The following is a 72,089-nucleotide window of genomic DNA, read 5'->3' on the forward strand; positions in this document are numbered from 1 at the left end:
ATTCTATGATCTCTGATTGTTTTATGTTTTCAGGACTCTAGAAGTTTTAGAATATTCTTTAAGATCAGCTTTGTTCTCACTGCTGTCTGTCCATATGCTTTTTTCTTAGTTTTAAAGAATTAAGTGTTTCAAGGTAGAACTTTCTTTGCAGCTTTTTCTTGCTAATTAGTAAGAAGAAATTTGCAAAGTATTTCTGTCTTGAACATTTCAGATCATGGCCATGTGACAAATGGGTAAAGAAAAAAGTCTGGATTTAAAAAACAAACAAATAAAACCAAACCCAAATAATGTCATCCTCTATACATAAAGCCTTCTAAAATGAAAACCGATTTTCTGAGAAGAACCTTAAACATTTTTTTAAAAATGTATTTTTTATTTATCTTTTAGGGAAAAACCTAATATTTAACTTGACTTTATTATCTTGAACTAAGCAGTGAGAGGTCACATGAGTTTTGGGGGGGATAGATGTGGTACCAGATTTGAGATGTCATGATTTTGATTCCTAAGATGTTACTTTTCCTTGCGCTCCTTGAACCTCCTTTAGGCTATAACTGAGGGCACTGGCTGTTGGAACTCTTGCAGCTCTTTGTGCAGTAAGGCTCTTGTGTGGCAGAAATGGCAAGAGAGGCTGCTGGGCTAAGGTGTCTTCAGTCACTTTATGCTTTAACAGAATGGAATAATGCAGCTGTGTGAGCCCATATACAGTGTGTCCTTCATCCATGACAGAAGCAGCTGAGCTTCAGCTATAAAGTAAATGACCTTGATATTTGGTGCCTAATTGGCATGCGAAGTAGACAGGAAAGGTTTTACAGAGATGGCTTGCTTAAGTGGTGGTTAAAAGCTGTGGGATTTGCCTACTAGTAAGCATGCCTAGAAATGCAAAATTATTTATATTTTTCCTTAACTAGTGAAGCAGCAGGCTGATTGTCGCTATTAAAGAGTTTTGTTTGATACTAGCCAAAATTGAAAATTTGACATCTTTCCTTATACAGAAGAGTGTAAGTTTATTAACATTTGGGAGCTACACTAACAAGTGCTGCTGACCACTGGCTTATGTTTGTTTTCTAGAAATCAGAAGTTCTTCCTGGGGATAGTTCCAGGAAGTGTCAGGTACCAGGTTTCTGTTCGAACTGCTCTGTAGTGTTCAAAGTGGTGTAGGTAGTACAGTCAAGACCAATCTTTTGTTCTTTGGTTTATGTGTGCAAGAGCTTTCCACAGCTTCCTGGGCACCCTGCATGTGTTCTTTATTCTTCAGAAATCTGATTTGCACCAATATTGTAACTTCATATTCAAATAATTCTCCCCAAAACAGGAAGACCTTACTTTGCATTCCTCACCTGAGGAACACAATGGGCTATTGTCATCGGGTTTTCTGCTGAAGTTCTTTTCAGGTTTTGTTTTAGGCTCTGGCTGACATGGCCAGCACTGGGCTTTCTGCTGCCAGGTGCTAACATGTGCTCAAATATTGACTTCCTAGCCAGAGAGAGGTGCTGGACCTCCAAGTTAAAACACTTTATATACTCATGGTTACATTTTAAATTGAACCTGGAAATAGTCACCAGTACAAACAGAGGTATGGTACAAATGCTTTCTCTATGCAGCATTAAGACTGAAATTAATGTCTGTGGTAAACGAGGTGATGCCTTGAGGAATTCCTGTTGAATTCCTGTTACTTTTCCTTTTCCTTCTTTTTAATACGGATTAAATTAATGGGTTTCAGATAGAGAAAATACAGGGCTTGAAGAGAGCTTTTTGGTTTGCTTTTATTTACTTATTCTTAAAATTAACCTAGTGCAACATCCAGTCGAGTCTACTTGGGTCTGGGTGGCACTGAGCTTCAGTCAGCTTCAACCTTAGAAGAGGACATAGAATAATCTCTGTTGGGCTCAAATGTACAAAGAGAAATTTTGTCTCAGCACAGATTCTATAATGTTATAGAGCACTCCCCATTATATACTTCTGAACCTACAATGTCATTCAAGGTATTCAGAAGACACTGACACAGAGCAGTTCACTTTGACAGGATATCGAAATCTTGAAAACAGATGCTCACTGGTGCTTCCTGCAAAAATAAATTAGAAATCGAGATAGCACAGTTCAGTCTGAGTGCCATTTAGAAGCCTTTTAGGAGCAGTCCAGAACTAGGTGCAAGTGCTATTTATTTTTCTCTTGTTTCAGATGTATCAAATATTTAATCCTAAAGCCTTGCTGAGCTATATAATTATTTTAACTAGTCTATGAAATACAGGCGAAAATCTTAGCAAATTCTTTCCAGCCCTTTCATCTCACCCACACTGACCAGTCTGGCATTGCTCCAAGAGCAGCTACAATTCATAAACTTTAAGAAGCATTAAACACATTGATCACGTTAACCAAGAGAATAAAAGTTGCTGCTGTCTAACATTAGGTTCAGAAAAGGCAATCAATAGGGTTCTTTGGGACTATCATTTTGTAGTAGTGGAGAAATTTAATTTCAGACATAATTTTATAACCTCTGCACAACTGTTCTACAATTTTCCATATGCTTTATTTGAATGCCACCCATCAGAAGCTGCCCAAGTCAAGGATGTCTGTCCTTTGCATTTGACTTTTTCCTTTCCTTCCGCTGCTCAATACATTTGCAGGAGCTGTTACTTGGGATACACCCAACCATAGCATGGAGCAGAGTTCCTCCCACAGCTGAAGCCTTCCTGAGTCAGGAAAACACAGCTGAAACTACTTGATTAAAAACCTCCTTGCCCCCAAGGAGCCCTGCTGATCAATGCTATGTTTTTGGTAAGGGAATTTCTGCCCCACTGTTAGAAGTGAGGATGTGTGGTTGGGATCACAAACTCACATCGCTCCAACAGAGGGACGAGAGCCTGAGTCTGTTGGTTACTCTTGTGTTGTCACATCAAGGATAGGATGAGTGGCTACAGCTAATGGCAACAATACTTTCACCTTTCAGTATTCATTAAGGATGTAAGAACATACATATGAGTTACAAGTTCAGCCCAAAGGTCTTGCCTGTTCCAGGAGTTATTGTGCAGCAGTAGATGCTTGGGGGAGACATAAAGATGGTATGTGTGTCCTTTTTTTTTACCTTCCCACAGTTTGCATTTCACAGATTTTGGTATATTATGCCAAGCTAATATTTTAAAGCCTGCTGAATTTTAACTGGTTTTGTTGTATACATCACCAAAGAAAAGAAGACACCAGAAGGTACCATTTCCACTGCTGCAATTTTACATGTCAGTAATTCCTTCTGCGGAGATTGAAATGTCTCAATGTACAATTCTTGCTCAATTTATCCAGGTTAACAGTACTATATTTGCAGTCTCTTGTAGATGACTTCATGATCCTCTGTAATGGCATCTCTTTTTTTTAACATATTTCAGCACACTGGTAAATGTTGATGATTGTCCTTGAAGAGCTGTCATAACTACTTACAGCATTCTGCTCTGTAGTAGGGATTGCAAATCAGCTGGAGTTTAGGATATGGTTTTCGTTTCTTTTATATCCTCTAGGTTTAGTGAAGGTGTTTCTGGAGAAAGTGATTTAGAAACTAAGTTGGTCACTGTCTGGCTGTCTCAGTGTTACGTTAAGTGGGAAGCCAGTCTCTGTCTCTTTTTCTTTTGTATGCATTGCTGTTCAATACCTTAAGCCCTGAGCAACACTTTTTCCCTGTGTGCTAACATGATGCAAAGAAAACACAGTTGTAAATTTACAGGGCGGCTGTGATTCTGTTATACCTCTGAGGATAGGTTTTAAAGGGCTAAATATCTATCTGTGAATTAAGAGTACAGGACAAGGGCTGTTTTTCTTGATCCAACTGGGATGTTTTGTGAGTTTATTGTCTATAGCAACAAAAACCATGGAAAGTCGTAGGTGAAGCCAGAATAAACAAGAACCTGTTGGAAGCAGTCAAGAGAATCAATATCACTGGTGACAGTTTTGTCAACTATAGGGTGCCTATATCTGTATCCTGCTTTACTAAATAATCAATCTATTGACTACCACTTTAGGCTTGCTCTGTATTCAAGGCACCATGATTGTGCCTGAGATATAATTAGGGATTTGATGAATATGGGGGGAAATATGTTAGGATTTTACCTTCCTTTCATAAGAAGGGTGAAGGAAGCATTTTTTTCAATGTGTTGAGCAGTTGCACTGAAACGTGTTTAACTTCTTGTTAGATTAAATATGTACTCTTAGATTGTAACACAATGATTCCTAACTGTCTCAAGACTACCAAATAAAAGCACATGTATTAAAAGACATATAAATAGACAAATCTGTCTCTAAATAAAAATGAATATTTATACTTTAGGATTGCCTTCTTTCAATTTACTACTAGCTGCATACACTTTGAAATTTCTACGCTGTTCAGAATTACCTTAGCACAAACTGTGTTACTTGAGTGACTCATGACATGGAGAAAACATGCAGATTTTCTCTGCTTCTGGGACAATGGGGGGAAGGAATCAAAAATGGCATGGAAATGGACTTAATGGAAGTTTTTTCTTTATTTTTTTTCCTTTATCCCTTCTAACCAAGTTTTGAAAAAAATCCAATGTGGTTTAAAACAGGTTTATTCCTTTTATAATTTCTTTATGAAGTAAAGAATTCCTGTAAGACTTGTCACAGATGATCCTTTTGCTTTTGCTTTTGTATTAGAATTTGAGGGGGTCTGAGGCAGAGTGTGAAAGCTGGAAAATTAAAGAATTGGTGCCAGCATGAGCATAACAAAACTGAAGACTGAATATACCAAAGGGAATAAGAGATTCAAAAATCTGAATCTTGTGGATTTCTTTGACTTGTATCTGTGCATAAAATATCTAAGCATATCTTTGGGTAATATTTGAGACAGAGGTATTTGTTAAAGACTTAAATTTGAAAGTGTATCACCTGTAAATCAAGCAGGAAAAGCAGGGAAGAATAGCCTTAACATACTTTATAAGTTTTCAGTAATGAATCAAATAGACATCAGAACTTAAAACTTGTCAGGCCTTCTTTATAGATATCCTAGAGTATTGAAAATGTCTCTGTGGACATTTTCCAGAATTCATTCAATACTCTGGTATAAACTTCCATGATTCTCAGGTAATCTTATAATTAACTCTAAATGAGAAAGATTCAGACCTAATATTTTTGTGTAGTCTGTATGGACTGTATATTAGTTTGAATAGTGAAGAATTCAAAGAAAAAGTTACAAATGGAAAGAAAGCAATAAAAATCTGGTTGACAAGTTTTTGTAAGAGCCAGAGAAGTTTAATGTATAGGTCCCAGTCAAGTCTTTACCCCTCGTTTTTTGTTCCCTCTCATGTTTTTGACAATTTCTCAATTGTCTGTTATTGTCCTAGATCTTTTGTGTCTTTTCTTTGTAACTTTTGACTCACCTCTTCTTGATGAAGGCAGAGTTAACTCATACTCTAAATTGTTCTACTGTTCTAAATGGATTTTTGAAGACTTCAGGATTTTTGAGATAGAAAGAATATTTCCTCTGACTTCTCCGGAGATACTCTTAGATCTCTGTGATGCTTCCTCACATCCCACCTGCTTAAGCAAAGGGAGCTGTTCAACAATGGCTTTTTTAATGAAAGAAGTTGGTAAGTAGAGTATATGTATGCCCTTTAATTTTTTTATTACCTGGTTATAAATCTAGACTGAATGGTGAATGAAACACTTCAGAAGTTTGTATGGCTCAATAAATTAAAATCCAAATTTCTTCCAAGGCATGGAGAATGCAGCAACGGACATCAGTTTTGTGTTTGAAAAGAGTTTACATCTGTTAGTAAATTTAAATAATGAGTTAAATGGTTTTTAAATGATAGAGAGTGAGGGCATATCCTTTACATAATTACTTTAAATGCTTTTTTATAGCTTTGGGTTTTATGTTGGTAATCACATTGCTACCTGACAGTCTGCATGCTGTAATCCTGCCTCTTTGATGGCTTTCACCTTGTTGAAGGGGGTATTCATTTGATCTCTCTTTAACTGGCAAAGATAACTTAAGTAAAAAACAGTGCTGTAGTAATTCTGAAGTAGTTAGGATGATGTGCTAACATTCTATAAGCAATGGATGTTTTCTTGAAGCAACTTATTGACTTTCAGGGTTTTTTGCAAAGTAGAAGTTTTGATAAAATGCTAAGCAATAATTGGGCTAGTTTTCACAATATATAATTTTTAAGACTTAATTGTAGTTCCCTAAGGAAGTGGAATAGGCTGTCATTTCCTGAAACGAAAAGACAGCAATTAATTAAATGATGCTAGATGGGCACAGCTATCTTTTTCCTTTGTATGCATTAAAATCCTTGTGTAGTAAGTAAATATATGAATGCTGCTGGTGTTGTATGGATGAAAGTGATCCAGTTCACTCTTTGAAAATGTTTCAGGGCCTTGGAAAATTCTGCAGGTAATCTGGATCACTATTTCTGTAGACTCTCTTTTTCCAAGGAACCCTAGACCCCTTGGCTTCAGCTCTGTAAAGCTGGTTTTGTTTTCCCGTGGTCACTGAGCGAGCTCCATGCCCAGACACACAGCTTGCTCTTCCCCTCTCCTGGCTGCAGGATATGGTAATTGGACTCTGGGGAGCTGTGCTGGGAGAGGCACAGAGTATCCTCCTGGCCTTGCTGTGTTTTTCCCTTAGCAATGGGCAGGCAGTGCTGCTTTTCACAGCTGAGTGGCAGTCCTGTTAGAAGGTCTAAAGGAGCTACAAAAGTTCTTCCAACTATTAGCTCTGAAAAGCCGTTCAGATAATGGGCATTATACACCATTTCCAGCTTTGCTTTTTTTCCCCGCTAATCCAAGAGAGAGGTGAAAGGCAGCACATTTTAAGAATCAGAGAAACCTTTTATTTGTTAGGATAGCTCCCACATGGAATACGAAGTAGTGAGATGGGCTCTCACAGGCGACGTCCAGTGAGCTGAGCTGGTTGGTGTCTCACCCTTCTGTTGGTGGCTTGTCCCTCTGGAGCTGGGTCCCAGGTCAGCATGTGTGTCCATGCCTCTGGCACCTCACTCAGCAGCTTGGAGCGTTACTGGATCAGCACGGTCACTGAGTCGTGGCTGAGCTGGTGTAACATTTGGCAGCACCATCTTTCACGCTCCTGGAAGAGATTTGACTTTTCCAGAAATGTGTATATTTATCTGTTCTGAAAGAGACATGCTTTTAACATCTCTCTCAGCTGTTGCAAAAGGTTTCTTCTTTTAGGGACACAGATACATTACTTCTATACTGTGATCATGACTGTAAATTCTTTTCTCTGCACAATTACATGTGATGTGTTATGTGCTGTACAGAGCATGGTTTTTCTTTTCTATTGGCTCTTTGTCCCATGCTTGCTGGGCTGCTGTGTATGTTTACAGTTATATACAGCAGTCTGTCACTAGTAGCATATTTAAGAAGATGGGGGGTGGAAATCGACTGACTGCTCTAATCAACCCTGGTCAGTAATTTAAATATTTTCTATTAAGGTGAGCTGATTCTGGGCAAATTTGCTCTACTTTTCTTCCTTCCAAGTAGCCCTGCTGTTAGGTTTGGAAAGTCCTATACTGTAAAGTTGGCACCCTGGAAAAATAAAGACAAAAACCACAAGAAGAAGTTCAAAAGAAATACAGACTAAGAATGAAGTTTTCAAGCTACGTTCCAAGGCAAGGACTTTTCATCTTTATACCTTTGAATTGTGAATCAAGGCAGTAAAAGTTACTACTAGGTTAAAGTTTAAATGGCATAGAAAAGGTAGAAAAAAGATTAAACATATTCTGTCTGGACAGTGGAACAAAGACTTTGAATCCTTATCTATGCACCTGTCTATTGAGTATCTAAGTTCCAGGAGTCCCACAGAGGACATGCAATGAGCACTCTTATTGTTCGTATTAAGAACTGAAGTAATTGAAAGGAAAAGTAAGGTAAGGAGAATCAGAAATCAGATGTGACTGCCTGTATGGTTAAAAAATAATTTAAAGGGAAAGTGACTATCAAGCAGTTCATATTATGGAAATCTGACCATTGAAGATAGAATAAAAAAAAAATCTATTATTCTTTGAAAGAGTTTTTCCTCTCTAAGTGAGACTTAAATATCATTTGAAAACCAGTAATTTTCACAAAGTGCCTCACTGGCCACTTGTAAAGGAGCAATTCAAATGCATGTTTTTTTGATTCTTTGAATTTATCTGATGGCTGGGTCTGAGCCATGGAGATTTTTTTATTTTGTTTTTATTTTTTTCATGTAGAGACATCTATTTTGTGGCTTTTTTAAAGTTTGAAAATTATGCTGGTATAAGTAAGCATATTAAAATGACACACTTTATTTACTTTGGTGTCTTGTTGAATATAGACATCTAATTCAAAATTGATGTGCCACCTCTTTGCTAAGAGGGTACTAATCCTAATAATAATTTAAATGTTTTATAATTCTGAGTTATTAAGTTGTCTTATCTGCCCAGATCTTGGGTTTGGGGTTTTCTGAGCATTCCTTTCAGTTCATTTAATTGGTAACTGCAGGGTATTATATGGAAGGTGGTTTACCAGCTTATACATGTTAAAGAACTATATAAAAATTTGATAATTAGATAGAATGAAATCAGTTTTATTTTAAATTATATTTCATGCAGAATTTAGAATTTATCAATTAGCACTATAGCTTCATTATGTTGTTGGTTATGCAGGGGTAGCGGGGAAAGGAGAGTTGATAATTGCTTTCTGGTGAAAAAGAGAAGAACTTACCAAAGAGAATGGAAAATGCTTTTAAAAATAGATTTTAAACTGTAGCTTTTATTTAATACAGATATTCTATGCTCTGCAGAAGTTCAGCAACTTTCTAAATTGCCTATTGTCATGGTGCTTACTATGATTTATGATATAGTCAGGAATATATTATGTCTAGGATTGATATGAAGTATTGCAGGTTGTGTCATTGTCAGATTTTATTTGTGTATGCATATGTATATGTCCAATACACAAGGCAAGTTTCTGTTCAGCTTTCATATGTCTATCACAAAGGTATTCTCTTTTTAACTGAGATTCACTCTGAAGCTGAATTCTGGCTTTACCATCCATATTTCTGACTAAGGTTCTCAGTCTGATGGCCCAGCTACCTCAACTTAGAATAAAACTTTGACATGTGTTTAGGACTTCGAGTAGGAGTCACTACTGATGAGCTGATTGTGTACAGAAATGTTGCATGCTGTAGCTATGCTGCATTTGCTGCCCATACTGGGACCACCAGGATGAAAATGTAACTGAGCGTGTCTGGCTTTTCCTGGGATGTATTATCTGTATACTGGAAATCTAGGCTGAATTTAGAATACAAAATGACTTTGCTTTTCCATATGAAAACATACATACCTGAGAATCCCAGATACATGATGGTCTGTTTTATGAGGTCAGAATTCTTCTGACAATCTTTTTGCTCAGTCAAGAGGTCAGCCTGTTAAATTTTAGACCTTTGTGCAAAACTGAACAGGTAAACAGAACATACTCTTCAAAACCACCACATAATGTCTCGGTTGGCCTTGCCTTTACTCTTCCTGGATGGTGTTGTGTATGTGGGGTTTTCACATGGGGTTGTTTGCTGCAGTTTTTTTCTTGAGTATAAACCACCACTGAACATAGTAGCTGTTAGCAGTGGTACAAGTGTGTGAGTGTTGTTACCGCACTGTAAAGTCTGTATCTCCATGCTCTGCATGTCGTTAGTCACTGGGATGCAGTCCAGCATCGGTGCATTGACAGCTCCCATGGCGCTACAAATTCCTCCTGCTGCAGGCACACAGCAAGTCCCCATCTCACAGGGGGTAGAGTCACATGTGATAAGACTTTTTCCTTGGCATCCCAGATTTCATTCTATCTCATCTGCTCGCCCACGCTGTGCTGGAAGGGGCCTGTCTTGTTGCACAATGGTGGGCAGCTCACTTAAGATGTTACCTTTAGAGAAAACCCTCATACATCCTCATCCTGCTCTGCCAGAACCCTCACTACGTTGAAAAATGAGCTCAAAAGTCACACTTTTTTTCTTACAGTTGCCTCTCCTTGGTCACTGGAGCTGTGCTGGTGTTGAGCTGCTGGAGGCTGTTTTGTTTGGGGTTGTGGTGGTTTTCAGGGAGCTGAGGAAGCTCTGGGGGCCCCAGGGCAGTAACACCAAGAGAACATCAAGGGGCTATTAATGGTCTGGAAGCTTTAATAGTGAGAAGAGCATAACAAGAAACTGATGCAAAGAGCTGTGGGCTATCTGACAGATGCATGGGATGAAGATTGCAGTTACATGATCCTTGTGAGGTTTTCCTCTTAAAAATTCTTTGAATTATATTGATCCACTAGAGTGATTTGATGCTACTATAGTGCTTTGCATCATGTTATTGAAGTGATTTTTATGTCATTCTGAATATCCCAAAATGTGCACTACATCACTGTAAATGTTTTGAAGTGGAAAAAATTCAAAGAATTTTCGAAGCATTCAAATTCAAAAGAATACAGAAGTTGCAGTACTCTATTAGGTTAAAAGTTCTTTTGTAATCATAATGTTAAAACTTTTGTTTCTCCAGGCAAGGAGCACACATATCATGATTACAGAGAAATAAAATAAAAAATTATTTTTCATAGGTGCTTCTACATAACCTGTTTGCATGTGATGAATGTGGATTTGCATTAAAAACAAGCTTCAGAACAAGTAAAAATGTTATTTAAATGTTATTGATGTGAATGAATCACTTAATTTGTTCTTTATAAGTATACATTTTTGTTTGAAGAGGGTTTTTTCTGATTGAAATATCTTACATAAAATATCTTTTTGTCTCAAGTTTTCAGTACAGGCCCATTTATATTATAAACACAATGCATTATTATAAACATTTAATATTATATACACTTAATAAATATTTCAGTTAATACATACACAATGTGTATAAACTAGAGATGGAGAAGTCTGAATAGATGTTTTACCCAGCCAGTTGAAGGGTTTTTTTCTGTAGTATATCCTACATGCTGTTCTCCTGTAATCTTGCCAGATTTTAGAAGATGAGCACTCATCTGGGATGTCCCTCAGGCAAGTTGTCCTGTGCAAAGAATTTAGATGATGCTCAAAACAAAATTGAAGAGTACTCTGCTTATAAACAGTGCTAAGACCAGTGTTAGGAGTCAGTGCGTAGCTGGAGTGCTGACTTTGGGTGATATATGAAAGTAAACTCTTTAACATGTGTGATAACTATAGATTTGAGGCTGCTTCATGTGCAGAAGGGGTGTTACACCTCCTCACAGGCCTGGCTTGTTAGTCAGCTTGGGAAATTACATTCTTATCAAAATTCCACATGAAATTCAGTTGGGATAAAATATTAATCTCTTCTTGTCCTAAACAGCTCATGTTACTATAAAGCTGCTGTGTTTCAGCTCCAAAAGGCTTGCATAGCATTAAGGTATTAGATTATTATTTTGTGTGCTATTCAATATTTTGAATGAAAAGTATTTGCTTGTGTCTCCTTCCTTGCCTCAATCAGCCAGAAATTATGAACTTCAGAGTATTTTCAAACTTAAAACTTCACATTGGGTTACACAGGAATGGCTATGTATTTTAAACAGAGATGGACATGTTTGCCATAATTAAGGAGATAAGAGGAGGTTATATCCATTTGTGGAATATAGCATGCCACACCCTGCTTTAAGAAAGAGTGTATATGCCTTGTCTTTTTAGGCTGAATTTCTTTCATAAAGTAAGTTGGAGCTAGCAGATTAGGTTGTTGCCTTTTAGTGACTTTGATATGCCTCCTGAGCAGAGTGGTTTTGCCCTATGTACCATAATGAAAATACTGTAATTAACCATTGGAACATCTTGCCCCAGTAGGTTCTCTGTCACTTGAAGTCTTGATTTAAACACGGTAATTTTCTTGAGAGACATGTTCTAATGCATCTAAGATCTAGAGAGCTCAGGAGAAGTGCTACTGAGTGGAAATCTGGAAATCTACATCCTATTTAACCTGAGACCTCGGACTAAATAGTACAAATGCCCTTTTTTTCAGCTTTAGAAACCACATGAACACATGTATGGCTATATCAAGATAACATCCCATGGGCTAATCTGTTTCACTCAGATAACACGTCACTGAAATGGCTTTTTCTTAGCAGGTGTTGCAAAACAAGGTACTGGGTTCTTTGCAGATTAATGATCAGAGGCTTTCATTAGGCTTTATCTCATCAATTTTCTTCCGGGACTTCTGTTTCCAGTGGTCTCCTTGCTTCCTTCTTTAAAATCATCTCTGCCTCTTCTTTCACAAAGATGACCTTTTCTGCAGACAAAAAACCAAACCAAAACAAAGAACCCCAACAAAACAAATCCTACTTGCTTCTGTCTAGCACAGCTTAGACTTGATAAAGGATGTTCTATTATTTATTAGTCTCGCCAGCTTGGCAAGATTTGCATTTTTATGACTTAGCAAGCTATTTTAGGATCAGCTTGATACATGGTTGGATTTGTCATCTTTCTAAATCATCTTTTTTTACATGAGCAGAGTACTCTGGGGTGACATACTCTGTGTGTCTGCATCATCAAAACAGAGCAGGTACCAGTGATGGTCTCTTCTAAAGGTACCATTTTGGGCACAGTTGGTGGCACAGCTATGGTCTTGTTTCTGGAGAAGGAGGCTGTAGGTAAGGGTTTCAGTTCATCAGAAGAAATTAATCACCAAAACTGGCCCATTTGTACCACTATTGTCATATCTATGTAAAAATTCACCACATAATACATAGCTAGAATTTACTACTCTGCAAAATAACTGATGAGAGGCGCATACCTGAATGGATTTATTTAGGTTAAATTGTGCCATGGGAGTGGTTGGAAATTATGAATTATTTGAAAGCAAAGAGAATTTATATTATAGGGAAGCAAGATTTGCAATGAATTAATCAGTTGCATATGTAAAGTAGATGTTTTTAATTTGAGTGAGGGGAACTTAGTGTAAAATAGGATCGTGGGGTTTTGTTGTGGATTTTTAGTCTCTGTTTTAGGGATTGTACACAAAATTTGAGATTGCTAGTCTTTTCTTTTTGTGATGCAAGTGCAGAATACTGTGCTCTGCCCTATTATTGTGCTTAAATTGGAGTTGATGCCACCGTGGAAGCACTGTGGTTCTTTTTTGCATTCAGTGCCTGTGCAGTTCTGAAGCAGCCTGCAGGCGCTCTATTGTAGTTTGCCTTGCACAACACTTGGGGCCCAATTTTGAATGGCTTACGCATTAAAGAGACATTTTCCTTATTTTTCTAAATGTTTAGCATTGTTCCATGAGGATACTTGTAAATTTTGTTTGGTTTAGTACTACATTTTAAAGAGAATGCTTTCAACCTGGTAGGTGATACCCACATTTTGCACTTGTGTCCGATCAGATCACGTAGTGTATGTGTGTCTCTGTGCAGTTCACAAAATAAATTATATAATATATAGTAATGTCTGGCTGTTGTTTTCTGGAATTTGACTAAGGCTTACAACTTCAAAGGTGAGGCTGGGCTTCTTTTTTGTGTTCAGAGAGGGTGACTAAACTATTGTGGCCAGCATTGCAGTGTAAGACTTGTGAGGCTCATCCTTTGTTTTAATCTTTAAGTGCCTCAGGAGTCATCCATAAAGGATATGCCAGTGGGGGAGTTGAGGTCTTGTGGACAGTTGGTGGAGGGGGCAGAGTAAAAATTCTGGAAAAATCTGCAGATCTCCTTTCAGGATTTCCACTTTTGTTCCCTTTGGCTAAAATAAGTCTTTGAAAATGGTGCTGTGGAAGTGGGTAAATGAAAGAGAACTACATGGGGCTAAGGAATGGTGATGTTCTTTTGGGAGTTCAAGGCATTTATACAGTTTGAGAAAGAGAGTGGGGAGCTCAGTATTTGATAAAATCTACTGGAGCCCTCTAATTTGTTGGAAATAAAAAAAGGAAAATGGAAAAAAATTTAGGTTATTCCCTTGTTTAATTTGCTAGACTGGTACTAATTCTGCAGTTCACTTACTGTACTAGTTAATTTCAATATCCACTCTGCATTCTTGATTTCAACAGGGGAGAAGGTGGATGCTGAGGGCAAAAGGGTACAGGATTGGAGGGGGTTTGAGTGGATCTTTGCAGCAAATTGTTCATACCCTTTTCACAGCTGTACCTGAATACAACTCATGTAATTTTTTAAAATCATTTCATGAGGTTTTTAATTGTGGAATTGTTTTTCCACTTAAATGAAGCTTCTCAAAAATATTTTTTCTGGCAAATTTTATAAAATTAGATGAAAATCCTCAATCAGAAAAGATGAACTTTCAAGTAATAACACAAATATTATAGAAAGTGTTTCCTAATTGCTTCTAATTTCAGAGGTACTTCATGCTGCAAGGTTACTTAAATTTACAACAGGGTAGGATGCAGGTGCTCTAGAGATACTGTCAGCCTGTAGCCCCCGTTTTTCATTCATGCATTGCTCCCTTTGCAAGATGAAATGCAGTTTTGCTTGCAAATCTTTCCATTACTCCATAATCAGCTTTTTAAGGAGGAATTGCAACCCAACTACCATTTCTGATGCTGACTTATTTTTAAAGGCTGATTAAAACTGATTAACTTCCCAAAACAGTTATACAAGTCACAATTCCTCTTAAAATGGAGTTTGTGCTTCCAAATATTGGTCAGGATGAGGCCCCTGAAATTGCCCTGTGTATATTTCCATATAAGCAAACAATGTAAAGAGGAGTGTTTCAATATTTTGAATAGTCAGTTCAGTTAAGTACCTTAGCTCTCTTCTGTGGGAACGGTTGTTTTACACAATAGAATTCCCTCTTACGGTTGTCTCTTTTCAGAGAGGTTCATTTAATATTTGCCCACGGTACCACCAACTGCAGTGCTCATTGAATGGTCAAGAAGGAAAAGTGCCTGTTCTAAGCAGATTGCAATCTAAGGATGGACAGATAGATAATATAAATGAGAATGTATAACAAATGCAGAAGAAGAAAGGGTTTGCTGGTGTGAGGGGGAGGAGAGACACTTCAGCATGGTGAAGTCATATTTTAATCACTCCAAGGAGTAACAACAGGTTGCATTATGGCAGGTCTGTTATTTAACGCTGGCAGGGTTTCGTTTTTTTTGTTAGGTGACTGCCATAAAATGTATTTATATGTTTGTGCATAAGAAACTGCATCCTTTCCATATAAAATGTTGGTTGTCCTTTCTTTCTGAAAGAAGCTGGTTTTATTTCAAAACTCTAAATCTCACTCTGGTCTAAACCTGCCCAAATAGCATTTATACTGGTGACTTGCTTGACAAGGGTTCTTTGTGAAGGTGCAAATGTGCTGCAGTGTCCCTGCTGTACAGTTAAACTTTCTGTGCATAAATCATTTTAGTAGATTGGGCCAGCAGAGGATTGCTTGTAGTGCATTGTGTGTGATTTAATATTATGCCATATGCAATGCTGTAGCTTAGTTCCAAATCTCCCAAATGATGTAACAAGTACCAAAGACTGAGCCCAGCCTGCTTTAGCACCTACAAAGCTGGCAGCAGCAATGCTAAAGTGCTTGTGAATCCGTAAACAATTTAAAATCTTTTGTTTCTCACAAAAACCGTTTGCAATATTGACACTTTAAATTCAGTGAACTGCTAAGCCAGGACCAGCCCTGCACGTTCACACCCACTTTCCCTGGGAAGGGGATGGGCTGGTGTCAGTGTTGCCCCTTTCATTTAGGTCTGTTCCTTGTAGAAGTGTCGTAGACTTGTAGTAAACCAATTTATAAAGGATGTGTCCACATAGAGAGAACAATAAGAAAACGTCAGTAAAGATTTTGGTTAATTAAAACACAGTAAAATTATATACTCAAAATTGAGTTATTCAGGTATTATTTTTTGAAATCAGGAGATTCATTCAAAGGAGAATTAATAAATTTTAAATATTTATATTCTTAGGAATCACATAACTGGAACTACATAACTTCTGTTAGATTACTTCTTTTCTGAAACCAGTACTGAAGTTGATGAAATATGTCACTTTTTCTGTCCTCTCAGCAGGTGAGATGATTTTTCTGGGAGGTACAAGAAAAGACGAATTTTAATTGTCTGGGACATCAGAATTTATAAGTCATTAATTAGAAGAAATGGACCCTGTGCATTCAGTTTGTTATCTGAGTCTGTGTGAGAATTAGATCAAAATGTTAAAAATACAACCTTTTGGGCTGTGGCCGATGAAAGTTTTTGTAGTTTTAAAATTTGCTGTGGCATTTACAGTAGTCATAAATGGTTTCAAAGAGACTTCTCAACAAATTTGTAATCCCTTCCACTGCTGCAAGAGTGAATTGACTGCCAACTTCTATCAGCCAGACTGAGCGCTGTGGTCCTTAGTGCTGGTTGTGCTCTGGGTCTGGCTGAGTGTGAGGGAGCTGACGCCCTGGCTCTTCCTGGTGAGCAGGATCTGCCCCTGGGAGAAGTGGGTACAGAGGCACTGGGCAGGACACTTTGGGAATGCTGCTGGGGAGCCCTGAAGGTAGTCGTGGGTGCTACGTGGCCATGCAGCACCTCTTGGGACAAGGGGCAGCTGGTGGCTTCTGTCCTTGTGAAGTGAGTCAAGCACTGCTGGGGAACTCCCCAGGCGAGTGACAGGGGCTGGATAGCAATGGTCTGGTGCCATTTAGGGCTATTTCTTAGTTGGTTGGGGCTTTTAAAATTTCCTGTTTTTTTTTTCCTCAGGACACCAATGTCTTCAAACTAGCTGAACTAGAAACAATAACTTTAATGATTTCTTTCTAGTGTTTTTTTTTTGTTTTTTTTTTTTCTCATGACGTTGTGGGATAGGGAGGTTTGGAAAAAAAGTTGATTATTTTCTGGGAGAGTTCTGAGAGATCAGCTGGCCCAGGCTGATAAGTGTCCTTTCCCCTCCAACATGTATCATGTCATCTTTTCTCTTGAACACAGGAAAAAGTCAGGTAAGTCAAAATGCAAACCCAAGACCTTATCTTTTATCTTCTGGCAGGTTACAGAAACACTGAGATGCTTCCTAGCAAATGTCTCTATTGCTTAGTGCTCTGATGGAGGTGTTGGCGGAGACTACGTCAGTTTGGGAAATGGGGCAGAACTCCCATGAGAAAGTGATGCTTTCTGAGGCCCAAGAACTTTTACTTTACTGTTCTTGGTTCAAGTATTTAACCTTTAGAGAAAAAACTGTCAGTGGCATGATTATTCATTTTAATTAATATTGAGTAATTTTTTCTCATTTGCACACCTTTTAGAGGTGTTTTTTTGTTTTTGTTTTGTTTTTTTTTTTGTTTGTACAATTCAGTGGGGAAATGCTGCAAAAGAATAAGTTTCTAAAATAAACATCTTCTATCTTCTATTTTTTCCATCATTCTTTTTTCACTCCTGTCATGGTTTAACCCCTGTGCACCACACAGCTGCTCATTCTTTCTCCCCCCATTCCCTAGTGCAGAGCAGAATCAGGGCCAAAAAAAAAAGTAAACCTTGTGGGTTAAGATAAGAACAGTTTAATAATTGGAACAAAATAAAATATAATAATAGGGCACTGGCCCCTTGCAGTCAACTGCACCCAGTTTATGTGCTGGGCATGACATTCTATGGTATGGAATATCCTTTGGCCAATTTGGGTCACCTGTCCTGACCATGCTCCCTCACCGTTTATTGTGCACCTGCTCAGTGGCAGAGCACGAGAAACTGAAAAGTCCTTGTTGTAGAGTAAACACAACTTAGCAGAAACTAATACATCAGTGTGTTATCAATATTTTTCTCATACAAAATCCAAAATACAGCACTAAACCAGCTGCTAAGAAGAAAATTTACTTTATTCGGGCCAAAACAAGGAGTTATTTTCTTCTTTCCTTTGCTCAGTTTACACAATTATTTTTTTCCTTTCAGTAGAAAATTTGAAAAATGTATTTCTGTTATTATTCATCATCATTGACTTATCTTTCTATTTAATATATTTTTCAGGAAATCATCTTTTGAAAATATAAAGCATAGGTAAATATTTCAAATCTTCCTTTTTTTGACTATCTAACACTAAAAGGGATGTTGCACATTTTATTTTGATTGTATTTAAGCTGTTTAATACTCTAATGATGGTATAGAGAAATGTGGAATTTCAGAAATAAGGTTAAGCTGCACATGCTTAGGAGGAGTCCCTCTTTAAAAAGGACTTCTAAGAATCAAGCACAATGATTCAGCAAAACCTCTACATTTTGTGTCTCTGTATATGAAAAATCAGGCATGATTCCTGGATTTTTGTTATTCATATGAAATAATATGTACAATATGTTTTCAACAACACTTTTCTATTGGTGATATTTCCAGTGATCTTTTGAAATTTATGAAATTGTTCTCCTTTGGAATACCAGCCTTCTGTAGCACACAGACATGCCATAAGAGATATGTTGGAGGAGAGGGGAACGTATCTTCACCCTAGAGCTGAAGTGGTGTAATATGTGAGTTTTTATTGAGAAAATGTTTGTTTCATACTCTGCACTACACTCCTAAGGATGGCTTTGTGTGTGTTGCAGTTATAGGGATATCCATTTATTTAGAGATATCTGTTTTAAGGACAACATTTGACTATCACACCCTCTTTTAGTCACTTTTTTCACTCTATGCCATCTCAGGTGTGCATCTGTGAAATACTGGCAGTTACCCTTTTGCAGTTTGGGGAAACTGTCAGGTTAAAGCAGAGATGCTTTTGATCCCATATGAGCTATTTTCTTGCTTTGACATGGCTTCTTTGTCCATTTATAAATGGCTTGGTAGTATATCTAATATCTATTACATCCTTCTATTTTAAGTATTTATTGCAAATGTAACAAAAAATCTTGGCTAGGTATGTATTACAGGAAACTGAAAATGTTCAAAGCAAGCTTTGAACTGCAGCAACATCTGTATTAAACATACAGAGAAATAAGGCCTTTACACCATCTCTACTGCTGTAAACAAGAAGCAAACACCTTGCTCTATAATTCCACCTCCAAACAGCAAATTAACTCTGCAGAACTTTTTTTCCTAAACTGCAGCTGAGAACTTGTAATACAAGCAGAGGTATTCCCAAGGGACTGTCGTATTTCAGTTGAAAGGTGTCCTGCAACACAAGCAGTGGTTTTGCCTCTAATGAAGGCCCCAGCTTTGCCATTCTGATCTTAATATCTCCAGCCAAGCTGGATATAGAGGTGCATAGATTAGATATTGGGAAGAAATTCTTCCCGGTGAGGGTGATGAGGCCCTGGCACAGGTTGCCCAGAGAAGCTGCGGCTGCCCCTGGATCCCTGGAAGTGTCCAAGGCCAGGTTGGACAGGGCCTGGAGAAACCTGGGATAGTGGAAGTTGTCCCTGCCCATGGCAGGGAGTGGAACTAGATAAGCTTTAAGGTCCCTTCCAACCCACACCATTCTGTGATTCTAGGATAGTTAGGTTCAGACTCAGCAGAAATCCCTCCTCTGTGCCACACAAGTTCTTTTGGGATCTGGGCGGGTGACGCAGCACTGTGGGAAACACTATGCTGTTCATGAACTTCAGTATGAAATTAATTCAGAAAGGGAGAGGTGGCCTGTGGGGAAGTTAAGAGAAAGTTTTGGGCTAGCTGCAGTTCACACAAGTTATAATTGTAAAAATACAGCTGTGAGAATAGTAAAGTGGATTTTCTGAGTCACACTATGGCTATGAAACTACAGCATCTTAGCAGGGCTAGTGTGTGCTCTTTAGGTAATTCTCAGACACCTCTAAAAGATGCTCTTCAACTTTGTTTTTAAATGTATTGCATAAGGTATTTGTGAGGTTCAAGTTAATTTGCTAAGAGTCAGTCCTGACTCCTTTAATCTTACCTGGTAAATGACAGGCTCATCTGTAGCAGCTATGGTGGGGTCTTGTGCTCACTGGAGTGCACCAGCATGGGTCTGATTGCAGTCTGGAAATTAAATAGTGTTCTAGCATTCACCCTGTAACCAACACAATGCCAACACATTCTGGTAATCAAGATGAATTCAATCCTGTTTGAAACCTACACGACATTTCGGCCGTCTTTCTTGTAAGGAGCTCTGAAATCTGCAGCCCTCCTTATGAAATAAGCTGTTAAACTGTCAGGTTTTCTTAAGAGTGAAGATCTGATAAATGAAGGCCATTGCAGAGCTTCATTTCAGTCTAGCACAGTTATTCTATAAGGCCTGTAAAATTATAATGCATTTGATCTAGAGCTAAGAATGTAGCAGGTTTTTAATTACAACTTGTTTCTGTAGGAAATTCATAATGAAGAACATTTAAAATGTGAACTTCAGATGCCTTGGAGGTGGCCTGGAATTTCATGTCCTCTTCAAGGCAGTTTTTTACCTACTTTTTTTTTTTTCTATTGTGGCAGATAAAATGGGACTAATTTCTTTTAGAAAGCTATGTGTGGGTGCCAGTATAAGGGATTATTCAGGAATGCTTGTGGATGTGCAGGACCTCCTCACATGTTTGAAACTGGACGTCATTACTTCCTAGAAAACAGCTTGCAGCCGTGTTCTCACCTGGAGAGGAGCAGAGCCCAGATGGGGAAGGGAAACGTGTTTGTTATCCATAGGCCTTTTGGAGACTTTTTTTTTTTTTTTTTTTTTTTTTTTTTTTTTTTTTGAATCAGTATAAGTTCTTCTGAAAGCTTTAGAGACAAGAGTTTTAAGAGCTGACTTTGACTGTGGTTTAATGGGAACACTTTTAAAATCTGGTTTTATAAATTTTAGAACTTCACAGTTGCTGACCTGTCAGAAGAAAGCTGGGAAGACCAAATGGTTTTCCAGAAACTGTTCACTGGTGTGTGTATGTTGCTGTAATGGCAGATGATGGAGAGATTAGTTTTATTGCCAGTTTTTTCTCTCTCTACTTGACCCTTATGATTTTGTGATTTTCATTTTTTTTTAAGTTGTTACTTTGTGCTGGAATTTACCATACTATCTTTGCATTAGCTTGATTTCAAACTCTGGAATAAATGTCTCCTTTAAAGAAGGAAGAATAAATTCTAACCCAGTTTTAATTGTACTACATAAAGAACTTTGCAAGCCAAGGGTGTTTATTGTCCAGACAAACACTATTTTTCTCCTTAGAAAACAAGTGTGCACCTTTGTTTCATTATTTCTTCCTGGTAAGTGGACATTTTGTAAACTCCCACCTAAGGGCATGGCACCTCCGAAAAGGACTGTGTCAAGGTTAGTTGTAATGAGTAAAATATGCAAATTCAAATTAAAAATATTTTCTTAATCGAGGATGCATAAATTATTCCCAGTGGGCACCTAAGTGACAATAAATTTCACATGCCTGGGAATTAACATGTCCCACTTATATTACTTTTCTCTTCCATTAAAAAAATGCATTATTCATTTAGATGGCTTCCATTGTATTTAGCTTCTGAAAAAGAGATCAAGCTACTATTTTGAGGCCTAAATTTAAGCAACATATAAAATGATTTTATGTGTGCTTTCATATTAAACTTGGAAAAAAATCTTACATTTGACTGTCTTCTTTAAAAGTAAAAAAATAAAATCATACAAAAATAGGTAAACCTGCTCAGTTAATTGCTGTGATCAACTGAAATGATGACAGCATTTCTGATACCGTATTTTGGAGTACCCTGGATCTTTCCATACATATCTAAATCTTTTGAGCTGGGGCTGCATCTTTGTTAAACCCACGCTGTGGCCAGGTAATACAGTGCATGAGCAGATTTTGTCCTGTCCTCCTTCCAGGGTGGTTTGGCTGTCCCCTCATCTGCCTCTGCAGGCAGTTCTGCTCTGTCCCCCCCACACAGGGCTGAGAGGGGACAAAAGAAACTAAAGCTTGAATTTTCAAGGGGGACCAAGGAGTGTTTGAGCTGGGAATAGGCAGGAGAGAATAACGATCTGTGGGGATGGTGTATAGAGCTCTTGGCTGTCCCTCTGTAGCTGTCTTTTGATAATCTTTAACTACCAGTTTGCTCATATGAGCAGCAGTTATTAAAAATGGGGGGTAGTTTATCTGCACACTTTCTTCTTAGCTAAGCAGGTTTGAATGTCCAAGGGCTTCTGTGAGCTCTTACTCAGTGTATACTGAGCACATTGTATCTAATCATTCATTTTTTTTAAGCCCTTGGAGGTGCTTATAATCCTAAGGATGCCATACAAGCTCCAGTTCTCTCCATGTAAATCATTTACAGTGGGATTTCAAAAGTGCTCAGCCTAACCCTGCTTCCTTAGAAATCAATTGTTAAGGTCCTTGTGACTTCAGTGGGAGTAGATATGCCAACACAGAGTGCTTTGAAAATGCCTCCCTAAACTGTAAATGAGAATATACATTTGAGAATGTTGCAACCTAATTTTTAGACTGAGCTTGTGATGGTAGTAACAGAGTGCCCTAGATTTAGTGCTGTATCTACTTGATTATGTCACTTTGCCACCTTGTCTGAATTTGGCTCTGTAATTCCTATATACATGGGATTTACTCTTTTTGTCCGTTTGGTCTTTGTATTTTTATTGTAATGGTCTTATCAGTCCTGCTCTACACTGTACCCACACAAACATTTAAGAATCTCTTTATCCTAAATGTTTCAGTGTGCATAAACATGGTATGTTTTCATGTATGTGTGTGTGTATATATATACACATACATGTATAATTGTTTTTCTATTTTTCTGCTTGTACATGTTTAGGGACAAAGTCGATGTGGATTAAATTGAGAGTTTTTTGGATTTGAATGTTGTGATTTTTCGGTGGGGGAGGCTGTTTTTGTTTGGTTAGCTTTTTTATTTAAAATATCAAAATAAATATTTAAGTGGCCCTTTATAAACGTTGGCATGCTTCACTGTTCAATTATGACTGTAATATTAAAAATGCTAAACCATGACAGATTTTAAAGACTATTTCAAAAACTGAGTCTGGAGGTAACAGCTTTATTACTGCATGATAACTTGACCCATATTTCCTAACATGATTTCCCTACTGTAACTCGTTCATGTAACTCTAATGATATCAGTTGACCTTGACAGCTAGACCTAAAAGCCTGTGGTTGTCCTGTGTTTTTAGCATCTTTTAGATTTTTCTTATTTTGTTGTTTTTTGTTTTTTTTTTTAATCTTAGTTTTTCAGCAATTTCAAATAATCCATTTTAAATATAGGATACCAAAAATTCTACCAAGAAGGTATAGCTAATTCTAAACAACCAGAATTTTTGCAATTCCTTTGAATCTTTGGACTGAGCATATTTTACATACAGTTGCACAGTGATACTGGTCTCTAGCATAATTCTTAACACCTGTGTACAGACAGTGCTAATTACACAACCACGTGGAAAAATGGCTATCAAATACTTTTGTTGTCTTCAGTGAGAGATGACTTTGCTATTGTTGTTTAGAATTATTCTTAACCTTCGGTTCTGCCTCTAAATGAAAAATTTTTATTTTGTTTTTTTAAATCCCCCTTCCAGTAAATATTTTCCACTTTCCTTAAGTGGAATTTCTAACTAGAGTACCTTGGCCTGATGTCTAGGTCAGTTTTAGTGATAATGATGAGATTATTGCCAGGTATTTCAAAATCCAGTCTGCTAGGAACATTCAACTTCTGCATAACAATGTAAAGGGGACACTACCAGCTTTCCAGTGAGCATGTCACTTTTAGCTCTGAGATCGCATCTTAAAACTTGCTTTGAGCCCTTTAAGAGCAAACCTGAAAACCACCTCATTACTATGCATAGAAAAACTACTTTAATCACTTTGAGATTTCTAAAATGTATTTGTTAAAATCTTTCTCTCATTCTGAGGCTGATATCATTTGACTAAGGGCACTGAGGGAGCCTGACTTGAGAGGTATTGGGACATGAAAATATTGGAAATTCTTATAAGCAGTGTTTAAAATAGCTTTTCTGTAAATGATTTGGTTCACACAGAAAAAGTGATTGTCTGGTGCTGTGGTTTGGCAAGCACTCTTGATGAATAAATTCACAGGTGATTTCACCTTTTATGAGTAACATGACCATGGTTTAAATTGTCATAACAACTTTTCCAGCGTTGTGAATTCTCGCCGTCTTGTGTTAGCCAGTAGTGTAGGCAAGAGAGACATGGAGCTGCTGGACAGAGTCCAGTGAAGGGCCAGAAGGATGATTAAGGAATTGTCTTTGAATCATCTATCCCCAGAGGAAAGTCTGAGACAGAGGGGACTGTTCAGCCTGGAGAAGAGACAGTTCAGGGAATTTTATCAATGTACCCTCAAGGAAGGGTGTAAAAAATCAGGGCAAGGCACTTTTTGCTGGTCTCCACTGACAGGACGAGAGGCAATGTCCTGGTTTTGCTCTTAGCTCTGTACTCATGTGCAGATAGCCTAGATCCAGAGTTCTTCTTCCTTGTTAGCTGGGCTTAAACAGTGCTTTTCACACAGGATCTCCAGTGCAGCCCCTTTGGCCTTGTCGTGCACCTCCTGGCTGAGTCCTGCATCAGGAGGCCCTGGGCTCGGGGGACAAGGGCTCTGCTCAACTGAGTGGGAGGAAATGCCCAGAGAGGTCAGAGGCTGCTTCCCAAGGCCTGAATCTGATTTCCACCATCCCAGTCTCATTCCTGTATCTTAAAACCTTAAAGAGACATAAGCCATATCAGCTGTGTGCCTTCTATGGCAATCCCTTTCAACACCTTTCCTATGAAACCCATCTGTCCTGAACAAAAGGAGAGCCTTCCCATATTCCTTTGCAAGGACAAACTCTTTGGAGAAGAGATGTGATGTTGGGGAGAATACCTGTCAGGAGAGGGTGCAATGCTAAGAAATAATTCTGTTGGCATATCTATCTGTTCATACCAGATGTTGAAAGCATCATTGAAGGACAAAATACATTCTTTTGGGGGTTTGGTTTGGTGTTGGTGTTAAAAAAAATCAAGTTGGGAATATTTTCATTTTTTTTTCCAAAAAGAATTGGTTTTTCTTTGGCCTTGATGTTTTTACTTTTACTCAATTATGATATTGGAGGTATTTCAAGCAATAAAGGGACTCTGTGATTGGTATTGAGAAAGCAGGAAAGAGACCCATGTCATGAAGTAACTTACTGTCTAGGAAATTGGGTTTTATATTGTTTTTTAGAAGGCAATGATGACTGAAAATTTTGAGTGCATTGATTGTTACTGACAAGCAGGTTACTAACAACAAAAACAGCAACAGAATTTGTGAATTGGTAACAATCCCATAGAATAAAATTAATTTATGAAATTACATTTATATGATAGTTTTATTGGAGACAGTTTGAAATTGAAGATAGATGACATGAAAGACAGAATTCTCCTTCTATGAAAATACTCTATACTTGAGCACTTAAGAAATAAACTGAAAGAGGAGGAAGTATTTTGCATATTAGAGACCTAATAGTTCTTTTATATAAGAATGGTTCAGTCAGATAAATTGATTTCTAGATTTTGGCCTGGATAGTTATAAAGACACCTTTCAAATACAAGAATCAGCATAGAGGACTTGAGGAAAAATTATGATTAGAACTTCTCCAAGCTGAATGCAAACTGAACTTGCAATGGAGTTTGGCTGTAACCACTGGTGTGATGTATTTGATGCGAAGATGTTTTTTCCCTTAAATTCAGAGCACAGTGGTTTATTTTTTTTGTTGTTTGGGTTTTTTTGTTTGTTTTTTTGTGTTTTTACAATTTTGTATCTTGAAAAAGTAGTTTGTTTACCTCATGGCTAAGGAAAGGAAAGCAAATAATAAATAACTGGGATAAAAGAAACTCGTGGCTACTAAATATTTGCTGCTGTTTGACGGGCGAAATGTGGGGTTTTGGGGGGGCAGTAGTGTTATTGTTTCAATGGGGCTTGCTTGTTTTATGACTTGAGTGTTGTGGGTTGTTGGGTTTTATTATTATTTTGGAAAACAGATATTTGACAAGATAAAATTATTCTTTATTTTTAGTTTTATTTAATAACTGGCACAGAGTTCCATGGGTAGATTTACTGATAGACTGGATATTAGGCTTATGAAATGTTAATACAGCTCTTTAAAAATATTTTGATAGATGTTAATATTGAAACAGCATTGGAAAATAAGGGAATATTTCAACATAACTAGCCCTTGTAGTTTGATCACCTGATCCAATATTTTCGAATCCTTGCCCTTGCTGGGCTGGAATATGAAATTAAGCATTCAGATCTGGAAACCCCAGTCTCTGGAGAATTTTGCTCTTTTGGAAAAGGCAACTCTGTCAGCACAAAGGCATTTCTGGAAGGCATTTCAATGAAGATACGAAATTGTAGAGGCCACATAGAGTGAGAGCAGGGAAGAGATAAGGAAGTGCGTGGATGAAAAAATGTTAGAGAAACACTGGGCCAACCCCATTATTTTTGTACTAACTTGGGTTAAGTAATCCTACAGTATGAAAACTTATGGAAAAAATACCATGAAAAAGCAGTAACAAAAAGGTTTAATATATTACTATTGAAACAAAGATGGCACCTGCTGACATGCTCTCCTTTTATGTGCAAAGCTGTTTTTTATCCATTTCTGCATGATTCTGGTAGTTTAAGAAAGTTTTAATACAGGCTTGAAGTATCTTCTAATTGAGATTGATTAAAATGTGTTTCATTGTTTTTGTGTAGTCTCATAGAATACATTTTTGCATTTAGAATTGGTGATTTTTATTGTTATCTGATACATAGTGTAAGTCGTTGATGTAACTTCAATGTGTGCTGGATTAGCTTCTACTGTTAACATTCCTTTTTATTTCCAGTTGCTGGAATTATTGCAGCTGATTTTGCCCCAGGCACAGTTCACTAGGGAGTTGGTACCTGGGGTTCTGTTGATATCCCTGTCACTGGCAAGGTAAGGAGAGGTTGACTTGCATTCGCTATGAGTAGCAGGCTAGAAATAAATCATTTTAATATGCTTTCTGAAGATAAAGAATTAGGAGGGGCAGTGGGTGTCTTGCTGATTATTTATATGCACGCCAGTAGTAACTGGGAACCTTGACCGTGGTTTTTGAAACAATATTCTTTCTTAGTGATGTGTTGAGAAACAAGTCTTGCTCACACACTGAAGGAACTAACCTATTTTAAAGGGAGTATTTTCTGTATGACAAATCAAAATGATATTTTTTTCCTTGGAAAAAAAAAGCTCTCCTAAATGAATATCTGTAACAAAGAAAATCTACCATAGAAGTACAAAATTTTAGCTTCTTCTCCATTCAACAAGTTTCTTATGTGGCACCTCAAAGCTGGTTCATGAAAAGCTTGTGTGCCATGTGTCCATGTAATTGTTTGTTTTGTTGCTGGCTCTGATGATGTTGGATCAATAAAATAACTTGACTTTCAGAAACTCTTACTAATTCCATTTTTTTCCTAATAGCATGGAAGGAGTGACACAGCTGAGTGACATTTGTTTAGATACTCGTGTAATATGAGTATCTTTCAAAAGAGGTGAGCACTGAAAATGAGCTCTTTTTAAAAAGGATTCAGTTTTGACAAGTCTGTGCTTAGTGTTTGAATACTCGTGAAATGATTTCCTTGCAACAATGCCATATTTAGCACACTAATAAAAGAGAGGAAGGAAAGTGGATCTTTGATAAGCTAATTATTTTTGGAACTTGCATCAGAGTTTAGTAAATCAGCATGCTGCATCTGCAGTGCTAACCAAACTAATCTAAAATACTTGCCTCCCTGTGGAGGTATAGAAATGTCATAGTCCGTGGAGACCTGCACTGCATTTATGCAGGTCTGCCTTTTCTGTCATAGATTCAACAGACCTTTCCAGAGAAGAACTACAGTACTTTAAACAACCTTAACATGGGGTTTAAAGAGATTAATGAATATCAGCCTTGTACTAAATAAATCTTTATCACTTGCTTTACCTACTGCAGTAATTGCCTCTGTGCAGTGGAACCCATTCAGTCTGTCAGCTTGCCATTAATCTCAAATACATCTTTGACAAAAGAATCTACCTTATCTTCATTTTGGTTGTGTCTGTGTTTGTATGTGAGCTCTGGCACTTAATCAGGTCATCAAAGTACTATATATGAATCTGTTTAGTTGTATGAATGCCATATGTTTGAGGAATTCTGACCTCCTGTAAAAGATTTATAAATTAACAAAAAAATCCCAGGGCTTCCAAATCTGTTTGTTACAAATATGTACCCATTCCTGACACCAAATAAAATTTGTTAACAGACATGAGGGCCATGACTGTGCTATGTGAGGTTTATGCAAGCAAACAATATGTGTGTGTTGCCTGAGAAAATATCCTCACTGTCTCTCCCACCCAAATAGCAATAATTTGGGTTATACCATAGATAGCTTTGTGTGCATTTTTGTGTGTTTATGTTTACAGATTACGGTTTCAAAACTGATTTTTGTTTACCTGTGTGATAAACCTCCTCTTTTAATATGGCTATCAAGTTATAATTGAGAATCAAACTGCTGTGATATGTAATTAATGCACACATTTTATACCTGCTTCACAATGCAAACAATTTAAATTTTTATTTAGCCCTAATGTTACAATTAAATTAATTATGTACTTCCATGTGAATTTAAATTTCTTTAAATTGTTTTTCAATTTTAAAAAAAGGATTTATTTAGTATTTCTGGAGTATTTTCAAACTCTTGTGTAAGGACTATCTGCTTTCTGAGCTCACAGCTAAACATATAACGAGAAGTCAGGTATTTTTGGATCAACAAGTAGGGATAAATTATATAAATGGATTAGGTTCTCTCTGGAAAGGATAGAAGTTTAGGAGGAATATAATTCTGTGTGTGGAAGGGGCCTTGCAGATTTATTCGGATAGTTCATATCTGCAGAGATAATTGTGTAGCAAAAATTAAGTAAGAACATGAAAAGACAATGATTGAGTACATAGACTGGAACATGAACTTTAACATGAGTCCGAACTCTGGTAGTCTTACATTGGCAGCCCTAAATTAGGTGCTGTTTTGGATTTCTTCCCAATAGGTAGGATTCAGATGAGGGTGTGATGTGCTCATTAACTTCATCAAGGGAGATGATTAACAGCTGCATTTAAGCTGTTTAACCTCAAAGGCTAGGGAGGAAGATGACCAAGACCTAAAAAAATAAATTTGCAGGGCATAAATCTCCCTTTGGATTGAAATATTTGCTGTAAGTGTTGCTGAGCTAATAAGCGAATGTTGAAGTCAGCAAGAACGGTGAAGTACTTTGTAATTTATTAAAAATTAACCTATTTAGCTTAGATTTTCCAAATGGAGGCTGTTAGGGGTGCTTGTTCCATATTTTGAGTGTTGCCCCTGGCTAGTATCCTCTGCAGCTGTGTGTACAGTGCAGGCAATGGCTCTGCTGGGTAGCAAGGAGGTGGGAACCATCGGTGTGGTTTGATGCAGTGTGACTGGGGAGGGCTCCCAGAATTCTGTGTCTGCATGGTGCCATATAGATCCAGTCCCAAATCAGCACAGGTGTGCCAGCACAGCACTGGGCCCCACAGGCACCACACTGCCTCGCACAGGACAAGGTGCTGCTCTTGTCTTGTGCTAGGACCCAGCTTGTTCCGTGCTCATTTGAAGACTTTGTCCTCCCTTGTACAGCTTAGACATGATCTATGCAACACCACAATTAAAATTAGGAGACCTGGGTCCTATTTTTGACCTTGGGCATGTTTCTCACAGTGCAATAGTTCTGCCCTTCACTGCCTTTCTCTAAGCACATTGACACAGGTCTGGAAATCATTATGTAGAAATATTAAGCAATATCATTGCTAAACACTAGAGGATATCCCCAACTTCTGTTTTGCCTTTGCATAACACATTTCTTAAAATCTTTAAGGAAAATACATTTCCTAGTAAAAATAGCTTCAGCAAGTAAGGCAATACATCTTTGCTTATCCTGGAATTTCAAATAACCGGAGACTGAATAATCGAGGCTAATCTGTACATTTATTTGAACAGTTTTGATTAAGGGGTAGGTCTGCTCAGCAGAAAAACCACAAGTGAGAATTTGCCCTTTACATTTAGATTATTATTTTTATGCTATGTTTCTTGACCTTTCAGTGCTGTGTTTGCTGCTTGTGGTTGCTAAGCACATTTAGCTCCTTCTTTAAAAATCAGTCACAAGCCACTGATGGGTTTGAGACTGTATTCAAGAGCTCACAGAAAGCTTGTTTTCTGTGTGTTTTGTTGTGGTTTTGTTCCCCTCTCATTTGCAGCAGTCCTCACGTCCTCTCTTGCTGCTCAGCTGCTAAGACCATGACCTAGCTGATGCTGTAATGCTTCTTCCTTTTTCTCCTTTGACCCGCTGTTTCCAGAGTTTCCTTGGAGTCCTGCATGTGAACTACACATACTGCAGCTTGATGCCTCTGCATGGAGCTGCTGGCTCTGCCCTTGCTCTACAGCTGACCTTGCAAGGTCTTTATTTCACAGTAAAAGGCTTGAAGACCACACTCGTATAGAAGTGTTTATCCTGAGAGCTGTTGCTCATGTAACAACTGCAAAACATGCATGGATTTACAAATCTATGCCAGCAAAGCAGAAACACTTTTACATGATGCCAAAATTATAGCTATTTATTCCAACAGCTTCTAAATATTCACCCCACACTGCAGACCAGAAACTTTTTAGTACACAATTCTTCTTAGAGACTGTTTTTCAATTTCTGATGTATTGGCTGAATGTTTGAACAAGGAGATGGCAAGTAATAGCTGAAAAAGTTTGGCCAAAATTCTTGAACTGTGTTCCAGAGGGTTATTATGGTTTGGTCTAGTTAATAATAGTGCTCACTTCAGAGCTTCCACTGACGTGTTCTTGCAGGAATAGCCATCAGATGCTCTTGGGTTGTAAACTTGATATGGAAGAAAGACAAGGGCAGAGACTTCTCTAGCTTTAGTCAATGAAGACACAGGAAAGAAAGGGTAAAAAGTAATCACTTACAGAGTTCAGCCTGAGAAGAAAATTATTGGGAAGAGTGCTGGATGCAGAGGGTGGGATGAGAATGACATAGTTAAACCAGATACATGTAGAAAACCCTACCTTGAGCTTCCTACAAAAACCAGCATTTAATTGTGCTATTTTGAAAAAGGTTTTCTCGCTTCTCCACTGCAAAATGGTTTGATTGTCATATCCCTCTTTAGTCTTACTCTGGCTGCCTGGTTTTGTTTTTGATTTTAGGGATGTGGTGAATGCTTTTTCAACTACCAGCAAACACGACATCAAGAGTCTTTGCTAGTTCTGCTGATGTAGGTCACAATTCCCAAGAGGTAGCTAAGGCAAGGACCACTAATTTAGGGTTCCAGGATGAGTTAGTGATACAAATTTAGATATAAATCTAGTGATTAGAAGCTGTATCTGGACTTCTAGTAATTCCATATTTGTTTCACGTTTTACAAGAGACTCTTGGATACCCTGAGCACTGACACTTTTCTGAGTAGCTTCCCTATTTTGGTGTATACCAGCAGTCATTTCTTGTAAGCTGACAGGTTCTGCTCTAGCCACTTAAAATCGTAGATGGTATTGCTCTGTACAGCAGTTCTCAATTACCTTGTTTCTAAACTATGGCTAATTGAAGCTCAAGCTGAATTTTACTTGTAGATGCATTTACTCTTGATATATGGTCTTCTAGGATTTTTATAGCACATCATTCACCCAGTCATGTTTCTTGAAGAAGCTTCTCCCTTATGTGAAGAATGTTCCATGGTTCTGATATAGTCTCAACAACATAATTTTATTTCGGTAGTTGTATTTTCACCTTCTACTACAGTGACTGCTAACTATTTTTATGGATGTAGGGGAAAGCAGTGCTGTAAATATTTGAGGGACAGCTAAAATATATGAATATTTCACATTTCTTCTTTTTTAGTTCTGTTATTTTATAAAAAATCCATTTAGTCTTCAGTTTTCAAGGTGTTGTTTTTAAGAATCATGCATTCCCTTTTCAGGCTTGATTTTACTTTCTCAGTACTCACTTTCTCGTGCTTTTTGGGGAAGAATAAGAAGGTGGGAACTCTGATATCTGTCGTGCACAGAGACTGGGCTATATAAAAGGTATGAGCTTGGAAGCAGCTCTCATCAGTGTCCCAGACCTACAGTGCCTCAGGATACTTTTTAGGTTATTGTGTCTCATTTGACCTTTGTGTAGCTCTGTAAGATTTATGCTTTTTTTATTGCTGCAAGTAGTGAATTCCAAATACAAAAAGTTCTAGTAGCCGACTAGTCAAGCAGGTAAAATTAATGTAGAAAGAAAATGTACTTTTTCTCTGGTTAAACTCTTTGATGGTTTTAAGGAAAGCTTTCTGAGGAGTGCCTTGCTCTTGCATACCAAGTTACAAAATTTCCCAATGTCAATCCTGTTTTTTATATTCTCAAAGCATTAAGTTACCAAAGAGAGGATTTCATTCAGACAGGTCCTGTTTTGTTATTTTGAAGTTCAAATATTAATACCTTTTTGTACATCACGCTGTGCGGGTCAAACTTCATGGAGAATCAGAAACTGTGTGCATTGATGAAATCACGTTATTTTGTGTACTTGAGATGCTTCTATTTTTGAGCCCTGTATGTCTGACAATAATGACAGGTGCTGTCCTTACAGTGTAAAGGGACAAATACAGGCAAATTGTTTGACAAAGACATTTAGTGTAGTTCTCAAAGCATTACAGCAAAACTTTGAAATTAGGCTTTCTTGGGAATAATTAAAGGAGCGGGTTTGGAGTCATTTAAAGACCATACCCATATGTAGGAAGCAATGCAGAACAATATACGGTGGAAAGATATCTCACTCTTTGTTCTTGGCTTTTACAAGGCTCCTATGTGGAAAAAGATGAATTAGAATTAGTATGAATGGATGAAAATAGGTTTTCAAAATATTTTCTTTCTTTGTCTCTTAAGGCACTGCTTCCATCTACAGCTTTCTTCCAAAACTTGAAATGAATGAAATATCTTTTAACTTTAATAAAATTAGAAGTGCTATGAGAAGCCTTTGGGACAGGGAATTTTCACGTATATTTTTTAATGAATGACATTCTCCAGCTGGCCCTATACCCTGCCTAATATTTTGCACAGCTTTAGAAATTTTGGTTCTATATGCTTTATTTGTCATGGATATTTGCATCACTGAGTATATTTTTAGAGACTCTATTGAGAATAAAATTTTGTTAACTTGTTGAGGATATATTATTTTTTATGAAATTATTTTCCACTTCAGAAAGATTTTGTGTAATATTGCAAATCAGGTTTAAACTAAAATATGCACGATGGAATTTAAAATCCTTGTTTCCTAAATGATGATTATAGTATTAATTAACCTGCTGTTTACTAAGGAGTCTTAGTCCCTTACAGACTATTGAATAGAGGGGCAGAAGAAACTCACTCATCCTTGTCCATGATGTGTAGGTGCTACTTACAGCAGCCCAGTGCAAAATCTTTTCTGGATCTGGGAGCACACAGCTGTCCATGCCTGTGGCCCCTTGGTCAGCTTGGAGAGCATGGGCTTGTCCCTGAGCCAGACACTCACTGCAGAGCCCCTTCTGTGCAAGGATGCCAAGGGATAGCTTCTGTTGTTAAACAAATGTGTGTTGTGTGTGCTTTGTAATAAAGGGGAGGATGATTCTTGGAAAAAACTAGCTGATGACACTTGAAATTTTCTTACTCTGGAATATTTTTGTTAGGATTTTTTCCTACATTCCTTTAAAATAAAGTTGCCTGCTTTGATGAATGAGAGGTCTTCATCTTTCTTCTAGGAGAAAAAAGAAGTGAAATAGCAGGTTTGATTCAGCTTTCTCTTGAGGGTTGTTGCAATATATTCAATAAGTCGCAATGTCATCTTTATACCGGGGGTATTTTCTTTTTCCAGTGGTCTTGGATTTTCTTTTTTTTTATTTCTCATGAGGTTTATTTGGCAACTTATGAAAATGTATGGAAGTCTTCCAATTTGCTTTAATGTCCTGGAAGGCTGACCTCAGAAACGCTCACCTCAACCCAGAGAGGATGAATTATCACCAAAATGTAAATATTTGTGGGGTTGGTCAGTTCATTTGTTTTTCCTTTGATTTTTTTCATGCTACAAGATGGTGTTTTTCTTTGAGCTGTTCAAAGTTCAATTTTGGCAGTTTGCTGTAGGCAGAGGCACTGTGGTCTGTGAAGACACACCAGTACAGATATGCATACCCGGTTTTTGGCAATAAGGGATTATGAGCTACCAACTGGTTTTCATCAGCCTACAATTTTCCTGTCAGAGCCTAAAAGAACAGAAAACAATTTTGCTTGTAGAAATGCTCAGTGCCTGCTTATAATTAACTCTGTGACAGTGGTTTTCACACAAGTCTATTACTTATTTTATATAAACTTCAAAGGATTTTATAAACATGAAATGTTTAACTACTGGAAAAATAAATAAAATTGAAACATTGCAATAACTTGAAGGAGATATTTTTTCCAATGTTTTCTGGGAAAATTCATAGCATAAGGTACATCTGGAGGCCTGGCCCAGATGAGCTCTCCCATGTTAAATGCTGTGTGCAGTATGGTCTTTCCACTTCTTTTGTTGCCTTTACGAGGTTTTATCGAGGACAGCAAGAGGAACGCGCCTTTGAAGAGCTTTATGTGTCACGTTATTGAGTCGCCTGTATGAGATGCTTTAGGGTTTCTTTCTGTTTGAACAATGCTCTATCCATGTTGTCCTGCAAGCACATTCTCTTGGTTTGCTCTTCTAACTGCAGCTGCTCCAAGGCCCTTTCTAATATATGTTCTCTTAATGTATATTTTTGTGACTAAGTGCCTTTCTGTAGTGAACTCCTTCCTTCTATGTTTTCTTACATCACAGGATTCTGGTTTCAAAGTAGAAGATTTAATTATATTTATGTCAATTTGAATACAAAAACTCAAATTGCATTACAGCAGAGTTTTTGAGAAAATCTTTGGATTATTTGTTCTTCAGGTGTTTTTAAATACATGAAGTAAATGATTTCAAATTATAAAATGATTTTTTTTTCTTTGGTTATTAATTAAACATTGACATGATACTGTACAAAATAAGGAAACGTGAAAGTAGAAAATGTAATTTAATGGACAAGAGAAGGATTTTTAAGATCTTTAGCTATACAACTCTATAGCAAAGAGAAACTGAAATTTTGTTGGTTTTTATATACTTAACATGCCCTTTTATTTTAAGTGAGTTACACACTGCTATTTTATTTTGGTTTAAGAGATCTTTAGCAGCACTAAACTAATCTCATATGTATAGACAAAATGGAATCTGTAGATTTTGACTATTAATGTTAGCATATGCTCTCTAATGTATGCTAATTTATTTGTGACCACCATATATTTTAGTTGCAATTTCTTTACGTTACTCTTACGTTAAGTTTTTGAATTAATAGAATCATATGTTATTTTCTTTCACTTCATTGTGTTTATTTAATTGGAGGTGTGGGTGCCCAGTCTGTACCAGACTTTCTCACACAGAATAGTATTTGTTGCATGGTTTTGAACTGAGGAAACTACCCCTGAATGAAATTTGTTCATAGCAGTAATAGTGTGTAGCTCATACTGAGGAAGAGAAGAACTTAAATCAGACTCAAAACACATACTGTGAGTTCTGTAACATTTTGCATAATTTTTACAGTCACTTACAAGATTTATCTTATCCAGAGTGTTAAAGCATATCAGATCTATCTCTGGTTTCCACAGAGAGTTAGATATATTCTTATGCGTGCAACAGCATTGTCATCTTGCTTTTGGCAGTTTTAAAACAGTTTGATTGCAACTGGAGTGTGGTGGTGGGGTTCTCCACTGACGTTAATTGCAGGCAGAAGAGGTGTCTATATCTCTGTCGTCTTTAGAATTTTGCTGCATATTTGGGCTGCTGATACACAGGACTGAGGGTCTTCCCTTGGTACAACCTGTGCCTGCTAGTTGAGGTAACTCTTGAACAGATATCATTCCTCTTGCCTGCATGCTACTTAAATTACCTTCTCATTCACCAGGTAAGCCTGGCAATTTCCTTATCAGTTTCTTTGTTATTAATTTTTTTGGTAAGGAGGCAAGGCTGAGTGACTTCTGCTGTTGGTAAGGGACTTGAAAGGCCTGGTTCTCAACTCTCAGCTCAGCACGTTACTCTTGCTGAGTCCAGACTTTGACCTGGGACAGGCGGAACATGGACTAAGTGCTCACAGAAATCTCAGTGTTTTGCTACACAGTGTTCTGCACATTCCTTCCCTCTTATTCTTTTAAGTTCCCAAGACCAGATTTTGGAGCACCAAGTTCTTTCAGCAATCAACAGTCTTCTGTTCCTCATAATGCTTCAGGATTGTGTTCCGGCTGCCTGGCTGGTCAGATGCCTCTGTTGCAAAGCTTCATCTTTCTCCTGGTGTCAGGAATGGGAGTTGAGGGAAGGGAAGATGCCTTAGCCAGCATCACAGCAGAAGATGTCCCCTCTCCTTAGCCTCCTGGAAATGGGTCTGTGCTTGGCTTTTTGCCATGCATATTTGAGTGGGGCATTGTATCTCTCTCTGCTGAGCTGAACTCATGACTTTAAGGTTTGTTTGGGTTTGTTTTGAAAGACTTGGATGCAGCTGTCTCAAATTTCTACTCAAATATATTCATTTGGCCTTGCTTGTAATGAGCTGAATTTCATATTGCCTGTACTGAACAGTCAGCTTGCTACACAGAATCTTAACAGCTTTAATAATTCCCCTAACCATCCAATTAGACTAATAATAAAGGCTTAATTACATATCCAGTTAATCATCAGATTTGTTCACTGAATGGCTTTAATTGGTAGATAGAGCTGTTACACTATTCCAGTTTGAAAGCTATCACCCATTTTTGCTCACAGCTATATCCACCCAATTGTTTTTTATGGTTGGGACTCAACCAGCATTTATTGAGACAATAAAAAAGCTCTTGAGCAAAGAAACATAACCACCCAGTGCTGTGGGAGCACCCTTCTACCTCTGGGTGCCTGTGTTCCAGCCAGGGCCTCTCTTTACAGTGCTCTATACTGCCCATGTTGAAGGAACTCCAAATAGGAAATGGCTGCTTTACAGGTTTCCAAAAATGAAGATGTTCTGTATTCTGCCCAGGTAGTTCTTTCAAAATGACTGTTAAAGACTCTGGGACCTGGAAGCCCCTTGGCTTTGTAAGATTCAATAATGCACCACCTAAGCCATTTTGAAATAGATACTTCAGTAGCCCTGAGTCTTTTCTTATTATGGAAACATATAAATTGGCTCATCCTGTAAAACCCTTCAGTTTTAAAAATGTAAAACCTAATTGCCTTATGGACATTCAAAGAATGGAGGCGCTTCTCTGGGGAGATTTTTGCACTGAACCAAAAGATGACAGAACTAGTTACTGATTAAAAAGAAAAGAAGAGTTAACCTCTTGATGCCAGTTGTCAGGATTTCCCCCACATATATTTCTGCCTGGTTTAATTGCTACTATATTTCTACACCATACAGATCTTACTTCATTTTCTTCAGGGTTGAATGGGGTAACTGGTTACAGAAACCTCATTGTCCTAGTCATGTTCCCTTCATGCTTTCACATCAAATATCCTATACAACTGCAAAATAATTTCCTTCCTTTAACAAGATTTCCAGCATCCTGAGTTCGGAAGACTCATGTTCAATGTTGAGCTTTAGCTGACAATATTGACCTTTGCTGTATTTCATGAAAGTATCATTTAAAGCTACCTTAGCTGGGGGTAGTTGGGGGGAGCAGGGGGGTTCTTCCAGTATGTCAAGAATAATTATTCTGCCTTTGCATAAATAATCTGTTATCAGAGGAGAAGAAATGGTGATATTTTTAGCAGGCTCTACACCCTGGGGAAGTAAATGACACATAAAAATGAACTTTCAAAGTCTTGGTCTATAGAAAAAAGAGCAGTGTGTGACAGCAAAAAAAGTGAATTTCTGTGAATTAGTACAATTCATTATTCGTGCTGTACACACTCGCTGCCTTACATCCCCTGCACTGCTGCTGGAATAGAAAATCAAACTCCTGGCCGCCTCCCTGGCCTCAGTGGCAGCCGCTCTGATTGGATGCCTCCTGCAGCATGGCCGGGAGCATCAAGGAGCTGCGGGCCGGGGAGCGTGCAGAGCAGCCCTTCTTCAAGTACGTGTCACAAGCTACCTTTAAATAGATGTAAGTGGTTTAGGTTTAACAGGCACCCCAGCTCCCCCTTGCAGCTCATTTAAGTGGGAGGAGGAGTGTACATACAGATCAATAGCCCTTTGACAAACTGTGTTTCCATAGCTGGATCCTTTAAAAAAAAAGAATAGAAGATTTCAGAAAATGCACAAATGCTGAACCTCAAGTATGAGAAATTATCCTACTTCAGCAGTTTTGTGTTTAGAGTCCTGGATTTCTGGCTGTTTGGCACGGGAGCTAGATTTGTTTAGTATGCATATTGCACATAAAGATTAAACAATGTCAGTGAGAGCATAGTGTGTAACCTTTCGATTAACTTCTCTTCAGATAATTAATGTAGTTATTTATAATGTGCTAGTGTTCATGATACAGATCTAATACTTTCTGTAACAGAGGTTGGAAAAATCAAGGTCTTGCTGATCGAGACAGAGGTGCTGTGTAATGTCCTCATGCAGCAATTTGCAATATATTGATATCACAACAGCTTCCAGGTGACACCAAAAGTAATAGCTGCTGGTCCTGGAAACCTGTGAGTTGACTCTCTTGAGCTTTAGCATTAGCACCATACCTTGGCTCCCTGTGCATCCCCCTTCCCCAGAACCGGGAGACCTAGCATGGCATGTGCTTCCACTGAGGAAGAAAAAGGAGTGCTGAGCAGAGCCCACCAGTTCCCCACATACTCTTGAGGGCCTATGGACTCTTTGGGACTGCTGTGTTTGGTGTCCCCCCTTGCCTGCACTCTTTCTCCTCTTGGCAGCCTGCTGAGACATCTCCCTGGCAAAGCACCTGAGCAAAGTCGTGTGTGAAGGCTCCTGGCTGTGGAGGAGCAGGGAGAGGACAAACTGTGCTGGGATACAGGGACTGTGCATGAGGGAGATGCAGAGCAGGCAGGCACCTTTCTGTCTGTGCCATGGCAAGAACTTCTAGAACAGGTTTCGACTTCACCTGTGCAAACAACTCTGGGAAAGAAAGAGCCAGTGATGTCTATGTGCATCCATTGCCCTTGAAACTTCGTTATCATCTTGTTCACAGAGATTAATAGTATTGTGATGCACAGTGGCTCAAGTCCCCTGAGAATTTCAAGTACCTATTTTTTCATACACTGATAGCAGCTGATTTTGTGTTTTCCATTATTTTCTTGTTTGCAGCAGCTATTGGCTTCTTGTTTTTCCTTCCACACATTTAAAGCATCTTCCTTTCCTGTGTTTTAGCTGCTTGATGGCTTCCTATTGAAGGGGCAGTTGCAGATAAGGACTATGCCTGTTTGTACCCTTGCTTTCTCTTGGTGCTGCAGCCCATAATGACATAAGCCTCTGAGCCACTGAAAATTTTTCTTTAGATATGATCTTAGCTTAACAAACTGTTCCAAAAGTTGATAGGGATCAGTGTGTAAAATGGATAAAACCAAAGTGCATACTTTTTGTCATTACATTTGAATGTGAAATTTTCAGAGGACACTAAGGACACTTTACAGTAATGAAAGAGTTTTGTGCCGCCAATTTCTCCAGTAAATGAAAAGAACTCAATATAATCTGTGATAAGGGGTATTTTTCTGAGAATCTTCTAGTACTCTAAGTGTCATTAGCCTTTTTTATGACTCACATTGTGAAAGGGACAGAAATAAAAAGAATTTCATCATCATTAGAGAATTCTTTCTAGGGTTACTGCTTTTTCTGCACCACTCTTTGCCATAATTATCCCTGGACTGCATTAGGGATAACTCAGGACCCGTTTCTTGCCTTGGTGAAGGCCAGTGCTGCCTTCTGAACTGTAGGACCTTCACTGTCATTTCCAGACAAAACGGTTTGGCCTGCTTAAACTTTTAAAGGCTTTTTAAAAATCAGGACCATACCAGCTCTGGTTATTTGTGTCTGCCATACCCCATTCACTGTAATCAGGTTGAGATTCCTATATCTGTCCCTGCCATTACACAGTGTAACACATTGCTTACAACCATATCAGGAATCTTCCTGGTTTACGATGCTTCATTAAGTGCATACAATTAAGCATCTGTTCAAACTAAAATGTTAAACTTTATGGCATTTGCATTGACAACCAAGTGTGTTCAGTACAAATGCCACATTTCAGTACTTGCCTTTTAAATATTTTATTATGTTGTCCTGAAATTAACTTTTTATCCTTTTTTTCTCACCTTTTCAGATTCTGATTCAAGAGAAATTCTTAAGCTTGTTCTTGTTTCTTCAGAACTGTTTACATTTCTGGCCTAGCCTATCTCTGTGACCTGTCAATTCTTGTTTGCCTTCTCTGTAAATTATATGAGCCTTGAGACCTTCTTCTTTTCACACTTTGCATCAAACATTATTTCTTCCTCCACATTTATTCAGCTCCATTTAAAACTGTTAAGTGTTCACTTTTGTTTTTTTCACCCACAAGAGCAGCAATTAGTTCTTGGAAAGCTCACAAACCTGCAAACTGTATCCTTGCTAAGTGAAGTTGTCTTGTGCTCCTATTACAGCGATTCTTCCTTTTCTCAGTGTGGATCCCTCTGCCTTCCTACTGCTCGTCATGGTCTTGTCAAGCATTCAAATGTAAGCTCTTCGGAGAAGGGCTTTATGTTTAAGTATGTTTCTTTATAGCTGGTGTACTGTAAGAATAAATGAACGTTCAAGGTCAGTCTACTGAAGTTTATTTGATGTGCCAAAACTCTTCTGCACTTGGGAGCCACAAGAATGAGCAAATTCAAAGACTTATGTCAAAGTGTTAATTGTCAAATTATGAATGCAATGTAAAACTATTGCAGCAGTGTTCTAACTTCTTCTGGGTGGTCACCTTACCAAAGGGCTGTTACAGCAGAAGACAACACATTTTCAGATGCATTTGGGTCACAGGCCTTACTCTGAAAGCCACAGATGGGGCTGTCTGGATCTCACCCAGTCTACCAGGGCTCTGCAGCCTTTAGAGACAGAAATAATGTCTTGGTCATGCATATGTGAAACAAAAATTTGTGACAGATTGCATTATATGCAATGCTTCTGATTGTTCATAGGAGATTGTTCATAGGGTTAAGGAACCAAAAGAATCCACATGAAAAAGCTGAAAAACATGCTTATAATAAGTGTCATGAAAAATGAGAGCAATTGGATCTGATGACCATTTAGGCATATTCCAGTAACACACAAAAACTACATTTCAAAGATGTACCTTTGGGGCTATTTTGTGCCAGTCTGGACCATAAAAGAAAAACATGTACTTCTGCTGCTGGATTCAGTAGTTGAAATCAGAAGCAAATAAACTGAGCTATGTACCAAAGGTGTTCAGTGGAGTGAATTCATCCAACTTCTCAAGTTGCTCAAGAGCAGTTGTTTTGGTGTTAGTTTGGAATATTAAATACTGGTTGTGTTCAGCTTTCTCTATCTGTTACTGCAGAATAACTTTGGGTTTTTTCATCCAGATCCATTCTAATAACAATGTACTAATTAAAATGCTGTTGCTAGTGAAAGAGACAGTCACTGTTAAGCTTTTTTAACCACCTGCCTATGTTGAGTTGAAATGTGATGGAAATTGGCCTCTACAGGAACTTTTGACCATATTTCTCATTTAAAATCTTTCTGCTCCTTACTCTGGATTTCTTAGGAGAAACAAAATACTTGTCAGTCAGTGTTAGCACAAACATTACCCTACAAAACCAGATATTGGTCATATAGTGGAAGAACCAGAAGATTTGGAAAACTGGGGTTGTTTCATATAAACAGCTAAAAAGCAAGTGCAATCCAGGTGACCTGATGCTTCTGAACATCTTTCACCACTGTACATGGTGATGTCTGTTACTTGTTCACACAAGCCCCAGCACTTCACTGCTCTTTTTCTCTCTTTGTGTGAAAGTAGCTGTGTTCACTACTTCAGTCTTCTGGGAGACATGGCAAAACAGGAAGTAAATCCTTTTCTTCCCTTTTATCTTTTAGATGATCAGACCTTAGTTCCCTTCCTTTCTCCCTAATGAGTTTTGTTACTCATTTTCCATTTTCATGCCTCTGCTCAGCTGTAGCTGTAGCCCAAGATTTTAAGTGGGTGATGTTTGTGACAGACTCTGCCTGTTTAGTTGTCTGCTTCCTCTCCGTGGCGACTTTGGGCCACTGTGCCCCTGTTCCTCCTCCTGGGGACTGTGCAGTCCTGCCTGTAGGCAGGGCCAGTGGGATCAGTGGCTGCCCAGGCAAACTGCTTCGCCTCCCTCCTAGATCAGCAGCCAGAAAAGTCTCTCCAGTATCAAGAAAGAAATAAAGATCTCTAAAAGTGTGGCAACTCTAATAATTTGTAAAGGGCAGAAATTAGGAAGCATCACCATAAAGTCTTAAGCTGCTTTCTATAGTGTTTATGTTCTCTTAATTTAGAGTTTCAGAGATTATCTCAGAAGTATGTTAGTGTGAAATTAAATTTAAAATATCAGGGTTAAATTCAGCATTCACTAGAAGAAAATATTGCAGAAGCAGGTTAATATTTTTAAAATATCTAATTATTTGCAATATTAGCTTTTTAGGCTCTTTAACAAGTGATGATTTGCAAATTCTGTATATTTCTGTTGAGTCCTGTTTTAGGATTGAGGTATTTTCACTCCAGGCACCCATTTAGAGAAATGAACTGGCATCACAACATTTGTGGTTTAGGGCTGACTTTTGTCACTGTGTATTGGTGACGTGTGAAAGATTCTTTTCTGCATACCAGTTTTATTTAAAATCTGATGAGTGTTGAGAGCTAATCAATTGCTGTCTGAAATGTCTTTGTCTGAAAAGATACTCTTGTGATTATGTTTGTTGAGAAATATCAGTGGAGCACTACAGCAGTAGGCACCATGTAAATCAAGGGGGTGCTGCCAAACCATGTAGTCAGAGGTGCTCTTGTTTGAGATACAGTTTTTAATCCAGAATTAGGATTAGCCTGTGCAGAAGCCAGGTCTGATAAGCCCCCTGGAGTCTTCAAAGATGAAGTCACAGAATTTTTTTAATATATTGTCTATGGCTCTAAAGTATGAATAATGAAATAGATTTGCATTTGGTTTAAGTTTAGTTTTATTTTCTCACCACTGTGGTGGTGAGCATTTGATGGACCCAAAGTCATTCTCTTGCATTTTGCAATTCTTTTCTCCTTTATTTGTCTTCTATTATGGAAAATTTCTATCAAATAGGCAGTTGAGGGTCCCTGCTGCTGCTTAACCTGAGCACAGTATGTTTCTGATTGACATCAACCAGAGAGTTCCCAGCACTGCTTACTTGGACTGAGAGAACAGGCTAAAGCCCTTCTGCACTCACAAAATCCGTCCTGAGATATTTGAATAGCTAAAATGGAAGCTCAGTTATTTTCTAGGGGAATTACTGCTCATGTATAACTGGGAAGCGGGGAGAAAATAATGTAGCGAGGAAAGCCTTCAGAAAGAGAGAAAGTAGGTGATAAAAATAGGGCATTTCCCTGACTGAATTTCCAGGCTATACAGCAAGAGGTTTCACTCCTCCTTTTTTTGACCTTAAAAAAAAATAAAAGGGGAGGGAAGGATGTTGGTACATCAAAACAGTATTGGAGGTTTCTTAATAGATTGAAGCACTGCCCAAAAGCATTGCATTTGATTTTTCTGCTGTTGTTTTCACTGGAACTGGATGCAGCAGGCTTTAAAGCATTCTGTGATTCTAAGGCATGTAATGAGATAGTCCCCATCACAGCTCCCACGAACCTGTAACTAGTTAGAAAGCTGGCTCTTTAATTACCCAGCAATAGATCCCCTCTTCTTGCTACTATCAACTTGATCTAAACTGGGCATACAATGTAAAAGTAGTTCTGAGATTAATGCAGTTATTACAATGTAAAAGTAGTTCTGAGATTAATGCAGTTATTAAAAATAACGTTAAAAAATCCATAACCAGTTGTATCAGTAAATTAAAAATATAGATTTTTCTTGTGAGATGAAAAGTGTGCAAATATACTCTGAAAACGAATGTGCATGCAGTAGAAATATGTGTGTGTACAACATAATTTGTGTCCGTAATATAAAATTGTGTAATGTCCAGTGATTTCAGCTATAAGTGAGCCCCATCTGCTGGTGATGTAAAGAAACAACTGAAGTTGCAACTGCAGAGAAAATACTCACAAAAACTCTGAAACTCTTCGCAAAAGAGCAAAGTCTTAAGTATATAAATTATATACATGCCTCTAGGTGCAATCTAATCACGACAATTCTTTAAAACATTCATCTCTGCAGCACAAAGTAATCACTATATTTTAATAAAGAATGAAAAACGTGTTTTTGGAAAGTTTGCAGACAGGTTGTGGTTTTTTCCCTTTGTGAAGATTGAATTTTAATGCAAATGCTTATGGAGTTCTAACTTTTTCACACTTGTGATTCAAATAAATATAAACAGTTTCTTCAGCTTAGAAAAACAAAAATTGAATTGGCTTTTGTTTGTGGAATCAAACATTTCCTGGAAAAAACTTAATTATCACAAGCTCCTGTGGTTTTGTTGTGCGAGGTAGTAGCAGTGCACCAGCTAATGAGAACAAGGAGAATAATTAGAAAGGAAGCTCTGACAGACTATGTGTGTGAGATTCAGTTTGGGCATTTCCATCATATTTCTGCTCTGGTGTTGGTAGAGGTCGATTTGCATTCAAGGCTTGCAGTGATTGTTAAAGAGTTAAGGGCTGTCACAGCAGTGTCTGTTTTGGTGTGACCCAGGGGTGGGTTTTGGTAAACATTTTGGTTTCCACCTTTGCACAGACTCCGCATCACAGTGAAAGCTCGGTGAGGTGCAGTTCCTGGGAGCTCTGTCCCATGGCTGCACTGGGCTGAGCTGGGACAGAACTGCTGGTGTAGCCTGGAGAAAGGGGACAGCTGGGGACGGCTGGGGTGGCACCATGAGCCCACTGTGACCCTTGCCATCCACCCACCCCAGGCTGGGTTAGGTCCCAAAGGCCTTTTCTTGCTTGTAGACTAAAACCAGGCACCCTCTCTGTAGGCAAGTTTTGGAGTGCAGCCTACCAGCTCAGCAAGGTCAGCCCATTCCTGTCTTAACCCAGTGGATGAGCAAGTTTGGAATGGATATAGGAACAAACTTCAGGTGTGTGAAGTTTAGGAGTTCCTGTGCTCCAGCTTCTCCAGCTGCACGAAGAGCTGAGTTGAGATTAAGCATCCAAAATAATCAATTTCAATTCTTTATTATTCCACTGCTGGGGGTTTAATTCTTATTCATTTCTCAAAATGCTCATACTTTTGTATCCATCTTCAAGTTCAGATGTTTATAACTCCATATGTCCTATACAGCTTTGTATGACCCACGATGGCTTTAGTGCTTCCTAATGTAAAACTAATTTATTTTATGTTTTCATAAATTCAATTGGTAATCTTATTACAATTATGAGTGTTCGAGTATTTGCAAGTAGTTTGTTCTGAGTGACACAGATCAGGGAGTGCCTGAACTGTGTTGGTGTCTTCAACACTGGGATGAGAGCAGGTGCTGTGGGGGCTTTCCCCCTCCTGAATGGGGCTGTGACTTGCTGTTAGTCTGTTCTGCCTCTTTCACCATCATAAGTTAACATTGCACTTGTGGTTTTGCTTGTTTCAATATGGTATCCTTTTTTTCTGAGCCTGAATATTACAGTGTTTTTCTTTTCTTCTGTGTTTACCCCTGATGTTTTAGAGAGAAGGGCAGGGGGAGAGGTGTGGCTGAATTCCTGTAGCAAAGAGGAAATGGATGTTGTATACTTGTCAGTTCTGTATAAAAAATTTGGATAATTTGCTCGACATAAATTATTAATCACTAATGTCCCAACTGCTCTTTTTTTTTGATCTTCCATTACAGTTCTGATAGCTCTTGATAAATCACATTTTTCTTTTCTAAATTTGTTACTGGCTTGCATGGCTTTCAGCTTTTCTTATTGATTACAACACCAATTTGAGGACCTCTTTCAGTGCACACTGCGTTCTTCTGAAAAACTTGGAAGGGGTTTTCTGTTTGAGGACATCTTAAAAAGCTAAGAAGTGGAGTTATGGTTAAGTTAAGGTTGAGTTATGGCTTTCATGTCCACACTTGAACTAATATTTAGACCATTTAATGCTGTCTGGTGCTGTGAATTTGCTGTGAATCTCTGCAGAGAAGCTATTTCATGAAGCTTTGTGTATGGGGATTTTATGAGATCCTTCTTTTCCCTTCAGCACTACCTTCCTGCACTGTACAAATTGTGTAAACTTAACCCTTTTCCCACTTTGCTGGAGGGCTGTGGAGGCTGTGATTTCAATTCTGACTAGGCTGAGTGAAATGATTTCACACTGCAGTACTCAGCATTTCTCACAGAGACTAGTTTCCGTGTCAGTATTTACTGTTCTCTTTGGACCTTGCCACACAAAGCCAACACAATTGCAATGGAAGTTTTTGGTGTTGTTTATATAATGGAATTGCTTATGAACTGTTAATTGCAGTGGCTACAACTGTGTAGTCAAAGCTGCTTTTCATTAAGATTTTAGGTCTCCAAATGAAAAAATAACACCAATGTCTCTCCTAAGGGTCAAAGCTGACCGCTTCTGGTTGAGACTTAAGTAAATGCATCAGTGGTGTATTAAGTTTTAGTTTTCCTTTGAATCGATAATTTATAGCAGTTGAAATTGGAGCTGCTCTTTGTAACAGCAAAGAGCTGTGAAATGCCAGGTGGTTGTAACCCATGGCCAGGAGAAAATCTGAAAGTAAAAGAGGAAGGAGGACAGAAGGAACTAATGTTGTTTTGCAGAGGCAACTGCCATATATCTCAAGTAACATCAGTAATTTTATGGGTGGGTGCAATCAAGTCTAAGAGAAGTAAAAACTAATTAAATGATGGATAGTATCTGAGCAGGAAAAGAACTAGACTGAGGGAAAGGGAAGGTGTAATTTGGGAAATCTTATATGAAATATTTAAACTGGAAGCACTGTCTCATCTTTCAGGCAGATAAATTATCCTTTGATAGAATAAGATTTTTGAGAACAATGAAAATATTGTAGAAGCATTAACAGACCACAAACCTCACTGATGGCTTATAGTGGGCACTGAAGTTTGAATAAAGCACCTCCATATAAAAGTCTTTGTCTTAGAGAATTTTGAGTATGACCAGAATGAGTTTATAAGAACTTTGACATCTTATGCAGCCACTGTATAGAGAGGGATGGCTGAGTCTGACTGTTTGCCCTTGTGTACTCCTTAGCTTTTCTGAATTTTTTTCATCAAAAGTGTAATATGTGGGAAAATGTGAGTTTTCTTGAAATTGAAAATTCCCACAAACCTGTATATTTTTGATAGTGGTGGCTGTTTGGGTTTTTTATGGGGGGAAAATAGAAATATAAACAAGTTCTAAATTTTTTCTGATTTCAAATTTGTTACAATTTCAAGAACTATTATTTTTAAATGTATGGGGTAAATAGAAAACAGACTAACAAAAAGTATTTCTAATTTTGGCTAGTTATATCACATCCCAGTTTAGATGAACATTGCCCCTTTTCAATAATTATTATAGTTTGAAAACCTGTCGAAAATTTAGTTTGTAAGAATAATATTTTCCAAATACATATTTTATCAGCTTCTCAGTCTGACTAAAGGAATGATTACAGAGCCCTGTAGTAATGGACTGAGAGGTGATCACTTAAAATAACAGAGCAATCAAAACATGAGTTTCTTTCAAGGCTCAGAAGAGATGTGAATTCATTTAACATGTTGTCATAACTTCAGATAATTAAAAGCTGATCTAATGACAGCAAATGCCAGTTGAGAGAATTTAAGCTCTTAGAGTCGTATGAGGTATTGAGGAGATAGTAGTGTTGTTGTTGACTCAAAGAATGTTAATACTGCTCTGAGATAGGTCCAGATATCTGCATTCAAGAAAATGCAACAAGGTGTCTTGCAAGAAGTTTTTAATTTTTGCTTTGATCTTTCAAACACAGTTGTCACTAAATGGTTTCATATTGCCTCATTAGAGACATTTCTTGAGTTGTGTGCTGTAGGCACACACATCCTTTTTTAATAAAAATGATTTCAAGTTGATGACTGCCTGCAGCATGCTCAGCAGTATTTGGAGAAAAAGGTAACCTATTAATATGCCTGAATTGAATTATTGGTGCTTGAAAATGCTGGGTTATATTTTTATATTATTTCAATATGTGTATTGTGATCACTAAAAACCCCAAAAGCCTGCAAGGTTTCCTAGCTGACCAAAAAAGAAGAAAAAGTAAAGAAAAAAAACCCACAAAAACAAAAAAAAAAAAAAAAGAAAAAAAAAAAAAAAAAGAAAAGAAAAAGAAAAAAAAAAAGAAAAAAAAAAAAAACACAAGAAAAAAAACCTCCCACAAATAAAAAGGGAAACATTTTGTCAACAAAGTATTTGGCATGTTCTTAAAAAAAAAAAAAACCAACCAAAATCCCCCAAAATGTAATTCCTTGATTTCTTTCTAATAAATGACCTTTCTTGGCCAGCAAAAATCCTGTACAGGCTCTTTAGACTTAAGACCATAGTGACAACACTATTAAGGGAAACAAATTTCAGCCATCTGGAAAGTGTTCTCACTGCATCCAATGTGTGCCCCCAAGAGCACAGGGTGTGAGCAGATGTTGGGCAAGTGCAGGGCCAGAGTTCTCTCTCCATGGCTCTGCTGCAGCAGGAAGCATCACTGACCAGGCCAGGTCATCACTGAGCCTTCCTAAGGTTCATGAGCTGGCAAAGGCTGAGGTCGAGAAACTGGTTGGTTTGGTGGTTTTAGTTTCATCTTTGCAGGAGCTCATGTGCTTACTTTTTGTCTCCCACTAGATGTTCTCTAGGGTTCCATTCTAACCTAAATTATTCAATGTTTCTAACATTTTAAAAGCTCTCATTGAAGATACAGGTATGCTTCTGCCATCAGAGGGGGAGTGACAGAACAAGAGGACACAAATTGCTTGAAAGAAAAACTGGCACACTGCACCAATCCTTAACTATTTTTTATTGTCAAGGTGGTACTGTATCATATATTTAAAGTTCCTTCACTGATGACTTAAATATTGTTATGGCATTCTAAAGAATTAATAGATTCCTGTTCCAGTAGTGTTGAATTTGCTCCCCAAATTCAAGTTATCAAATGTAAAATTAACTGTGTGGTGTGCATCATGCAGATTGACATCAGTCTCAAAGACTTGCCTAGATTTATAACACCAAGCAGTAGGAATATTTACTAATACTTCCAATAGCTGTAATAATTTCTCATTATCATTTATCATCATCTTGCAATGAAGTAGCTGAATGGAAGCAACCCCACATAGCTGCTGCCATTAAAAGATCATTTGCCAGCAGCAGCACATGGCCCTGTGTGGGTTGGTTCCCAAGCTAACTCCAGAAGCTAAATACAGTAGCTCATGTGACACTGTGTGCTTAGTTAGGAGCTCATGAGTTGTTAATGACACCCGTTATACCATTTTTTTCACTATCAATCTTTGAGTTGTTCTACTTGTAGAGAAACAATAGTCTAATGTGCAGCTCAGTAATTCTCCAGGTCAGTCTTTGGTTAAATTTGTCTTCACTGCACCCACTTCCAGAGGTAATCTTCCAGCTTTCATCAGCTGGAGATGCAGGCTTGTTCATGCCTAGGAAGCTGAGGAGACAACAGCTTCTTTCCCATTTCTGGTAATGTTTGCAAGGAAGGAAACATTGCTGTAGCTTCTTGGTTGAGCAAGCTGCTCTTATCCATGTTCAAACTAGTTGACGCTGGAGATGCAGGCCATTTGGGACACAATGTGAGGGCTGCTTTCTGGGCCACTGGAAATGGTAGTTGAAACTGGTGGTGTAGAGGAGTTTGTTTCAGTTGCAGGGGGAAGAATCACTGGAGTCATTTTGTTGTGCATGTGTGTGTAGAATAGAAATCTTAATATGTTTCTCTCTTGGTACTGTTTGTCTTTTACTTCTATAGTGACTAAATCACTTGAAATTTGTGACTATTTATTTAGTTTCATAATCCCCTTGTGTGTAATTGAGTATCCCCATTTCACAGATAAAGTACTAATTGATTTCCTCGCATTATGCAGGGAATTTGGCAGAGCAGAGAGTTGAATGCATCTCTCCAGAGCTTGAGATTCCCTCAGTACTTACTGGGCCATATTCTCTTTCTCTGTGTCCCCCATTTCCCCCATTTTGTTCCTCTCTTTTTCTTTTTCTCCCCCAGTTTTGAGAAATGTGCCCTGCACTCTAGAGAGTAGACACAGATAACCTCTGATTGTAAATGTCAATTTAAAAATGTGTCTTAAATAAAAAATCCAGTCTGGATGCACAGAGGATACCACTGTAAGGAGGAAGATGGATATAAATGGATGCCAAAGGACAGTGACATAGTTCTGCATCAGTTTGCATCACTCAATAGCCTCTGGCTACCTACTTTTAGGAAACAGGATTGCATAATAATAAAAAAAAGAACTCTAATACTGGGTCAGCCTTTTTCACCTTAAAATGCTTGCTTGTTATCTTGCTATATTTTTTCCAGAATAGCTACTTAAGACAGACAATTATTCAGTGATTGGTACATGAAAAAAATAAAATTGCCCTTTTTTAAGAGCTACTACTGAGTTATGTGTTCTGTGTGTATTGAAAACTCTGGAGCTTGCTGAGTGTAAATGTTAAGTGTGGTCATTGATACTGTGTTCTGATAGATACCAAAATGGAGATTTTATTCCACTGCTTTTGAATATATAAAAGCAAAAATTATTTTACTTAACTTGCTACCTTTAAAAGAAAACAAAGTTAGGGGAAAAGAATTGCTACTACAGAAGCAATTCACAGTGAAAACTAGGGTCACCAACTGAACTCTTACAGATGCCACGTATGTCTTGCTTATGTGGACTAATTTGGACTATGTAATTTTTAAGGCTCCAATACTTTCTAATATTCTATTAGAAATCATTATTTTAGAGTTATAAAACATGTATGCTCTTTTTCCTAAGAGGCCAAAATGGCTACAGGTCTTTCAAGTTAAATACTGTACATAATTAGATAGTTTTAAAAATGTATCTTCTGTGCCCAGAAGAGGTGCCAGTCTCTTGACAACATACAAATAAGACAGATAATTTTTTCAGTGTGTATTTACAAAGCTGCCTAGCCTTTCAGTCAATATGTGGTATGGTAGCTTACACAAATATATGCTTTAGTACATTTAAGCTGTAACTTGCAGATGCAAATATGAGTTGGGAAGCCCTCACTGGAGCTGATACTGCTATGTATGTTCAATTATAAATGTAGAAAGCAGTTTTTGAAACCCTCAAACATATCTGTCTTAACAGCAGCTCAAATATTTTTTTTTTTAATAACAGTATTTACTTGGGGGATGCAGTAGCACAAACACCACCTTTTAAAACTAATAGATCTCTGTACAGGAGTTCTCTTCTGACTTGGTTTTTGAAGGAGGTGATTATGTTTAACAAGGCAATGAGTCTTTCACAGGTTACCATTTCAGGACAGTCTGTCTATGGAGTTTTTACACGTATGTCAGTGCCCTGCTGAGAGGTCTGTTTTTTCTAGAGGTGCCAAGCACCATATGTGAAGTGTCCAACTGTAATTAAGTTGTCTGATGTTAATAACAGCTTAGGTGGTTTCAAACATAAATCTGTGCTAACAGGCATGGTGGCTTTTGGGCTGAGGCAAGATACAAGCTCCCAGCACGGTTCCAAACATAAAGCACAGTTTCAGGACATATCGAATTAGAAAATGTAGAGAAACTTGAAAAACCAGCTTGATACAAATCCAAAGCATTTCCTGACCTCTTTCTACTGTTTTAAGGAGGAACGTGTCTTACCAGGTCACAGGTGGGTAATCTGGTTCTGTAGAAAACCATGATGTAGTAGCTGCAACCTGAATTCCTCTTTGGCACCCAACTAATATGCTAGCTTGGTAGATGGGGAGCTTGATGCAGGAGGGATGGTGTTTTCTGAACCAGAGAACTGCTTGTTAAATAAAATTATTATTCTAAGTGCCTACAGCATGCACATTACATCCCTTTACTTGAACAAGATTCTTCCCTGTGATCAGAGCAAGGGCAACATAAACAGATTGGACAGTCAAGATGTCATGAAGTGCCAGAGCCTTTGTTTTGTTCAGTGTTTAAGTGTTACATGAGGACACCAGTACAACTGAAAGGCTTTTTCGAGAAAGTGAAGTAGCTTTATTTTTTTCTGTCCATGGAAGAGGAGCTGATTAGCTGTTTTTTTGGGAAGCCATCCTTTAATGTACAAGAATGACAGTGACTTCTTTGTGGGAGTAAGAGGTATGTCCATTTACTCTTCTAGTTTGAAGCCTTTGCATAGTACTTGAGTCTGCTGCTATGGTTATTTTTTACTGTGATTTGCCTGCGTTCTTCTGCCACCAGCCATGTCAGTCAGTCAAGCCACTTCAGAAACTTCAAGTTCTTGTCTCAGTCACTCTAGTCCTTCCTCATTTTCAGTACTGTGGCTTCTGCTGGATGCAAGTAGCTCTCTGCATCTGCAGAATTCACTGTCTTTTTTTTGCTTTGGGACTTGTGATTTATCACCATCATAATTTCAGGTAGATTGGAAGATAAGAAAACAGCCAGAGAAACTGAAGTTGGGATTTGGTCATGAACTAGCACAAAAGATGAAAATCTTGGGACAGTCTTTTCTCCTGACAAAAAGATTTTCCTGAAAGAATGGAGGAGTGAAGTTTTTTACTGTTTGAGGACATGGGTACATCCTAGAAGTAGACAAGTGGCACAAGGTTTCCTTCTGTTTAACTGGTAAAATGTTATGGGTTTTTGTTCTCCACAGAACCAAGTGGATAAATGGAAGTCAAACCACCACATTTGCTAACGTGATTTGAGCTTTATTCACCCTTTGCAGAATGTGCAAAACCAAACTCTATAACAGTGCTCTAAGACCAGAAACATTGCAGTTAAGTGAAATATAGCCATGGAGAAACACAATGTCCCTCCTCTGCTCAGGGAAGTGGTGCTGGGTTAATGGAAGCCTTCACTCTGGAATCACTATGTGTTTGTGAGGAGGCCTGTGGGTCCATGTAGACAGTGGGAGCCCTCAGCACGTGTGTCTGTGTCCGTGCTGATGCACAGCTCGGAGCTGCACAGGCTGGGGGGCTTTGGCTGACTGGAGCAGTCTCGGATGCATCCAGTGCCGTGTGTGCATGTGTGTGGGCAATGTGCCCGGGAGCCGGGGGAAGGAGAGCAATTCCTCCTCCCTGAAGTGGATTCATCCGGCACAGCGGAGGCCAGAGTGAAGAACTGTTCCCTGGAACCTACCCCGCGCTCCTGCTTCCTTAGCTCCAGGCCATTGCTCCTTGTCCTGCTATCTTCTGAGACCGGAGAATTCCCTTCCTTCATTTATATTATTACCTTGAAGGTATTTATAGACTGTGATTGAGGCCTCCTGAGTCTTCTCTCTTTGAGACTATGTAAGTTTAGCTCCCGAAGTCTCTCCTCACACATCTTACCCTCTAATTCCTCTATTGCCTCTCTGTATTTCTTCTAATATTTTAAACACTTTTCCTAAACTCCAAGCACCTGAGCCAGCTGTAGTGTATTGCTAAGCAGGGCAATGCTATTAATGCCTACTAAATATTCACTTTGCCTGTAACTCATCCAAGACCAACTCTAGCTTGTGCCCTTGCACATAGTATTGTATGCTCCTATTTTGTGTACTGCTGCCAAATAGTAAATTCTTCTGCTTTAGCAGAGCAAAGTGCCAGTGCTGTTTAGTTCTACTTTTATAGTTATACATCATGCTTTATGCTTTAAGTGTTTTTTCTTACTGGTCTCAATTTGCTTTTTATACAATTTTGTTTCTTTTTTCTTTTTTTTCTGATTTGACCTTAGTCATCAGTGTTTTAGGCCATCTTGTGCCTGTCTAAATGTGGACAATATGTAGGATCCACTAGATACAGATATTCAAAGATGACCTGTGTAGTGACTAACACATGTCACTTTTCTCAAAACCAAACCAAATTTTATCAAAAACACCTGGATGTGGTGTCTAAGAATTCACCTGCCAAACTACTGCTTTGACAGCACAAAAGGCTGAAGATAGAGGAATGAATCATTGCTTTCTTTAATCTACTGGGTCCTTTATGACAGAAACAGAATCTTCAATGTAAAGACCTGATTTTCCATTATACTGGTAGGTGTTGGAGTCTTTCTTCCACCAGGATATCAAAAACATCTTAGTGATATTGAACAGACAGTACTGTGGATCAGATGCTGCATGAGAACTGACCCTGTAAGAGGAATGATGGTGAGCACTGAGCTAGGGGATCTTTTATTGATATTTGGCAGGTTTCCAAAAGGGAATGTTCTAAAGGATGCCTCAATGTGCAAAGGAACAATGTTCCATCAGGGTGGAGGAAACCATTATTCCTGGCTCCTACAAACAATCTCCAAAGACAATGAGAATGTGGATTGACAAACATTTATGGTACCAGCTTTGTCACTTCACTAGTCTGTTGGTCTGTTGTACTTAGATGCTGATCTGTTGGTATAGCAGGAATTTCAATTACTGGATTAAAAAATATGCTTTCATTAAATGCTTTTTTCACCTTGATATTTGTCTGTCAGCATGAGCTCATTATCTCCTGGCAAGGTTCTGTTCCATTGACATTATCTCTTAATTATGTTAAAATGAAAGACAAAATTTTACTGTTCAAGAATTATTTCTAAAACTATAATTTAGATTTAAACAACTGTGTCAATAAAGCAGAGGAAGGATGCTCTTCGGATTCACTGTATCTTCGGAGCCAGTGTAATTGGATTGGGTCTCTCAATCTGGTAAATCAATCCTCATAAAAATGGCCTGAGTGTTATGATCTCCCCTGTCTGAATCTGCTCTTTTGGTGGCTGCAGCAAGCTGACCAAGCTGGGCAGATGGCCCCTGAAGTGGTTTCACTGGAACTTCCCCAGGGCCATGAAGGTTTGGCCCCTTGGTTCACGTGGGGTGCACCTTGCATTACTCTCCACTGCCAATACAAGTCAGAGTAACACACAGGTTTGTTTTAAAGGCTAACCAGTTTCCAGAAGCTCGTACAATTGCAAAATAAATATTTAAGATAGTCATTCCAAGGAATTGATATATCAAATAGGAATAAAATAGAACAAAATTTGGAATTGAGTTCTACCAAACCATGATACTAATTGCTTCGTCGAAGTACAGACCTCTCCTGTAGTTTTGACTACTGGACAGTTGTGATGAAATTGATCTTTTTCTTATTCCTGTGTTTTAAATTCTGCTCATTACTGGCAGCATCTGAATGCAGCCACCATTTTAACTGATGTTAAGTGCGAACGGAAAGGAATTTGTATTCATTTCTCAGAAGAAATGAATGCTACAAGGATGTATTTGAATTGAGGGTGGGAGCAAATTTACTATTTAAGAACTGGTCATGATCTCATAATTAGGCATTAATTGAGTTTTCCTGTAAATTAAGGTTGACCAACTTCTCTTTTAGTCGTGAATAATACTATATTTTCATAATTCCACAGCAAGCCCTTTAAACTAGAGACTTAATTCAGATTCCAGATTTGAAATCAATTAAACGTACGTATTTCAAAACATTTAGTTCCCCAAGTCAAATGCTTTTCTCCCCTCACAGTCTTGATCTTTTCTCTAGTGACAGAATCCCACAATCTTTTTTGTGTAAAATAATGTTTATAAGATGTGCAGGGAACAAAGAACGTAACTTTGGATTGGCCCCAGTAAGTGAAGATTTCACCTTCTGCACAGTTTTAATTAATAGAATCATTTTCTCAGAAATTCTTATGTAAAAATATTTTCCTCCAAACTCTCTGCTATCTGCCATCTCCTTCTGGTCATGTCTGAAAAAGGAGTGAGGATGAAAAAGTTTTTGGCAGGTTTTTTTTTGGGTTTTTTTTGTGTGTTTTTTTTTTTTTTTTTTTTTTTTGTTGTTGTTGTTGTTGTTGTTGTTGTTGTTGTTTTGTTTTGTTTGGTTGGTTTTTTGGTTTTTTTTTTTGTTGTTGCTTTTGACAGAAACCATTTTTCCAAACAGCCACTAACTCTGTTTCAACACTACTGACTCCAAAATCTTAACCCACACTACTGGACTTAGTTAATATTCTATGTGTTAATACTAATCACTTAATTTCCACGGTGGTAAAAGCTGTTTATTTTTAAGTTTAAGGTTAATTCTGCAGTTTGGGTGTTTATAGCACTAGGGGTTCTTAGTTATTTCCAGCACACCCCTAATGATTTTAGTCTAATATTGATGCATCTTTCATTGGAAATGTGTTCTTAGTGTTTAGCATAGGCAGGCCCTATGTAAAAATCCTAAAATCCTAAAAATCCTGTGTAGGTGTCAGAGGTTGAGGGTCCTGAGGCAGGTCTGTAGTGTGGAGAAGAAACTTGCTATGTGTGAAGCATGGAAAGAGAGGGAGGAAGTTTTGGTTTTTAGTAGCCATTTGCTGCAGTCATAAATAATTTTGGGTATTCAGAGTCATCAAACTGGAATGGTTTGAGTGGTCATAACGTATGTAAAGTGTAGGTGACTTTTTAAATACTTTAAATATACTATAACAGCACTTAACACCTTGCTGCTATCAGCTGAGGTAAACACAAGTAGAAGAGATAATCCTTAGTAGGTATTTTCAACCAAAAGCAGAATAAATAGGCTGTCCACCTTATCTCTGTGCTGATGTTTACATCGACAAAAGGTGGGCAGATACACTGGATTTCACTGGATTTTTTTTCCTTTTTTTTTTTAAATTCACTCCTGCAGGAGTAAATGCCAGGGAGTGTCATTGTTTCCCAAGAAATGAAGATATGCTATTTAAGGAAAGCAGAACACAGCACCTAAACATCCTCAGCCATGAATGAAATCATCTCTGTCTCAGAAACTCTTTTGGCTAAAGGTTTTTATTCTTCTGCATTTGTTTTTTGATCTTGCTCACAATTTTCTTCCTTGTAAAAATGAATCAAAAACCTAGAGCAATTGACTACAACTCACACCCCTGTCAATCTGTGAGAAGCCCAAATTCTGTAGTTTTTACATTCCTCAGACACAGGAAACCTATCCCTAAAGCCTAGGACTCTCAGGTATTCATGTATTTAGAAGAGGGTGAAATTCTCTGAGGAAGTTGTTGAAGGACTGGCTCTTTTCAAAATGGTCACTACACAAAGTAAATGGTTGTGGTTTATGCTGGAATATACTCTTCACAGGTTATCCCTGCTCTGAGACTCAGCTCAGACCCAGAAGTTACTGCTCACCCATGACATTTTGCTGGAGTTAGGAACTGGGATAAAAGGAGGCATGGTGGAAGTTCAGGCTGGTTCCCAATGGGAAGGGTTTTTTAAATAATAGCCTGGGTATTGCCATGTTATACTTGTAAAAACTGCACTTATGATAGTCTGTCCTTAAGAACACATGCAAGGCAGCAAATTTTCTTTTGAAATGTCAATAAAGGTAAATGTTAACTTGTTTTTTAGGAATAATTTCATTTTTCTTTCCTTCTCTTTTAGCTTGTCATTCAAGCTCCTTAACAGTGTCAAGGACTCTGTTAAATTTTCTTAAACTAAATGTTAAGAGACAAGTGTCACAACTTTTAGTGAGTTAGAATTGTGCAATTAGTTGTGGAAGTCTATATATGTTTGTGATAAAAAAAAAAAGATTATTCTATAGTTAGTTGAAGCTATAACCGGTGTCATTTCTGTGATTAAGACAATTCCAAATGTTATGGCTATTAGATTTTCTCCCCATTAGATTTTATGTATATGAGAAATTCAGTTAACTCTTTTGTTTTTCTCTTCCTTTCTTTCCCCTCCAGTTTAGATGTTGAAAAAATAAAGTACCCATTTTTTTCCCCACTCCATGCTTGAAATAACTTACTGGTATTGAAGACACTCCATGTCTTAGCTCTTTTACTGTCTGGCTGGCCTGTAACATTTCTGACAACACTCTTCCAACTCCTGCCAGCCAGATTTCATAAAGATGAGGAGAGAGGGGTGCTAATTTCAAAGGCAGTTGGGCTGCTGAGGCAAACAGCTCCTGGTGCTGGTCTGGCAACCGAAGTGTGGTGATTCTACCTAATGGTAACGTTGTTATCTCAAATTTAGTATTAGCAGTCCTATATTAGAACGTGTAGTGATGGTTGGTTTGAGAGGGGGTCTTGGATAGTTACAGAATTCAGAAGAAATACACTGGCTGTTGCTGTGTTGTGCCCTGGAGCCACGTCCTGGCAACCAGACAGAAAGTATTGACTGAGCATTGCCACTTGCTCCAACTGGGGCAGTATCTTAACCATTAAATGAAGCTTAATTAAATTGAGGGCAATTGTAAAACTGTTTACTGTAGCAGAGCATTTTGACCAGGGGAATGAGTTAATCAGCTACATTTCTGTTTCCGTTGTCTCATAAAGGTTCCCAGTGTCTGTTCTCTACACTGAAAACCTGAGGAGCTATAAAAGCCTTCAGTGTACATACTAGATTATAAAATTTTTCCAAAATAAATTTGTATTGTAAATGCTTTTTATATTTTGCATCCTTTCTGGAAATAAATTTTTCACTCTTTATACAGACAGATAAATGTATTATCTCCTTATCTGCAGCTGAATCACCATAAACCAGCATTTTGATGGAAGAATTTTCTCTACCATTGGGTACACAACAGATTTTCTTTCCTGCTTGTGGTTTGGTGCTTAGAAAATAGCATGTGGCTGCTGGCCATGATTAAAGTGACATTTTCTGCATTTTTAGAGTCCTGTTTTCAGGGAGATCTTAAAAATTGTACAAATGAGCAGTTTTCAGATGTTCAGGGTGATTTATATTTAATGTCTATATGTTCAGAGTGGACTACAAATGGCAAGCATTGGAGACTTGTTATGAATATGATTGGGACCAAAGGCACAGCACAGGTAATTTTTGTGTCAGAGCTGAGCCCCCATTGACTAGACGAGAAAAATTGGCTAAATTTTAGGTGTGGAAGATGTATAACAGGATATTCCTCTCTTCTGAAAGCAGATGGTGGAGCTTCTTCAATCAGTGATGCTTTTCTTTAAGCAGCCACAGCTTTTCTGGACTTCCAGTACCTCACCACTCTGATAAGTAAAGAATTTCTTCTTTATATCTAGCTTAAACCTGCCCACTTTCAGTATAAAGCCATCCTCCCTTGTCCTGTGATTACCTGCCCTTGTAGAAAGTCTCTCTCCATCTTTCCTGTAGGCCTCATTTAGTGCTGGAAGGTACTGGAAGGTCTCCCTGAAGCCTTCTGCTGGCTGAACAACCCCAGCTGTCTCAGTCTGTCTTCATGGAAGAGGTGCTCCAGCCCTGTGATCATCCTCATGGTCTCCTCTGGACCCTCTCCAACAGGTCCATGTCCTTCTTATGCTGGGGCTCCCAGAGCTGGATGCAGCACTGCAGGTGGGGTGTCAAATGTGAATCTCTTTGCAGAAATGCATTCAATTAAACCAATTTATCTTTTGGCAGAGTAGAGGAATTATTCACCTACAACCATCTCTCAGAAGGTGGAAAGTCAGAAATAAAATACTCACACAAAAGTCTGGATTCACTAATCTGGTGCTCCCAGGGACTTCAGGTCATCTAATAGCTTGATGAAACAGAGTGGCTCAAAGGAAAGTGCTTCCTCTGGGATGTAGATATCTATAGCAATGGACTTTTCACAGAGCTATTGGAAGATGAAAAAACTAACAATTGTGGGATATGATGTACTGAGAGCAGCTTTATGGAAGAGACTTGTGGTTTTTAATGATTATAGAATATGCTAGATATCAGACTGGAGAGATTAAATAATATATTTGTTGTTAAATGAGAACTTAACCACTCTGCTAGAGGGAGGCAGTATTTTTACGATCTTACATGGTATAGATTCCTCTTAACACTTCACAAGAAGACCTGGGAGTGAATCTGTGAAGTTTTGGTTGAGGTGACCTTTAAGTAAAAAGAGGGGATGGCAGACAGGAAAACACATTGTAAACAAGCTTCATTATGAAGATTTTTCTCCATGTTTGTCTTCTGGTTTAAAGTAAAACCTACTGTAAAAGCCACGTAAGAGAAAAAACAAAATGCAGCTTTTCATGTAATTGACAGTTTGCTGACAGGAATACAAATGAAAGCCTTGGCACCTTAAGTTTCTCCTTTAATTTGTAATTGTAGTCTGCTTAAGTTGTATGTGTTTGTTGGGCATTTCACACACAACTTCTCCTGGAGGGAAACAGCCCTTTGCTTTCAGGCAGTCACTGATGCAAAGGGCAGTGTGTGGCTCCAGAGAGCAGGCGTGGGCAGGGTGCTCCCTCCAGCCCTCAGGAAGATGCAGCTCAGTAGCCTGTGTTCAGCCTGGCTTCCCACCAGAGCTGTGCTGGGTGGAGGAAAGTGAGCCCAAGATCCTCCCCAAGCTCATGATTTTGGTGCTATTTAGGGGAAATGGAAGAATGGAAACAAGCAGGATGGGACTGAGATGGCTGTCAGCACAAGCCTCTGCATCTTGGGAGAAGAGTGGGTTCTGCATCTTGTGGTGATGAGAAGAGGGAGAGGGGCTAAAGGGATTTGTGCCTTTCTTGAGGAGGGAAGAGGGTGGAAGTGCAGAGGGGATTGGTTGAGATTGGGCAGGGGAAGCAGGCATCTCTCTGGGCACTGGTGGTGTAAGGGAAAAAGGAAACCCTTGAAGGGGCTGGGGACCATGGCCTCAGATCCCAGGCACAGGGCAGCTTGGTTCCTGCCTGGACACCTTTTAACTCTTATCACTGGGCTTTGAATTTCTCACAGTTGGTGTCCTTAGCAATAGGAGGGAAGCAGCTTGGAGATATGAAAGAGCTGACAACCCCAGCTGGGGCACTGCATGGCCTCCCAGGCTCCTGCACCCTTGTGTGGAGTTTTGCTGCTGCTGATGGTAAAGACAAAATATATGATTTTGTTCCTCATCTTTTAGAAGGGGAAATTAACTTTTGTCTATGGTGCTGGAAAGCTTTGAGCAGCACATAACATACAACCTTCTAGTTAACAGGAGGAAACAAGTGTTTTTAGTCTCCAAAATGATGCCCTCAGAGATCTGTGTGCCTCTGACAATGTAGTTAAAGCTGAATGGCCACCAGCAAAAACTGACTTTCAGGAACTGTAAATAATGTGATGGTTGGGACTAATCTTTAGTCTTGCCACAATTCTTGTATGGGGCTTCAGCCATTTGAAGAGCTACAAGATCATGTCCAGGTTAGGGTATCAATATCTGACCTACTCCCCCACTTTTTTTTCAATGTTGTCCCCCACTTTATTTTCTTAGAGGAAGAAATAGGAGCAGCTGAAATATTGCTTCTGTAGTTAATGTACCTAGCTACAAAAATGACACTAGCTTATAATTTAATTTAGGAAAATTAGAAGGCTATTTCTGACCCAGCAACATTAGAAATTGAAGTCTATTTGTCACCTGCAAACACAGAGCTCAGACAGAAACAGTGCAAACTTCTTCATATTGGTCCCTAGCGTGATGCTAATGTTGGCTGGAAGGAAGATAATTCATTTTGTGAACCCTGTTTTAGAGCAAAGATTACTTACCGTGCTTAATTGTGTGCCTAGTTAGGAGGACGTTGTATGGCTGAGAACAGTGCTGAAGTTGCTACACCTGTGATCCCAGGGTAGACATTCAGATTGCTTTCAGGCCAAAGAACTGGGACTCATAGTTCTTGCAGAAAATGAGAATATATACAATAACCCCTCCCCCCAGCATGCACTTGCTTGCAATCAAAGATTTAGAGTTGTCCAGTCTTCAGGTGTTATGTCAGTTGTGTTCTACCAAACCAGGATGGACATTTCTCATGCTACGTTGTAATTGACTTACAGTAAAGTACCAAGTTGTTATTTGCTCATTAAGAATGTATTTAGAAGACAGTTCATTTATTAATTTTTTTTTTAATGTACTTAAGTTGTATTTATCTGCCTAAGAATGGGTGTACATTATTACTTGCACTTTCCAAATTCTGGTTTAGAGAGACACTCACTAAAAATTCAATACAGCCATTGAATTTTCTACTTGTGCTTAAGAGCATGTAAAATTAGCAAGTACTACATTGTTGTACAGTGTATTTTGTTGGTAAAATTGTGGATAAATTTTTCTGATTTGCAGATGTAATTAATTTATCATTCAGAGAAATCCACAATAGAATTGTTTGAAAGTCTGTCCTTCACATACTGACACTATGCACTGTGGCTGCCCCATTCCTGGGAGTGTTCAAGGCCCTGTTGGACAGGGATTTGAGCAGTCTGGACTAGTAGAAAGTACTCATGGCAGGGTTGGAATGAGATGATATTTAAGATCCCTTCCAACCCAAGCCATTCTGTGATCTATGACTCCAACTGCTGGCCCTGTGACAAACTGGTTCGCTTAACAGTCTTCAGGCCTGTAGTCTGCTCTCATTCAGGAAAATACCAGCATCTGTTGAATTTCTTGGAATCTGTCAGCTTGGACATTGATATTTTTAAAAATTTGTACTTGCTTCAATTCAGCTTTGAGTGTTTCAAATTGTTTTAAGCACAGACTGATTCAAATAATTTCAAACTAGTACTGTATTGATTCCATAGGAGTTTTGTGATGACACAAACAAAGAAAATAATTGCATCCTGAATTAATAAGGTGGAGAACACAGCCTGCACGTTGTGACAATGATTTGGCTTTCTTGGAACACAGTTCTTCAGAATTTTTTGGAGTTTGGGTGATAAAAAGTTTGCAGCTTGGCTGTTGGAGGCCTGAGTGTTGTCCAGTTTGAAATGAACTGTGGCTGGCCTTGTGTTTCTATTTGGATAAATGCAAAAGCATTCGCCAACTTTTTCATTGCAATTGCGTGAATTTCCGTAGTAATTAGGCTGAGGTTGGATCCCGTTCTCTGACTTATAGCATTGCCTCACAGAGAAGGCAGCAAGGGAATTATTTACCTTTTAATTGTAGTTCTCTGAAGGTGGGAGTCTCTATGGATTGATGCTCAGGGGGTCTCAGCTGTTGTGACCTTGGGTACTGAATGACTAGATTAAATGGTAAAGTTTAGAACTGGTCATAATGAGTTAGTACAAAAAGATGCCTTGAGGGGTCTATATGGCATATCATAGCCCCTAACTCCCAAATCCTTTTCAGACTAATTATAATAATTAGAACTTAAATAGGAATAAAACCCCAGCTCTCAGGGGGAGGTGGGAGGATGAGTGTGGCTCTAATAGCGGACACCATGCTCAGAGAACTCAATTATAAGCAAGTAATTTTCTTCTCTCCAAAAGGTAATTGGCCTCTTCCACATCTCTTTTCTCACAGATGATGGGGGAGAATTGCATGGAGAGGGTGCTTGCTGCCAATAGGAGCCAGGATTCCTGGTTAACGTGCGGAAATGAAACCCAGCAATGGCCTTAATATTCTCCTGTACTAAAAAGGAAATGCCCTGAACACTAAAAATTGCCCAATAGGATACATATGGAAAAAAATACAGGAGTACAGTAGGTGGGTGTACTGAAAGTTGCCTTCATTGCGCTGGGGTCGGATGACTTTCACACAGACCCAGAACAGGAGCTACTCTCCAAGCTTGCTGTTGCATCTCAATATCCCATCGTTGAGACCATCCCAAAAATAAGTGTTATAATTTGGCTTTAGGTATTCCTCCGAGACTGCCAGAAGTGGCCAGTTAGTTCAAATGTGGCAGCAAATTCCTGATAAGCAGTATATCTTAGGTTTTGCGTTTTTAACAAGCAAATTGCCCTTTTTCTAACAGTTTTAGTTAAGGAGTTTCACTGTAAGGTGTTGCCAAGAAAAGAAGCTTCAAGGGGAAATCTGTAAACCCCTCTCTTGCTCCTGTTTTTACTTCTCATGCCAGGCCACCCCAAGCAGTTCTCCAGCCTGGCAGAGAGTACAACTAAAGGATCTAAGTGAGTTGAGGTTTGCTACTGCAAAATTAAAAAATACTCTGCTGGTACTCAAGCTTAAGAGGGGTTTCTGGCCCTTAAGAATGTTTATGAGCCTTTATAATTCAGGAAATCTGATTTACTAAGAATGTTGACTACAAGCCTCCGCTGTACTTGTTGTGGACAAAGCCAGCTGAACAAGCCTGTGATTAAAGTTAGAAAATTATACAATGTCCTGCAGAGGGCAGGTTACTGGCCAGGTTGATATCTGTAATTTGACAACCTTCTAGTACCTCTGAGATTTGCTTGCAGCTAGTAAAATGCATAAAATTCTAGAAGAGTAACATGTGGCTTCTAGTTTTAAAACATTTTGTAACTGACTGATTTCATCTGACAGTAGTTTCAGAACAGATAGCAATTGTTTACGAAACCAGATGTTTTTATCTCATATTCTATAATTCTTTGCAGTCAGGGGGGAAAATAAATAATCCACTTTCCCAAAGATATGTCTTCATATAAGAACAGGCTGTCTTCACAGTCTGTGTGGTCTCTGCTCTGAGAGTATTAAAACTCCAGACGTCCAAATCTCTAAATTTTTAGGGATGAGGCAGCAGACCTTCTCTTCCAGCTGCCCCCAAATCACAAAGTTAGTGTTCAGGTGTCTTTCTGTTTGCAGTGGCATTTAAGGATACATCTGAAAGTGCAATTACCCCAGGAACTCCTTGGCTGGAAGATAAACTGATTGCTCTCAGATTTCCAGTTATGAGTAGAAAACTGCACAATGGTCTGCATCTGCAATGGACTCTCTGTTGCTGCTTGCATCAAATACTGGCAAACTTTTAACTAACAAACCTCCAAATGGTGTTTTTAACCTCTCTGGCATTCAGCATCTGTAAAAGCTGTGGTTGCCATAGTAGCAAGTTGTTGCCTGAGTGATAGGGTTCTTATGATGTCATCAGAAAATAGCCTGTTCCCAGGAATACCTTGAACTCCATAATAAAAGTGCTGCCCTCAGTGTAGTTCAGTATGGAAACAATTAGAAATGCATGTTTTTATATAGTTATGAAATACATCTTTTCTATGTGCTGGCACATCTTGACATCTGCAGTGGAATTTTTAAAGAAAACAGGAGAATTGCTTTGAACTTGTTGAAAAAGGGTTATTATATAAAATGTGTATCTGACAGCGAGTGTTTTTTACATTAACCATAGTGGTTACGTGCCTGTCTGCTATAGACTGGCTATTGTTTAACTGGAGTGCTTTATTCTGTGTCGCAAAGTTCATTCAAGTTTCTTAACTCCATTCCTGAAAGAACCACAAGTTTAAAGCTTAGTGATGGTTTATTCTTCTCTGTTCTTAGTACTTGACAAAGAGTGGCCTTTTCCTTTAACATCTATTTCTATATAGAAATAATTGGCCCTCTGTGAATTCTACCTTTTTTCTTGCCTGGATTCATACGTGATAAGTAACAGCTCTGAGGTGGTGCACGCTGGTGTGGGAGTGGCAGCAGGGGAAGTTGCTGTGCTCTGGTGCTCTATCCTGAACACTGGGTTTCTGCATGTCTCATCCTAAGTTTTGAGTAGAACAATCCACGTAACCACTCTGACAGCTTTTTCCAGTGCATTGCCATGAATCCAGGAACGTCTACATGGCCCACACACATGCAGAGTGACCAAGCATCTCACCTGGACCAGAGTGTTTGCTGAGACTGCTGCTTTCTGGTTGGCTTTACCAACTCCAGTCGGGATAACGGAGCAGGTGGTTCCCGGCACATCTCATACCATAAAACACCTGCTCTGTTGCTAGCCTGGAGGGTCAGTCTGCTCTTCTGTAGGCCAGAGCTCTTGAGGAGTCCAGCCCTCTGTGCCTCAGCTGAAGAACCCAGCAAATTCTTAGTCTGGAACTGCTAATCCTGTGGCCCATAATCAGGGTCGCACATGATCCAGGTGTCTGCCCTTATTTCATTTTGTGCCATCAAATGGCCTCAATCATCCTCTGGTGTTGTGTGACTCGGTTTTCAACAAGATTCACAGAACCAGCAGAAGTTGCCCTGCCTACTGCCACTCTCACTGTGTGGTCTTGCTCAAATGTTGTTGGGTTTTTTCCTATCTCCTTTAAAACAGGATCTGCTACCTAAAATATTTTGAGATCTAATTTTTCCCTGAAGTATGCTGCAAAGGTGTTGATTTCATCTCAGGAAGAAATTATTTGCTTAACTGTGTGGGTGCTGAGGCCCTGGCACAGGTTGCCCAGAGAAGCTGTGGCTGCCCCATCCCTGGAAGTGTTCAAGACCAGGCTGGACAGGGCTTGGAGCAACCTGGCATAGTGGAAGGTGTTCCTGCACATGGCAGGGGGGTAGGAACAAGATGATCTTTTAGGTCTCTTCCAACCCAAGCCATTCTATGATTTATTTTAAAATAATCTTTAGTTTTTGAAGCCAACAGAAATTGAGCTAGGTAGATGGAGAAATATAGTGTTTGTAAGGGAATGTTTACACTGTGCATCTTTTGCTCACTCTAAGTCAAATGAAATATTTTGGAGAATCTGTTGTATTTATTCTCAATCTCACTGCTCCTTATAAAATAGAAAGGATTATATTCTGCAGTTAAAGATTGCAGTTTTGTTGTTGTTGTTAAATGGGTATCTGTTAAAATTATGTGATGACACTGAAGAGTAAAAATGCTGTTACAGCCTCTTCTTTCTTCCAGAAAAAAAAATGCTAATTGGCCTGATCTGCTTTTTAATAGTGGCATTTATTACCTATTGAGGCAAATAAATTTGTTTAATTCCCATTTACTTTTATTCCCTTGCAAGGATAGTTCATTTATATTTCATTTCATATAGGACACTCCGGACTTGAGCTGTCTTGTAGCAGAGAGAGCTGGAGAATGGAGCAACAACTGTATTATTGAAGAGCTCCATAGCCACAGACTGGGAAAAGCATGATCGGATGTGATTTTCAGAACAGATGCCCAAGCAGAGTTGGCAGTTAATTAAAAGCACTATGTACTTAATGATTAACTAATCACAGCGTGATGGCATTCAATGGAGATGCAAGAAACTTCTCTGCTGGATTCAACAGAGAAACTCCTAATGTCTGCCTTCAGGGTACCGTACTTACAGCCGTTTGCTTTTGCATTACCAGCAGAGACAACAGGAGCAGTTAGGCTGGCAAATTTCATTAAGCATTGCTTAGTTAAAACTTTAAAAACAGAAAAGATGAGCTTAGTCAATGCTGCATTAGCTATACACGTAACATGGTGTGTCTTTAGCAATGGTAGTTCTCAGCCATGTTGTCAAGCAAGTGATGGCAAAGCACTGCGAATCTGTAATCAGGCTTCATCAGGAAGGTGTAGTAAGTATTATTTCCATTCTACCATGAGTAAATAAGGGGGAGAGAGATTACAAGACATAAATGACATGTCTGTAAATAAGTCTGGAATGTTCTAGATATTCACCAACAAATGATTCTTTTTTTGGTTTTTTTGCAATAGAATTACAGAGTCATGCTTGCAGTGCACCACTTATTCATTTCAAGGTTATTTTCTTCACCTCTTTCTCCAATATTTTATTCTTTTTAATTTTAACCTCGAGTATTCAATTCTATTGCACAGAAGCTGTTTTTTTACCTAAATTTATGTACAGCACCTACCACCATAAGGTCCTGTGGTGTAACAACACAATCATGATATTGCATTTCTGCATTTCATAGATTGTGATCATAGAAAATCTGTGCAACATGCAATGCAGGAAGCTGAGGCATTTTCAGCCCAATTAGAAAGCAAATTTCTGACAAATCTCTGGGGTGATTGCTTTCTTGTCACAATTCTGCTTCATGGTGTGGATGCAGTCCAGATAATTAGAGCTAGAAAGGAGAATGACAGTGGATTAAAAAAAAAATTACCATTTTAATTCAATGATGATACTGAAGAGAACATTTTAAAATTATTGTTAGAGATTGCCAAATATAATTGCTCCTATGTGATCATGTTTGGCAATATTAACCTGCTACTTTCTCTAGTAGTGAAGTGCTCTGCCTGGCTGTAAGGATGCCTGGGTCCTGCTCCTGGCTTGCACAGGCTGAAAGTGCAGGATACTCAGCCTCTATCTTCTTGCTTCTCAAATTTGTGGGTTGCAGGATCCAATATAGGAAGAGATGCTTGGACTAATTACACACACACACTATTTACAAGAGATTCTTGGCTGGATCTCACCTGACACCAAGGCAAACTGGGGCTTATTCTCTTGATAGAGCTTGAACATGGTTTTCTTCCTCGCAGTTAGGTCTAATTCAGGAAAAAAATAGTGTTTGTTACCGCCTTTTGCCATGGCCAGTTGGTGTGCAGGTTTTGTGCTTCAGTGCAAAATTAGCTTTTCCCAAAGTGAAGCCTTTCGAAGTATAAGCAACCAGCTTTTCTTTTTCAGGCAATAGGTGGAATAATAAGACTGGCTGGTGCCTCTGTGGTGGCAGCAGCCATTCAGCCCACATTCCCATCAGACGGGGTCTGGGCCCCTCCATCACCCTGATAACCCCTTCTGCTATTTTTTCCCAGTCTTACAGCTCTGACTGCCCAGTCTCCAGCAAAATAGATGAGCTGTGAGCTGCAGGCCAGGCACAGAAGTTAAAGATGTCAAGTAGAGGTCCAGTCCCTTGGTGTCTGTGTAAAGCCCGCATGTCCTTCTCTGTCCTCATGGCACTGCTGTAGTTTTCTGGTGCTGCCACAGACAGGACAAATTTGTTTTTCTCTGTGTGTCACCTTGTGTCTGTTGGCATGTAACTCTGCAGAGCTGAGACCTTGTCCCAGGGATTTGCATGCACTGACTGAACACATGGACAAGGCACTCAAGGGTTGTTAGTCACTATCCAGAAGCCCAAAAAGATAAAACACCTGTCAAAATCCCTGATTTTTCAGTTTCAGGTCCCTGGTTGCACTATGGAGAAGCCAATACAAAGTACCTAAGCTAATGATGATTCTAGGATAGTCATTGCTAAAGTAAAGTTTCTTCCAGCCCCCTGTCAGACAAGTCGAGTCACCAGGGCTGCAAGGCTATAGGATGGCTTTGTGCCTCCAGAATGCTTCTGGGCTTCTGTTGCAGTCTATGGTCAGTGCATGGATCTCCAGATTTGTGCACCTCTTTTAAAAAGGACTAGTACCCGTTTTTCCCCATCCAAGTAGTAGTTTTTCTATAAAAAAAGACATCAGAGGAGATGGACCTGTCAACAATCTTGCAAAGAGAAGTTGTCTATCTTAAGAAAGCAAAGTAATAGTGACTGACCAAGTTAGAGGAAAGAAGGAAATCAAATAATAGCACAAACTGATCTCACAGTACATCTCTTTTGCTGCTCTGAGCAGAAAAGAAAATAAACAGAAATGTTGCTAACGTGAATGTGCTTGGTGCTTTCCACAGATAGAAGAATGTAGTGTCCTTGTTTTCAAGGTAGAAAAACAAAAGGAAGAAGTGCAACATGAGCAAAGCATGAAGTGGCTCCTCTCCATGGTAACGTGTTGCATGAGTAACATCTTTTTGGTGATAAGGCATGTGGGAAGCTCTTGAGCCCCACAGGAAAAAACCATCTTGATTGGCTCTCTGTGCATTCTCTGGGGTAAACAACCAAGCACAGCATGGATGAAAGATACTTAAAATTGTATTTGGGTGCTGGGGTGTTACTTTGGCATCATAATGGACTGGTGCCAACATATTAGAACTTTCCATGGTCATCAGAAGCACTTTCTCCTTTTATTAAAATGCTAGATCATAAAACTAAGATTTTAAAAAGGCAGCTCATTGAAAAGGTCATTGTTTTAATGTGAAGTTACAGTGTTGAAGTGCCTATTACAGTGTCCTGGGTGGAGGGGAGACTGACCTTTCTCACAGGATGGCAACATGAAACTGAGACCAGTGGGAAAAGCCATGAAAGGAAAATATTTATCTTTTTACAGATTTCTCTGTTGAGATTCTCCTCTAGATTTTCAGTGACTTCAGGACAAAAGCCCAGGAAAGAGACACCAAGAAACAAGAAGACCAGAAAGTATCACTTGTGGTGGCTGAAGCTCTGAGTTGCTCTGTGGAAGGAGCCAGCCCTAGTCACACAAGCTCAGTTTTGGAGCCCTGATATTTGCTGGCACGGCAGTGGTGGGCCATCAGAAGGAGGATTCTGATGGTGTTTTCTGCCCCATTCCCTTGGTATCTACTTGACATTGTCCCTTCTAAGAAGAACAAGCTGTCAGGGGGAGAGGGTCAGAGAGAGACTGAGTGGTGATCTTGCTGATCAGTGTCTGTGTCTGCACCCATGTGAGGGTGAGCTCTCCTCTCTCTCTGTCACTTCGTGAGACACAGCAGCTGGTCCATGCTCTGACAGGAGCATTGATGAAAAATCAATGCTTGACAAATGGAGACATTAAAAAAGCCACAACATTAAATCAACAACAACAAATTAAAAAGCAACAACAACAATGTTGAAGTTAGTACCTTCAGATTACAGAGAATAAGAAAACCTGCAAAAAATATTTGAGGTTTTTTTGTGAATGCCAGAAACTCATATGAAAAGATTGTTTGTAGTAAGAGCACTGAGCTGCAATGAAGGTAGCTGATTTCCATGACCTCTGGAGAAAGGCTACTTTGTATAATTGTCACAATGAGAAAAATCATCGAGATCTGAATGTTAACCTACAACCCTTACTCACCAAGTTGTTTTTTTAATGTTGTGGACTACTGAATGATAAAAGTAATTTTTCATTATGTTTGTCTCATTTCTATGTTACACTGAGTTTATAAAAATGTCAGCTATTTCTTTTAACATAGGAAGAATTTCTAAATGAAACTTTTTATCAGAACTAATGCCTATTCTGTAAAGCAAGTTAATAACACCGTGTTAGGATACTGAATTTCACATTTCATATTGAGCATGTATTGTTCTTCTGTGAAAATTAGTGGAAGCACGAACTAAACACATTTTTCAAAGCCTGATGCTGTATTATTTCCACTTACTTTAAGGATTATCCACCTTTTATTAAGACTAGCCAATAACTTGCAAAGCAGGGTAGTGGGGTAGGTCTGTGAAGAGATATGTACACTTTTCCATTTGCCATGTGTGGTGAATTGTAATTTTCTACTTTCTTACAAAAGAAAAAGCATCATAATTTTGAATATGTATGAATTAGCTACTGGTAAGTTTCAGAAAATGTCTCAGAGCAATACAATACCATTCCCTCCTATTTTTATACAACCAAAACTGATTTACAGAGAAAGATGTGCTACTTGGCAAACAAACCCTGAGATCAATGGGTGGATTCTGCTGATTGCCATGTAAACTTCTTGCTTCATTTGCAGCGTACAGAAGCTTAGAGGATGAATTGACCTTGTACAAACTTAGCCAACCTCAGCAATCTCCTGCCAGATGTGTGCTTCATTATTTAAGTGATACCACACTGTCAGACTCCTCCTGAAATGAAGTGGACATGCCAATGCAGCGTCTGGTCCTCATATCCTTAGTTCCTGTAAGTAGAAAACCCTGTACAGACAGAGAGCTGATTCCACGGGCTCCAGGGAGACTCACATGGGTTTGAAATGTTAATCAATGCAGTTCAGACTGCTCTGGAAATACTGTCCTGAAAGTGGTAGAACTTTAAAACTTCTGAGCTCTTCATGGCTCCATTCTAAATGTGTGTTTATAATGTTTCAAAGTTCAGGATTTCTAATGTTTAGATAGATTTGATAACTGATAACTGCTAATTATTTCCGATTTTATAACATATTTTAAAAGTACCTGATTTCAGGAAAAATCAGGCTCTGCACATTTATAGTTGCAAGAAATTGTGTGCTGCTATATAGATTAAACTTCTTCCCCTTTCCTTCTGTGGGTATTTTTTGGGGATTATTTGTTTTGGGGTTTGATTGGGCTCTTTTGTGTTTTGGTTTTGTTCCAAAGAATTGGCATCATAGTCATACTGAACACCTGTGAGACAGCTTTCCAGGGGGGAAAACTGTGCAAGTGAGTCCCCAGGACTCAACACTTGTTCCTTTAGTCAGCAGGCTCAGGCTGTAGGGAGGAAAGGCTTTGCAGAGCTGAGGTCCCCTCCACAAATTGTCCTGGTTAGGACACAGCAGCCGCCCAGTTACAGAAAGTCCACTGGTAGCTACTGGAAGGAACTGGGTGGAGTGATCAGTAAAATCTGGCACTTTCTGTTTCCAGAGTGGGCAATGAAATGGCACAGCAGGTTCTGGGAGATCCAC

The 72,089-nt window shown here is 38.6% G+C and overlaps 2 long non-coding RNA genes across 3 annotated transcripts; both read left to right on the forward strand.

The window, feature by feature from the left end:
* Nucleotides 1-2,842: 2,842 nt before the first annotated feature.
* LOC138117014 (uncharacterized) lies at nt 2,843-27,348 on the forward strand. The gene is made up of 3 exons (XR_011154455.1): nt 2,843-3,059; nt 26,663-26,754; nt 27,277-27,348. It is a non-coding gene; the product is annotated as an uncharacterized lncRNA (long non-coding RNA).
* A 1,631-nt stretch (nt 27,349-28,979) lies between these two features.
* Nucleotides 28,980-60,074, forward strand: LOC138117013 (uncharacterized). Of its 2 annotated transcripts, XR_011154454.1 has the most exons (5): nt 28,980-29,040; nt 58,812-58,879; nt 58,986-59,069; nt 59,187-59,333; nt 59,451-60,074. It is a non-coding gene; the product is annotated as an uncharacterized lncRNA (long non-coding RNA). The 2 variants fall into 2 exon arrangements; XR_011154453.1 differs by lacking the exon at nt 59,451-60,074 and having other exon boundaries at nt 59,187-59,439.
* Nucleotides 60,075-72,089: the final 12,015 nt, after the last annotated feature.

Source organism: Aphelocoma coerulescens, chromosome 11 (assembly GCF_041296385.1).
Source record: "Aphelocoma coerulescens isolate FSJ_1873_10779 chromosome 11, UR_Acoe_1.0, whole genome shotgun sequence".
NCBI lineage: Eukaryota > Metazoa > Chordata > Aves > Passeriformes > Corvidae > Aphelocoma > Aphelocoma coerulescens.